Here is a 72,089-nt window from a genome sequence, read left to right as displayed (position 1 = left end):
GGTTGAGAAACACCAGTAAGCCATGAATCATGGTTTATAAAGCATGATGGCTGTGGAATTCTGGGAGTTGAAGTCCACGCCTCTTCAAGTGGCCACGGTTGAGAAACACTGTAGTAAGACATGAATCATGGTTTACAAAGCATGGTGGCTGTGGAATTCTTGGAGTTGAAGTCTACACTTCTCCAAGTGGCCATGGTTGAGAAACACTGTAGTAAGTCATGAATCATGGTTTACAAAGCATGGTGGCTGTGGAATTCTGGGAGTTGAAGTCCACGCCTCTTCAAGTAGCCAAGGTTGAGAAACACTGTAGTAAGTCATGAATCATGGTTTACAAAGCATGGTGGCTGTGGAATTCTGGGAGTTGAAGTCCACGCCTCTCCAAGTGGCCACGATTGAGAAACACTGTAGTAAGCCATGAATCATGGTTTACAAAGCATGGTGGCTGTGGAATTCTGGGAGTTGAAGTCCACGCCTTTTCAAGTGGCCACGGTTGAGAAACACTGTAGTAAGTCATGAATCATGGTTTACAAAGCATGGTGGCTGTGGAATTCTGGGTGTTGAAGTCCACGTCTTTCCAAGTGGCCACGGTTGAGAAACACTGTAGTAAGTCATGAATCATGGTTTACAAAGCATGGTGGCTGGGGAATTCTGGGAGTTGAAGTCCACGCCTCTTCAAGTGGCCACGGTTGAGAAACACTGTAGTAAGTCATGAATCATGGTTTACAAAGCATGGTGGCTGTGGAATTCTGGGAGTTGAAGTCCACGCCTCTCCAAGTGGCCACGATTGAGAAACACTGTAGTAAGCCATGAATCATGGTTTACAAAGCATGGTGGCTGTGGAATTCTGGGAGTTGAAGTCCACGCCTCTCCAAGTGGCCACGGTTGAGAAACACTGTAGTAAGCCATGAATCATGGTTTACAAAGCATGGTGGCTGTGGAATTCTGGGAGTTGAAGTCCACGCCTCTTCAAGTGGCCACGGTTGAGAAACACTGTAGTAAGTCATGAATCATGGTTTACAAAGCATGGTGGCTGTGGAATTCTGGGTGTTGAAGTCCACGCCTCTCCAAGTGGCCACGGTTGAGAAACACTGTAGTAAGTCATGAATCATGGTTTACAAAGCATGGTGGCTGTGGAATTCTGGGAGTTGAAGTCCACGCCTCTTCAAGTGGCCACGGTTGAGAAACACCAGTAAGTCATGAATCATGGTTTACAAAGCATGGTGGCTGTGGAATTCTGGGAGTTGAAGTCTACACTTCTCCAAGTGGCCATGGTTGAGAAACACTGTAGTAAGTCATGAATCATGGTTTACAAAGCATGGTGGCTGTGGAATTCTGGGAGTTGAAGTCCACGCCTCTTCAAGTGGCCACGGTTGAGAAACACTGTAGTAAGTCATGAATCATGGTTTACAAAGCATGGTGGCTGTGGAATTCTGGGAATTGAAGTCCACGCTCTTCAAATGGCCACGGTTGAGAAACTGCAGTAAGCCATTGTTCTATCTTGCGGAGAACAAAGGTGGACAAATGGAGGCGAGCCAGGACTTAACAGAATGCTAACAATTTATTGCTAACAGGTTGCCAACGCGGCAATTCACAATACACGCGCTTCGCTAACAGGCAACAGCTGAGCTCTGCTCTGACAGCCTTTATATATGCCGCTGTCCGAGCAGTCAGCCAATCAGCGCTTAGCACAGCGCCCCCTAGTGCAGCGGACCAGAGGGAAAACTATATACATAACACTCCTTCACACTTAGAAGGCGCATGCGTAATCTTGCAAATACCTTGGGCGGCGACGGACCCGCCCTGATCTCCGCAGAGTGACGTCTGCTTCAATGGGCACGGGGATAGACGTGCCTGTGAAATACCTGGCACAATTTTCCTGATTCCTGCCCATGAGATGATAGACACGGCTGAGCCAGTATCTATCTCCATCTGACATGGTTTACCCTCTATCCTGACATTGAGGAATATTTTCCCCCTGGGTGCATGGATGATCTGATCTACAGCAGACTCATCCCTGTCATCATTGACTGTGAAACAAGAATCTTGTTTCCTAGACCCAGCATTCCTGCTAAAATTAGAGGGCTTCTTGAAACTTTGGTTAGGCCTGGGAGAATTCCCTTCTAACGCGCTTGCACAAGGCGCCGCTGCCCTACAAACTCTTGCCAAATGGCCCCTTCTCCCACAACGGAGACAGGCAACGTTCTTAAAACGGCAGTCTGCCCTATCATGCTTACCCCCACACCCAGGGCAATTTGCACGGAATGCAGCCTTACCCTGGCGCCCTTTTTGTTGCTCCCCACGCAGACGATGTACTTCATCGTTTCCGACAGCTCCGGCGTCCTCGAGAGTGTCTTCATGGTGAACCTCGGTAGTCTTTTCAACAGGTAGAGGGTTTGAGAATCTCTGGAGTTCGTTTGTGGACTTATTTGACATTTCTACAGCCCTGGCTTCATCAAGGGCTGTTTACAAATCAAGTTCGGGTTTGGCCAGTAGATGGCGTTGTATGCGGAGGTCCCTAACACCTCCCACAATCTGATCTGTTAAAACCTCATCTAGGTCTCTAAATCTACAATGTACAGCTGCGGCTCGTAACGCAGCCACGTAATCATTAATAGATTCGCCCTCTCGCTGAACCCTACGGTAAAAGGCAAATCTTCGTGTGGTGCGGGAGAGTGATGGGGCGTAATGATTCTTTAATTTTGTCATTAACGCGTCCCAGGTTATATCGTGGACAGAGAGTGGGGCAACTAAGGTTCCAGCCAAATTAAACATCTCTGTACTACACAAATTTAAAAAACAAGCCTTTTTTCGCTGCTCAGTTAAGTCTGTGAAACCGTTGGCTTCTAAGTAGCATTCAAAACGTGAAATATATGAGACCCAAGTCTCTGTGGCCGCGTTGAAGGCGGCAAAAGTATTCATGGATGCCATCTCTGAGGTAACTTTTTCTGTAGATTTTCAGCCAACGTAGTCTGCGAGGACAATGACTCACTCGACCTCTCGTCGAGTGATTCCCCTGAGGGAATTCAGCTCTTGGTGACTCAGCTCGTGGTTAGTGACTCACAGCTCTGCCTGGGCTCCTCCAGAGGATCCCACCTTCGTCGCCAAATGTTCTATCTTGCGGAGAACACAGGTGGACAAATGGAGGCGAGCCAGGACTTAACAGAATGCTAACAATTTATTGCTAACAGGTTGCCAACGCGGCAATTCACAATACACGGGCTTCGCTAACAAGCAACAGCTGAGCTCTGCTCTGACAGCCTTTATATATGCCGCTGTCCGAGCAGTCAGCCAATCAGCGCTTAGCACAGCACCCCCTAGTGCAGCGGACCAGAGGGAAAACTATATACATCACAGCCATGAATCATGGTTTACAAAGCATGATGGCTGTGGAATTCTGGGAGTTGAAGTCCACGCCTCTTCAAGTGGCCACGGTTGAGAAACACTGTAGTAAGTCATGAATCATGGTTTACAAAGCATGGTGGCTGTGGAATTCTGGATGTTGAAGTCCACGCCTTTCCAAGTGGCCACGGTTGAGAAACACTGCAGTAAGTCATGAATCATGGTTTACAAAGCATGATGGCTGTGGAATTCTGGGAGTTGAAGTCTACGTTTCTCCAAGTGGCCATGGTTGAGAACCACTCTAGTAAATCATGAATCATGGTTTACAAGCATGGTGGCTGTGGAATTCTGGGTGTTGAAGTCCACGCTTCTCCAAGTGGCCACGGTTGAGAAACACTGCAGTAAGTCATGAATCATGGTTTGCAAAGCATGGTGGCTGTGGAATTCTGGGTGTTGAAGTCCACGCTTCTCCAAGTGGCCATGGTTGAGAAACACTGTAGTAAGTCATGAATCATGGTTTATAAAGCATGCTGGCTGTGGAATTCTGAGAGTTGAAGTCCACGCCTCTTCAAGTGGCCACGGTTGAGAAACACTGTAGTAAGCCATGAATCATGGTTTACAAAGCATGGTGGCTGTGGAATTCTGGGAGTTGAAGTCCACGCCTCTTCAAGTGTCCACGGTTGAGAAACACTGCAGTAAGTCATGAATCATGGTTTACAAAGCATGGTGGCTGTGGAATTCTGGGTGTTGAAGTCCACGCCTCTCCAAGTGGCCACGGTTGAGAAACACTGTAGTAAGCCATGAATCATGGTTTACAAAGCATGGTGGCTGGGGAATTCTGGGAGTTGAAGTCCACGCCTCTTCAAGTGGCCATGGTTGAGAAACACTGTAGTAAGCCATGAATCATGGTTTCCAACGCATGGTGGATGTGGAATTCTGGGAGTTGAAGCCCACGCCTCTTCAAGTGGCCACGGTTGAGAAACACTGTAGTAAGTCATGAATCATGGTTTACAAAGCATGGTGGCTGTGGAATTCTGGGTGTTGAAGTCCACGCCTCTTCAAGTGGCCACGGTTGAGAAACACTGCAGTAAGTCATGAATCATGGTTTACAAAGCATGGTGGCTGTGGAATTCTGGGAGTTGAAGTCCACGCCTCTTCAAGTGGCCACGGTTGAGAAACACTGCAGTAAGTCATGAATCATGGTTTACAAAGCATGGGGGCTGGGGAATTCTGGGAGTTGAAGTCCACGCCTCTTCAAGTGACCACGGTTGAGAAACACTGCAGTAAGCCATGAATCATGGTTTACAAAGCATGATGGCTGTGGAATTCTGGGAGTTGAAGTCCACGCCTCTTCAAGTGGCCACGGTTGAGAAACACTGTAGTAAGACATGAATCATGGTTTACAAAGCATGGTGGCTGTGGAATTCTTGGAGTTGAAGTCTACACTTCTCCAAGTGGCCATGGTTGAGAAACACTGTAGTAAGTCATGAATCATGGTTTACAAATCATGGTGGCTGTGGAATTCTGGGTGTTGAAGTCCACGTCTTTCCAAGTGGCCACGGTTGAGAAACACTGTAGTAAGTCATGAATCATGGTTTACAAAGCATGGTGGCTGGGGAATTCTGAGAGTTGAAGTCCACGCCTCTTCAAGTGGCCACGGTTGAGAAACACTGTAGTAAGCCATGAATCATGGTTTACAAAGCATGGTGGCTGTGGAATTCTGGGAGTTGAAGTCCACGCCTCTTCAAGTGGCCACGGTTGAGAAACACTGCAGTAAGTCATGAATCATGGTTTACAAAGCATGGTGGCTGTGGAATTCTGGGAGTTGAAGTCCACGCTTCTCCAAGTGGCCACGGTTGAGAAACACTGCAGTAAGTCATGAATCATGGTTTACAAAGCATGGTGGCTGTGGAATTCTGGGAGTTGAAGTCCACGCCTCTTCAAGTGGCCACGGTTGAGAAACACTGTAGTAAGCCATGAATCATGATTTACAAAGCATGGTGGCTGTGGAATTCTGGGAGTTGAAGTCCACGCCTCTTCAAGTGGCCACGGTTGAGAAACACTGCAGTAAGTCATGAATCATGGTTTACAAAGCATGGTGGCTGTGGAATTCTGGGAGTTGAAGTCCACGCCTCTTCAAGTGGCCACGGTTGAGAAACACTGTAGTAAGTCATGAATCATGGTTTACAAAGCATGGTGGCTGGGGAATTCTGGGAGTTGGAGTCCACGCCTCTTCAAGTGGCCACGGTTGAGAAACACTGCAGTAAGCCATGAATCATGGTTTACAAAGCATGATGGCTGTGGAATTCTGGGAGTTGAAGTCCACGCCTCTTCAAGTGGCCACGGTTGAGAAACACTGTAGTAAGACATGAATCATGGTTTACAAAGCATGGTGGCTGTGGAATTCTTGGAGTTGAAGTCTACACTTCTCCAAGTGGCCATGGTTGAGAAACACTGTAGTAAGTCATGAATCATGGTTTACAAAGCATGGTGGCTGTGGAATTCTGGGAGTTGAAGTCCACGCCTCTTCAAGTGGCCACGGTTGAGAAACACTGTAGTAAGTCATGAATCATGGTTTACAAAGCATGGTGGCTGTGGAATTCTGGGAGTTGAAGTCCACGCCTCTCCAAGTGGCCACGATTGAGAAACACTGTAGTAAGCCATGAATCATGGTTTACAAAGCATGGTGGCTGTGGAATTCTGGGAGTTGAAGTCCACGCCTCTTCAAGTGGCCACGGTTGAGAAACACTGTAGTAAGTCATGAATCATGGTTTACAAAGCATGGTGGCTGTGGAATTCTGGGTGTTGAAGTCCACGTCTTTCCAAGTGGCCACGGTTGAGAAACACTGTAGTAAGTCATGAATCATGGTTTACAAAGCATGGTGGCTGGGGAATTCTGGGAGTTCAAGTCCACGCCTCTCCAAGTGGCCACGATTGAGAAACACTGTAGTAAGCCATGAATCATGGTTTACAAAGCATGGTGGCTGTGGAATTCTGGGAGTTGAAGTCCACGCCTCTCCAAGTGGCCACAATTGAGAAACACTGTAGTAAGCCATGAATCATGGTTTACAAAGCATGGTGGCTGTGGAATTCTGGGAGTTGAAGTCCACGCCTCTTCAAGTGGCCACGGTTGAGAAACACTGTAGTAAGTCATGAATCATGGTTTACAAAGCATGGTGGCTGTGGAATTCTGTGTGTTGAAGTCCACGCCTCTCCAAGTGGCCACGGTTGAGAAACACTGCAGTAAGCCATGAATCATGGTTTACAAATCATGGTGGCTGTGGAATTCTGGGTTTTGAAGTCCACGCTTCTCCAAGTGGCCACGGTTGAGAAACACTGTAGTAAGCCATGAATCATGGTTTACAAAGCATGGTGGCTGTGGAATTCTGGGAGTTGAAGTCCACGCCTCTTCAAGTGGCCACGGTTGAGAAACACTGCAGTAAGTCATGAATCATGGTTTACTAAGCATGGTGGCTGTGGAATTCTGGGAGTTGAAGTCCACACCTCTTCAAGTGGCCACGGTTGAGAAACACTGTAGTAAGCCATGAATCATGGTTTACAAAGCATGGTGGCTGTGGAATTCTGGGAGTTGAAGTCCACGCCTCTTCAAGTGGCCACGGTTGAGAAACACTGTAGTAAGTCATGAATCATGGTTTACAAGCATGGTGGCTGTGGAATTCTGGGAGTTGAAGTCCACGCCTCTTCAAGTGGCCACGGTTGAGAAACACTGTAGTAAGTCATGAATCATGGTGTACAAGCATGGTGGCTGTGGAATTCTGGGAGTTGAAGTCCACGCCCCTTCAAGTGGCCACGGTTGAGAAACACTGTAGTAATCCATGAATCATGGTTTACAAAGCATGGTGGCTGTGGAATTCTGGGAGTTGAAGTCCACGCCTCTTCAAGTGGCCACGGTTGAGAAACACTGTAGTAAGTCATGAATCATGGTTTACAAAGCATGGTGGCTGTGGAATTCTGGGAGTTGAAGTCCACGCCTCTTCAAGTGGCCACGGTTGAGAAACACTGTAGTAAGTCATGAATCATGGTTTACAAAGCATGGTGGCTGTGGATTTCTGGGTGTTGAAGTCCACGCCTCTTCAAGTGGCCACGGTTGAGAAACACTATAGTAAGCCATGAATCATGGTTTAGAAAGCATGGTGGCTGTGGAATTCTGGGAGCTGAAGTCCACGCCTCTTCAAGTGGCCACGGTTGAGAAACACTGTAGTAAGCCATGAATCATGGTTTACAAAGCATGGTGGCTGTGGAATTCTTGGAGTTGAAGTCTACACTTCTCCAAGTGGCCATGGTTGAGAAACACTGTAGTAAGTCATGAATCATGGTTTACAAAGCATGGTGGCTGTGGAATTCTGGGAGTTGAAGTCCACGCCTCTTCAAGTGGCCACGGTTGAGAAACACTGCAGTAAGTCATGAATCATGGTTTACAAAGCATGGTGGCTGTGGAATTCTGGGAGTTGAAGTCTACACTTCTCCAAGTGGCCATGGTTGAGAAACACTGTAGTAAGTCATGAATCATGGTTTACTAAGCATGGTGGCTGTGGAATTCTGGGAGTTGAAGTCCACACCTCTTCAAGTGGCCACGGTTGAGAAACACTGTAGTAAGCCATGAATCATGGTTTACAAAGCATGGTGGCTGTGGAATTCTGGGAGTTGAAGTCCACGCCTCTTCAAGTGGCCACGGTTGAGAAACACTGTAGTAAGTCATGAATCATGGTTTACAAAGCATGATGGCTGTGGAATTCTGGGTGTTGAAGTCCACGTCTTTCCAAGTGGCCACGGTTGAGAAACACTGTAGTAAGTCATGAATCATGGTTTACAAAGCATGGTGGCTGGGGAATTCTGGGAGTTGAAGTCCACGCCTCTCCAAGTGGCCACGATTGAGAAACACTAGTAAGCCATGAATCATGGTTTACAAAGCATGGTGGCTGTGGAATTCTGGGAGTTGAAGTCCACGCCTCTCCAAGTGGCCACGATTGAGAAACACTAGTAAGCCATGAATCATGGTTTACAAAGCATGGTGGCTGTGGAATTCTGGGAGTTGAAGTCCACGCCTCTCCAAGTGGCCACAATTGAGAAACACTGTAGTAAGCCATGAATCATGGTTTACAAAGCATGGTGGCTGTGGAATTCTGGGAGTTGAAGTCCACGCCTCTTCAAGTGGCCACGGTTGAGAAACACTGTAGTAAGTCATGAATCATGGTTTACAAAGCATGGTGGCTGTGGAATTCTGGGTGTTGAAGTCCACGTCTTTCCAAGTGGCCACGGTTGAGAAACACTGCAGTAAGTCATGAATCATGGTTTACAAAGCATGATGGCTGTGGAATTCTGGGAGTTGAAGTCTACGTTTCTCCAAGTGGCCATGGTTGAGAACCACTCTAGTAAATCATGAATCATGGTTTACAAGCATGGTGGCTGTGGAATTCTGGGTGTTGAAGTCCACGCTTCTCCAAGTGGCCACGGTTGAGAAACACTGCAGTAAGTCATGAATCATGGTTTGCAAAGCATGGTGGCTGTGGAATTCTGGGTGTTGAAGTCCACGCTTCTCCAAGTGGCCATGGTTGAGAAACACTGTAGTAAGTCATGAATCATGGTTTATAAAGCATGGTGGCTGTGGAATTCTGAGAGTTGAAGTCCACGCCTCTTCAAGTGGCCACGGTTGAGAAACACTGTAGTAAGCCATGAATCATGGTTTACAAAGCATGGTGGCTGTGGAATTCTGGGAGTTGAAGTCCACGCCTCTTCAAGTGTCCACGGTTGAGAAACACTGCAGTAAGTCATGAATCATGGTTTACAAAGCATGGTGGCTGTGGAATTCTGGGTGTTGAAGTCCACGCCTCTCCAAGTGGCCACGGTTGAGAAACACTGTAGTAAGCCATGAATCATGGTTTACAAAGCATGGTGGCTGGGGAATTCTGGGAGTTGAAGTCCACGCCTCTCCAAGTGGCCACGATTGAGAAACACTAGTAAGCCATGAATCATGGTTTACAAAGCATGGTGGCTGTGGAATTCTGGGAGTTGAAGTCCACGCCTCTCCAAGTGGCCACAATTGAGAAACACTGTAGTAAGCCATGAATCATGGTTTACAAAGCATGGTGGCTGTGGAATTCTGGGAGTTGAAGTCCACGCCTCTTCAAGTGGCCACGGTTGAGAAACACTGTAGTAAGTCATGAATCATGGTTTACAAAGCATGGTGGCTGTGGAATTCTGGGTGTTGAAGTCCACGTCTTTCCAAGTGGCCACGGTTGAGAAACACTGCAGTAAGTCATGAATCATGGTTTACAAAGCATGATGGCTGTGGAATTCTGGGAGTTGAAGTCTACGTTTCTCCAAGTGGCCATGGTTGAGAACCACTCTAGTAAATCATGAATCATGGTTTACAAGCATGGTGGCTGTGGAATTCTGGGTGTTGAAGTCCACGCTTCTCCAAGTGGCCACGGTTGAGAAACACTGCAGTAAGTCATGAATCATGGTTTGCAAAGCATGGTGGCTGTGGAATTCTGGGTGTTGAAGTCCACGCTTCTCCAAGTGGCCATGGTTGAGAAACACTGTAGTAAGTCATGAATCATGGTTTATAAAGCATGGTGGCTGTGGAATTCTGAGAGTTGAAGTCCACGCCTCTTCAAGTGGCCACGGTTGAGAAACACTGTAGTAAGCCATGAATCATGGTTTACAAAGCATGGTGGCTGTGGAATTCTGGGAGTTGAAGTCCACGCCTCTTCAAGTGTCCACGGTTGAGAAACACTGCAGTAAGTCATGAATCATGGTTTACAAAGCATGGTGGCTGTGGAATTCTGGGTGTTGAAGTCCACGCCTCTCCAAGTGGCCACGGTTGAGAAACACTGTAGTAAGCCATGAATCATGGTTTACAAAGCATGGTGGCTGGGGAATTCTGGGAGTTGAAGTCCACGCCTCTTCAAGTGGCCATGGTTGAGAAACACTGTAGTAAGCCATGAATCATGGTTTCCAACGCATGGTGGCTGTGGAATTCTGGGAGTTGAAGCCCACGCCTCTTCAAGTGGCCACGGTTGAGAAACACTGTAGTAAGTCATGAATCATGGTTTACAAAGCATGGTGGCTGTGGAATTCTGGGTGTTGAAGTCCACGCCTCTTCAAGTGGCCACGGTTGAGAAACACTGCAGTAAGTCATGAATCATGGTTTACAAAGCATGGTGGCTGTGGAATTCTGGGAGTTGAAGTCCACGCCTCTTCAAGTGGCCACGGTTGAGAAACACTGCAGTAAGTCATGAATCATGGTTTACAAAGCATGGGGGCTGGGGAATTCTGGGAGTTGAAGTCCACGCCTCTTCAAGTGACCACGGTTGAGAAACACTGCAGTAAGCCATGAATCATGGTTTACAAAGCATGATGGCTGTGGAATTCTGGGAGTTGAAGTCCACGCCTCTTCAAGTGGCCACGGTTGAGAAACACTGTAGTAAGACATGAATCATGGTTTACAAAGCATGGTGGCTGTGGAATTCTTGGAGTTGAAGTCTACACTTCTCCAAGTGGCCATGGTTGAGAAACACTGTAGTAAGTCATGAATCATGGTTTACAAATCATGGTGGCTGTGGAATTCTGGGTGTTGAAGTCCACGTCTTTCCAAGTGGCCACGGTTGAGAAACACTGTAGTAAGTCATGAATCATGGTTTACAAAGCATGGTGGCTGGGGAATTCTGAGAGTTGAAGTCCACGCCTCTTCAAGTGGCCACGGTTGAGAAACACTGTAGTAAGCCATGAATCATGGTTTACAAAGCATGGTGGCTGTGGAATTCTGGGAGTTGAAGTCCACGCCTCTTCAAGTGGCCACGGTTGAGAAACACTGCAGTAAGTCATGAATCATGGTTTACAAAGCATGGTGGCTGTGGAATTCTGGGAGTTGAAGTCCACGCTTCTCCAAGTGGCCACGGTTGAGAAACACTGCAGTAAGTCATGAATCATGGTTTACAAAGCATGGTGGCTGTGGAATTCTGGGAGTTGAAGTCCACGCCTCTTCAAGTGGCCACGGTTGAGAAACACTGTAGTAAGCCATGAATCATGATTTACAAAGCATGGTGGCTGTGGAATTCTGGGAGTTGAAGTCCACGCCTCTTCAAGTGGCCACGGTTGAGAAACACTGCAGTAAGTCATGAATCATGGTTTACAAAGCATGGTGGCTGTGGAATTCTGGGAGTTGAAGTCCACGCCTCTTCAAGTGGCCACGGTTGAGAAACACTGTAGTAAGTCATGAATCATGGTTTACAAAGCATGGTGGCTGGGGAATTCTGGGAGTTGAAGTCCACGCCTCTTCAAGTGGCCACGGTTGAGAAACACTGCAGTAAGCCATGAATCATGGTTTACAAAGCATGATGGCTGTGGAATTCTGGGAGTTGAAGTCCACGCCTCTTCAAGTGGCCACGGTTGAGAAACACTGTAGTAAGACATGAATCATGGTTTACAAAGCATGGTGGCTGTGGAATTCTTGGAGTTGAAGTCTACACTTCTCCAAGTGGCCATGGTTGAGAAACACTGTAGTAAGTCATGAATCATGGTTTACAAAGCATGGTGGCTGTGGAATTCTGGGAGTTGAAGTCCACGCCTCTTCAAGTGGCCACGGTTGAGAAACACTGTAGTAAGTCATGAATCATGGTTTACAAAGCATGGTGGCTGTGGAATTCTGGGAGTTGAAGTCCACGCCTCTCCAAGTGGCCACGATTGAGAAACACTGTAGTAAGCCATGAATCATGGTTTACAAAGCATGGTGGCTGTGGAATTCTGGGAGTTGAAGTCCACGCCTCTTCAAGTGGCCACGGTTGAGAAACACTGTAGTAAGTCATGAATCATGGTTTACAAAGCATGGTGGCTGTGGAATTCTGGGTGTTGAAGTCCACGTCTTTCCAAGTGGCCACGGTTGAGAAACACTGTAGTAAGTCATGAATCATGGTTTACAAAGCATGGTGGCTGGGGAATTCTGGGAGTTCAAGTCCACGCCTCTCCAAGTGGCCACGATTGAGAAACACTGTAGTAAGCCATGAATCATGGTTTACAAAGCATGGTGGCTGTGGAATTCTGGGAGTTGAAGTCCACGCCTCTCCAAGTGGCCACAATTGAGAAACACTGTAGTAAGCCATGAATCATGGTTTACAAAGCATGGTGGCTGTGGAATTCTGGGAGTTGAAGTCCACGCCTCTTCAAGTGGCCACGGTTGAGAAACACTGTAGTAAGTCATGAATCATGGTTTACAAAGCATGGTGGCTGTGGAATTCTGTGTGTTGAAGTCCACGCCTCTCCAAGTGGCCACGGTTGAGAAACACTGTAGTAATCCATGAATCATGGTTTACAAAGCATGGTGGCTGTGGAATTCTGGGAGTTGAAGTCCACGCCTCTTCAATTGGCCACGGTTGAGAAACACTGTAGTAAGTCATGAATCATGGTTTACAAAGCATGGTGGCTGTGGAATTCTAGGTGTTAAAGTCCACGCCTCTCCAAGTGGCCATGGTTGAGAAACACTGTAGTAAGTCATGAATCATGGTTTACAAAGCATGGTGGCTGTGGAATTCTGGGAGTTGAAGTCCACGCCTCTTCAAGTGGCCACGGTTGAGAAACACTGTAGTAAGCCATGAATCATGGTTTACAAATCATGGTGGCTGTGGAATTCTGGGTTTTGAAGTCCACGCTTCTCCAAGTGGCCACGGTTGAGAAACACTGTAGTAAGCCATGAATCATGGTTTACAAAGCATGGTGGCTGTGGAATTCTGGGAGTTGAAGTCCACGCCTCTTCAAGTGGCCACGGTTGAGAAACACTGTAGTAAGCCATGAATCATGGTTTACAAAGCATGGTGGCTGTGGAATTCTTGGAGTTGAAGTCTACACTTCTCCAAGTGGCCATGGTTGAGAAACACTGTAGTAAGTCATGAATCATGGTTTACAAAGCATGGTGGCTGTGGAATTCTGGGAGTTGAAGTCCACGCCTCTTCAAGTGGCCACGGTTGAGAAACACTGCAGTAAGTCATGAATCATGGTTTACAAAGCATGATGGCTGTGGAATTCTGGGAGTTGAAGTCTACACTTCTCCAAGTGGCCATGGTTGAGAAACACTGTAGTAAGTCATGAATCATGGTTTACTAAGCATGGTGGCTGTGGAATTCTGGGAGTTGAAGTCCACACCTCTTCAAGTGGCCACGGTTGAGAAACACTGTAGTAAGCCATGAATCATGGTTTACAAAGCATGGTGGCTGTGGAATTCTGGGAGTTGAAGTCCACGCCTCTTCAAGTGGCCACGGTTGAGAAACACTGTAGTAAGTCATGAATCATGGTTTACAAGCATGGTGGCTGTGGAATTCTGGGAGTTGAAGTCCACGCCTCTTCAAGTGGCCACGGTTGAGAAACACTGTAGTAAGTCATGAATCATGGTGTACAAGCATGGTGGCTGTGGAATTCTGGGAGTTGAAGTCCACGCCCCTTCAAGTGGCCACGGTTGAGAAACACTGTAGTAATCCATGAATCATGGTTTACAAAGCATGGTGGCTGTGGAATTCTGGGAGTTGAAGTCCACGCCTCTTCAAGTGGCCACGGTTGAGAAACACTGTAGTAAGTCATGAATCATGGTTTACAAAGCATGGTGGCTGTGGATTTCTGGGTGTTGAAGTCCACGCCTCTTCAAGTGGCCACGGTTGAGAAACACTGTAGTAAGCCATGAATCATGGTTTAGAAAGCATGGTGGCTGTGGAATTCTGGGAGCTGAAGTCCACGCCTCTTCAAGTGGCCACGGTTGAGAAACACTGTAGTAAGCCATGAATCATGGTTTACAAAGCATGGTGGCTGTGGAATTCTTGGAGTTGAAGTCTACACTTCTCCAAGTGGCCATGGTTGAGAAACACTGTAGTAAGTCATGAATCATGGTTTACAAAGCATGGTGGCTGTGGAATTCTTGGAGTTGAAGTCCACGCCTCTTCAAGTGGCCACGGTTGAGAAACACTGCAGTAAGTCATGAATCATGGTTTACAAAGCATGGTGGCTGTGGAATTCTGGGAGTTGAAGTCTACACTTCTCCAAGTGGCCATGGTTGAGAAACACTGTAGTAAGTCATGAATCATGGTTTACTAAGCATGGTGGCTGTGGAATTCTGGGAGTTGAAGTCCACACCTCTTCAAGTGGCCACGGTTGAGAAACACTGTAGTAAGCCATGAATCATGGTTTACAAAGCATGGTGGCTGTGGAATTCTGGGAGTTGAAGTCCACGCCTCTTCAAGTGGCCACGGTTGAGAAACACTGTAGTAAGTCATGAATCATGGTTTACAAAGCATGGTGGCTGTGGAATTCTGGGTGTTGAAGTCCACGTCTTTCCAAGTGGCCACGGTTGAGAAACACTGTAGTAAGTCATGAATCATGGTTTACAAAGCATGGTGGCTGGGGAATTCTGGGAGTTGAAGTCCACGCCTCTCCAAGTGGCCACGATTGAGAAACACTAGTAAGCCATGAATCATGGTTTACAAAGCATGGTGGCTGTGGAATTCTGGGAGTTGAAGTCCACGCCTCTCCAAGTGGCCACAATTGAGAAACACTGTAGTAAGCCATGAATCATGGTTTACAAAGCATGGTGGCTGTGGAATTCTGGGAGTTGAAGTCCACGCCTCTTCAAGTGGCCACGGTTGAGAAACACTGTAGTAAGTCATGAATCATGGTTTACAAAGCATGGTGGCTGTGGAATTCTGTGTGTTGAAGTCCACGCCTCTCCAAGTGGCCACGGTTGAGAAACACTGTAGTAAGTCATGAATCATGGTTTACAAAGCATGGTGGCTGTGGAATTCTGGGAGTTGAAGTCCACGCCTCTTCAAGTGGCCACGGTTGAGAAACACTGCAGTAAGTCATGAATCATGGTTTACAAAGCATGGTGGCTGTGGAATTCTGGGAGTTGAAGTCTACACTTCTCCAAGTGGCCATGGTTGAGAAACACTGTAGTAAGTCATGAATCATGGTTTACAAAGCATGGTGGCTGTGGAATTCTGGGAGTTGAAGTCCACGCCTCTTCAAGTGGCCACGGTTGAGAAACACTGTAGTAAGTCATGAATCATGGTTTACAAAGCATGGTGGCTGTGGAATTCTGGGTGTTGAAGTCCACGCCTCTCCAAGTGGCCATGGTTGAGAAACACTGTAGTAAGTCATGAATCATGGTTTACAAAGCATGGTGGCTGTGGAATTCTGGGAGTTGAAGTCCACGCCTCTTCAAGTGGCCACGGTTGAGAAACACTGTAGTAAGCCATGAATCATGGTTTACAAATCATGGTGGCTGTGGAATTCTGGGTTTTGAAGTCCACGCTTCTCCAAGTGGCCACGGTTGAGAAACACTGTAGTAAGCCATGAATCATGGTTTACAAAGCATGGTGGCTGTGGAATTCTGGGAGTTGAAGTCCACGCCTCTTCAAGTGGCCACGGTTGAGAAACACTGTAGTAAGCCATGAATCATGGTTTACAAAGCATGGTGGCTGTGGAATTCTTGAAGTCTACACTTCTCCAAGTGGCCATGGTTGAGAAACACTGTAGTAAGTCATGAATCATGGTTTACAAAGCATGGTGGCTGTGGAATTCTGGGAGTTGAAGTCCACGCCTCTTCAAGTGGCCACGGTTGAGAAACACTGCAGTAAGTCATGAATCATGGTTTACAAAGCATGGTGGCTGTGGAATTCTGGGAGTTGAAGTCTACACTTCTCCAAGTGGCCATGGTTGAGAAACACTGTAGTAAGTCATGAATCATGGTTTACTAAGCATGGTGGCTGTGGAATTCTGGGAGTTGAAGTCCACACCTCTTCAAGTGGCCACGGTTGAGAAACACTGTAGTAAGCCATGAATCATGGTTTACAAAGCATGGTGGCTGTGGAATTCTGGGAGTTGAAGTCCACGCCTCTTCAAGTGGCCACGGTTGAGAAACACTGTAGTAAGTCATGAATCATGGTTTACAAGCATGGTGGCTGTGGAATTCTGGGAGTTGACGTCCACGCCTCTTCAAGTGGCCACGGTTGAGAAACACTGTAGTAAGTCATGAATCATGGTTTACAAGCATGGTGGCTGTGGAATTCTGGGAGTTGAAGTCCACGCCTCTTCAAGTGGCCACGGTTGAGAAACACTGTAGTAAGTCATGAATCATGGTTTACAAAGCATGGTGGCTGTGGAATTCTGGGAGTTGAAGTCCACGCCTCTTCAAGTGGCCACGGTTGAGAAACACTGTAGTAAGTCATGAATCATGGTTTACAAAGCATGGTGGCTGTGGATTTCTGGGTGTTGAAGTCCACGCCTCTTCAAGTGGCCACGGTTGAGAAACACTGTAGTAAGCCATGAATCATGGTTTAGAAAGCATGGTGGCTGTGGAATTCTGGGAGCTGAAGTCCACGCCTCTTCAAGTGGCCACGGTTGAGAAACACTGTAGTAAGCCATGAATCATGGTTTATAAGCATGGTGGCTGTGGAATTCTGGGAGTTGAAGTCCACATCTCTTAAAAGATGCTGAGCTTCAGGAGCACTGCCTTTCTGTAACGGAGATTATTTGTGGAGTGGAGAAATGATCCTAATAGATCCTAAGTCTTTGCAGCAATAGAGAATACAGCTAGTCCTTGATTTATAACAGTTCATTTAGTGACAGTTCAAAGTTGCCCCGGCACTTAAAAAAGTGATATGTGACTATTTTTCTTAACGACTGTTGCAGCAACTCCATGGTCATTTGATCAAAATTCAGACGCTTGGCAACTGACTCATGTTTATGACGGTTTTAAAGTCCTGGGGTCCTGCGATCCCTTTTTGCGACCTTCTGACAAGAAAAGTCAGTGCGGAAGCCAGATTGACTGATCAGCCATGTTACTAACTTAACAACTGCAATTGTTCGCTTAACAACTGTGACAAGAAAGGTCGTAAAGTGGGGCAAAACTCACTTAACCAACGTTTCACTTAGCAACAGGAATACTGGGCTCAATGGTGGTCTTAACTCGAGGACTCCCTGTAAAAAAAAAAAAAACGTGGCCATTCACCCCCTGAAGTTTGCTTTGCTTTACATATTAAGGGTGGCATTTGCTTTTTCCTGTCCCTTCTGCAGCTGAACGAAAGGGCAGAAATCCCATAGAACTCTATAAACTGAGTTTTAAAAAAATAGTCTGTGAGCAATGAAGTTGAACATCTTCTGGATTCTTCCTCTCCAGCTTCACTTCCTTTGTAGGACAGCATTTGAGGTGTGACTAAGTAGTTGGCTAAGAAGCTAAAGACAAAAAAAACCCACCCCAACCTAGAATAGGTCTAACTAGGGCAGTGATGGCTAACCTTTTTGTCCTCGCGTGCCAAAAGCGACACACCCATAATGCAATGTGCACGACACACACACCACAGGCCCCACCTCCTGCGCATGCGCACGGGATGCCCCCCGCAAATAAACAAGCGACTCCCCCTCCCAGCCCGTTTTGGGCCTAGCATGCCCCCCTGAAGCCTCCTGGGACCAAAAATGGGGCACGGAGGGGGACGCTGCTCCCCCCCATGCTTATGCGCATGACCCCACCTCCCCCTTGCGCATAAAAACAATCTTAAAAACCTAAAAATCAGCTGGTTAGCGGGAGGCGCATGCGCATGTACAGTGGACCTGAGCTAGGCGGCGGCTTGTCTGCCCGCAGAGAGGCTGTGCACACCTGTGGCACGTGTGCAGGGTGGGTTCCCGCCAGTTCTAACCTCAAGAGGTTCCACAAATCTACCGTGCCGTTTAGAACTGGTTCCAGCTCCCTCCCCCCGCCCGTCTGCACATCATCAAGATGAAGAGCGAGAGGAGGAATTCTGGGAGTTGAAGTCCACAAGTCTTAAAGCTGTCAGGTTTAAACACCCCTGGGTTTTTTTTTCTAAAGGGTTAGGGGTACAAGAGTCTTGTAACTTGACAGCTTTAAGACTTGGGTGCTTTAAATGCCAGAGTTCCTGAGCCAACATGACTGGAGAAGGAATTCTGGGAGTTGAAGTCCACAAGTCTTAAAGCTGACAAGTTTGAACACCCCTGGGGTGTTTTTTTTCTAAAGGGTTAGGGGTGCAAGGGTCTTGTAACGTGACAGCTTTAAGACTTGCGTGTTTCAAATGCCAGAGTTTCTGAGCCAACATTTTGGTTGCTAAGCAAGAGCGTTGTTAAGTGAGTTTCACCACATTTTACAAGTTGGCCACGCCCACCCAGTCACATGACTGCCAAGCCACTCCCACCCAGTCACATGGCTGGCAAGCCACTCCCACCCAGTCACATGGCCGGCAAGCCACTCCCACAAAACAGGCCACACCTACAGAAGAAGTTCTAAAAAATTTTGAAACCCACCACTGACCAGGAGCCATAGGTTTTCCCCACACAGAGCTAGGGCAATCATACCTGGTACATGAAATGACCTCTAAATATCATCAAAGAATGACAATAAACTAATTGTTGCCATCTGGAGAGCATCTGGATTCTTGCAAGATAGGATAGGTACCCTACCGTTGTTACAGATCCCTATTATTCTTTTTTTCTGTAGTTTGGACCTTGATTCTGAAAAACCTCATTATTTCGTGACATTAGGACTACAAACAATAATTGTGTTGTCCTGTAGATTTCTCAGTCTGTATATGAACAAAGTTTATGGCTTAGTGTGGTTTGTGACTTAACATGACGGGTTGGATGAAATGTCCAGCTGGGCTCAGTTCCAAGTGGGGGAGCAAGACACTGGAAACAATGGTGGCTGTTTGAAAAAATGGTTTTAATGGTGGACAGGAGCACATGATTTGAGATCCTGGGCAAAAAGCCACATGGGTGAGAGATAGAGATAGATTTGAATTTGAGCTTGTATTCTGATTGATTCTCAGACTCCCATGGGGCCACGCAGGGGTAACTCTGCAGCAGTGGTGGCAGTGGTGGGTTTCTGCCGGTTTGCACCGGCTCAGGAGAACCAGTTGGTGAAATTTACAGATCCGGTGAGAGGAGGCTCGACTGGACCCGGAAGTAACTTCCAGAACACCTGCCCCGGCCCTGTCGCTTGCTTGCTCACTCCTACCCGTCCGGAAGCCGCTCCATCTCTCGGTTCCCCCCCCCCCCCCCCGCCCGTCCACACTATACTAGCCCAATTCAGTGTCAAGTCCCATACCTGGGAGTGGAGGTGGTGAACAGAGAAGCATGGAGAGGTCCAGCGGCACAATCCACCAGACAGCAGCAGCAAGCTCAGGAGTTTTCTACTTGATTCCCTTCTGTCTTGCCTCCTCTGATCTCCCAAACTTTTTTCTCCAGCGTGTGATAGCTTTCTACTGGATTCCCCTCTGTCCTGCCTCCTCCGACCTCCCAAACTTCTTTCCCCAGTGTGTGATAGCTTTCTACTGGATTCCTCTCTGTTCTGCCTCCTCCGATCTCCCAAAGTTCTTTCTCCAGCATGTGATAGCTTTCTACTGGATTCCAAGTACGGAAAACACGTGAAAAAATGGCACAAATAAATGGATAAATATAGGCAAAACGTAGCCATAAACACATGAAATGAGAACATATAAATGGGGACAGTAGGACAGGGATGGTAAGCACGCTGGTATGCTTATGCACGCCCCCTTAGGGACCTCTTAAGAAATGCGTAAGGTCCACGGTAGACAGCTTAAGGTAAAAGGTACAGGGGTTAGAGGAACTAACAACAGGATCGGGTAGGGTGTTGCACACATTTACTATTGCTGAAATCGTTTGTCCTGCAATCAAGAGTAGAACAGGTTGCATTTAGTTTGCATCCATTGATAGCCCTTGTGTTATTGCAGTTGAAGTAAAAGCAGTCATCAACAGGTAGGACATTATGGCAGATTATCTTGTGCACTAAACTCAGGCTGGAATGTAGATTGCAGGCCTAAAATTTCAAGCCTGGTGGTACTGACCGTTTGAAGTGTCAACAAGCACTGAAAAAAACTGGCTTTTGACTGGTTTTCACATTTTAAGACTTTTGCAGCCTACCTGTGGTCACATGATCAAAAGTTGGTGCTTGACAACTGGCATATATTTATAAATGCCAGTTGTTATATATTTAGTTGTACTGTCCCAGTATAATGTGGTCACCTTTTGTACCTTCTTAGCCGACTTCGAACAAGCCAAAGACAATGTGAGGAGCTGGATTCTCTTTAAAAAGGACATGATTCCCTTAGCAATTTAAGTGATTCGCTTAACAACCGGGCCCAAAAAGGTCATAAACGGGGCAAAATTTACTTAACAACTGTCTCACTTAGCAATAGAAATGTGAGGCTCAATTAGAATAGAATAACAGAGTTGGAAGGATTAACAGATTGACAGATTAACAAAGTTGGACGGGACCTTATAGGTCATCTAGTCCAACCCCCTGCTTAGGCAGGAAACCCTATACCATTTCAGGCAAATGGTTATCCTGTACATGGGAAACAGGAATCAAATGTAACACCTGAAATGGATTTGGGAATTGTTAGAAATCCACAAATTGAATATAAGTCAACCGTATGTCTTGGCTTCTAAAAAATTGGCATTTCCAAACCTCAGGAATGAATAATAATTCTGCTATATTTTTACTTTGATCTGACTCCTTCCCTTTTGGAGTAGTGTGTCCCTGGCAGCTCATTTAAACAAGCAAATAAACAATTTAGAAACCTAACTGGAACAGTTTCGGAGAAAGCCAAGAAGGAGGAGGAGAAAAATCATGAAAACAAATTGTGTCCAAAAAGGACAACTTGAGAAGGATAGAGATGCCTGTATTTTTTTAAAGTTATCTGAAGACATACCATAAAAATTAGATTTGCTCTCTGCTGACACAGAAGCATCATCTTAAATTGCAGGGAGCATGATTCTGGATGAACATCACAAAAAAAACGTCCTAACCATAAGAAATTTGGTGGTGGAACTAATTATAAGCAATTATCCAGGGAATCTGTGATTTCCACTTCATTGTTTGGGGTCAAACAGAGGCTGGATAGCCCGCCACCTTTCAGATATACAGTATTTTATTTGGACCATCACCCCAGCCAGGGGTGAGATTCAGCCAGTTAGGACTGTGCTAATTTTACATCTGGTTCACTGAACCAGTAGTTGCAAGGACTGGCTGGCCCCGCCCTTGCCACCCTATTCCTCCCAGGAGTCCCCATGCGGCCTGTTTTGGATCCCAATAAGTGCAGGGCACACGCAGAGGCTCTGGGAGGGCGAAAAATGGGCTTCCTGGAAGTTCTGGAAACAGGTCCTACTGTACAGCGCAGTGGAGTTGCCATGGTAACGGCTTCACAGTACAAGGGGGCTCCCTCTGGTAAGGGGGAAAATCCAACATTCAAAATTACATTTGGTCCAGACATTTCCCCCTTATAAATAAATACCCGGGCAACGCCGGGTTATCAACTAGTTCCTAAATAAAAAAAGAAAAGCTCTTGAAAGAAGTGTTTGTTTGCTGTAGTGGTGTGGTTTTTTAAAAAAAAACACAAGTTGGCAATGAGTAACTCCGCCTTCAAACTACCCCTGTGTTGTTGTTGTTTTTAATTATTTTATTATTAAATTTGCTTGCCACCCATTTTGCTGCAAAGAAACACCGGATGGCTTAAATCAGGGGTGTCCAAACTTGGGAACTTTAAGACTTGTGGACTTCAACTCCCAGAATTCCCCAGCCTGGGGAATTCTGGGAGTTGAAGTCCACAAGTCTTAAAGTTCCCAAGTTCGGACACCCCTGGCTTAACTGAATGAACCCTGAACAGATATTCATTAGCCACAGTGTGGTTCTGTTTTTGTGTGCTTCTTATGTTGTCTTTTTTTTAAAAGAACATAAATAAATAGAGCAAGCTGCAAGGTAAAGATATAGAAATACCACAACTATTTTTTATTCGTCTTCTTCTTTTTAGTAGTAATATGTATAAAAATATACACCTGCGGCCTTCCCCTCTGTAAAAGTAAGTGGGAAAAACACTTCCGTTTCTTTTTGCTCTAAAGTTTGATAAACTTTAGAGATAGTAAGCTCTAGAGAGTTGGTTACAATCTGTTTCTTTACAGAAGCATATCATTAACCGAACAGGCATCTCGGAGCCGCCAACGCGAATACACTGGGGGGCTACTGTAACTCCAAAGTAACTTTGCCGACTTGAGATTTAACTTCTGCGCTCCTGCCAGGCCCCAAAATATCAGTGCGAGTTGCATAATTGCCTTGATAATACCAATTAGCCACCAGGACCTCGGAGAGACAAAGCTGGCGCAGGTGAAATTAGTTCACTGCCAAAGAAAAGGGTAATTTAGCATCCTCTTGATTTCCCAGGGTGCTCCCTTTGCCCGTAGAGATCTCGGAGAAACTTTTTCGACAAGTAAAAAAAAACAGCGGACAGTGTCAACTTTGTTTGGAAGTACTGATCTACTCAAGGGGGGGGGGGGAAATGGGATGTGAAGAACCCATCATGGAAGGCACGGAAGAGAAGAATTTAGGGGGGGAAATTGTCTTTTGATCAAGAGACATTTTGTGAAGGTCAACATCTATCAAGATGTTGTTGTGAGAGACCTGTTTATACAGGTTAACAGAGTTGGAAGGGACCTTGTAGGTCATCTAAGCCAAACCTCCCCCCCCCAACCAAGCAGGAGACCCTACACCAGGGGTGTCCAAACTTGGGAACTTTAAGACTTGTGGACTTCAACTCCCAGAATTCTGGGAGTTGAAGTCCACAAGTCTTAAAGTTCTCAAGTTTGGACACTCCTGCCCTATACCATTTCTGACAGATGGCAGTCCAGTCTCTTCTTGAAAGCTTCCGGTGATGAAGCTCCCACAACTTCTAAAGGGAAGCTGTTCTATTGGTTAATTGCTCTGCCAGGAAATTTATTTTTATTTCCAGGTTGAATCTCTCCTTGATCAGTTTCCATACGTTATTCCTTGTCTGCCCTCTGGGTGCTTTGGAAAATAGCTTGACTCCCACCCCCCCTCTTTGTTGTTGTTAATTGCGAAGTCGTGTCCGACCCATCACAAACCCACGGACAATGTTCCTCCAGGCCTTCCTGTCCTCTACCATTCTCTGTGGAGTCCATTTAGGCTGATGCCTACTGCTTCAGTGACTCCATCCAACCATTGTTCTCTGTCGTCCCCTCCTTTTGTCCTCAATCTTTCCCAGCATGAGGCTCTTCTGCAGTGAGTCCTTCCTTCTCATTAGGTGGCCAAAGAATTTGAGTTTCCCCTTCAGGATCTGGCCTTCTAAAGAGCAGTCAGGGTTGATCTCTTCTAGGACTGACCGGTTTGATAGCCTTGCAGTCCAAGGGACTCGCTGGCGTCTTCTCCAGCACCATCGTTCAAAGGCCTCCATTCCTTGGCGCTCAGTCTTTCTTATGGTCCAACCTTCACAGCCATCCATTGCAACTGGGAAAACCATAGCCTTGACAACCCCTCAAATATTGGAATACTGCTACCATGTCTCCCCTGGTCCTTCTCTTCACCAGACTAGCCATAACTGTAACTGTTCTTCATGTTTTAGTCTCCAGTCCCCTAATCCTCCTGGTTACTCTTCTCTGCACTCTTTCCAGAGTCTTAGCATCTTTTTTTAATAGTGTGGTAACCAAAACTGGATGCAGGATTCTGGGAATGGTCTAGACACGTTTTCAAAATTTTGAGCTTTGTCCATTGGCCTCAATATACTTTCCATCTGTGAACTGGTTTTCAGAGCATTTTCTCTGTTTTGAACAGAATACAGGTAGCCCTCCACAGGCAACTGTTTGTTTAGTGGCCGTTTTAAGTTACAACGGCATTGCAGAAAGTGACCTCCGACCCATTTTTCTCACTTGTGACGGCATGATCCCCATGATCAAGTGGACAAAATTTGGAGGCTTGGCAACTGGTTCATATTTATGACCGTTTCGGTGTCCCAGGGACATTTTGAGACCTTTTGAGACCTTCTGACAAGCAAAATCCACAGGGAAGCCAGATTCGCTTAGCAAATGTGATACTAACTTAACAACTCCAGTGACTCACTTAACGACCGTGGCAAGAAAAGATCACAAAAGGGGGCAAAGCTCACTTAACAACTGTCTTCATTTAGCCACAGAAATTTGTGACATACATTAGGCATACAACATGTAACCGTGTTCCAATATACTTTCAATGTGGGAACATCTAACAACCCCAAAATATGACTGCTGTACTTAAAAGGTCACATCCTCATTCTTCTCCTCATAATCATGTCAACAATTCAACCCATTTGGGTCCCAGACCAGTTTTCCCAACTACCTGATTCAGTACCCAGAATTCCCCGGCCAAAAGGACCTCGACCTATGACCGCAATTGAGCCCAGAAATTGTTAAGTGAGGCACTTTTTAAGTGAATTTTGACCCCCTTGTACAACCTTCCTTGCCCCAACCGTCAAGTGAATCACTGCGATGGATAACTTAGTAAGTTGGTTGTTGAGTGAATCTGGCTTCCCCTTCGACTTTGCTTGTCAGAAGGTCGCAAAAGGTGATCCCATGACCTGGGACACAGCAATGGTCGTAAATATGAGTTTCCAAGCATCCGAATTTTGAGGCTGTAAAGGTCGTAATTGTGAAAAGCTGTCATAAGTCACATTTTTCAGAGCCGTTGTAACTTTGAACAGTCCCTAAATGGACTGTTGTATGTTGAGGACTACCTGTGTGGGTATGTATGTATCTATGTATGTCTGCATATATAGCTTTAGATGATAGATTAGATAAATTAGATGGATGGATGGATGGAGGTAGGTAGGTAGGTAGAGATAGAGAGATAGGTCGGTAGGTAGATATAGACAGACAGACAGCAATATAAGATAGATGATAGATAGATATAGAGATAGATAAATAGATAAATAGATATGTAGAGATAGATAGATAGATAGATGATAGATAGATAGATAGATGATAGATAGATAGATAGATAGATAGATAGATAGATAGATAGATAGATAGATAGATGGTAGATAGATGGATGGATGGATGGATGGATGGATGGATGGATGGATAGATAGATAGAGAGAGAGAGAGATAGATAGGCAGGCAGGCAGGCAGGCAGGCAGGCAAATAGGTAGGTAGGCAGGTAGGCAGGTAGGTAGAGATATATAGAGAGATATAGATGTAGACAGAGATAGATAGATAGATAGATAGATAGATAGATAGATAGATAGATAGATAGATAGATAGATGATAGATAGATATAGAGATAGACAGATATAGATAGATAGAGGGGGGGGAGACAGAGATAGAGATAGATAGATGATAGATAGATAGATAGATAGATAGATAGATAGATAGATAGATAGATAGATGATAGATAGATAGATGATATATATATAGATGAAATTCTTTTGAGAGCAGGCATCACAATTTCATTTTTTAATGTGTGCCAGTGTGTTCACAGAAAACAGAAAAAAGCGACAATAAAAGTTCTCTTCTTGTCTCCTTTCCCTTCTCTTTCTCTTCTCTCCCCTTTTCTTTCTCCTCCTCTTCTCTCCCTTCCCTTCTCTCTCTTCCCTTCCCATTCGTTCCCTGCCCATCCCATCCCATTTTATCTGCAAATCTGGCCCTTTCACAGAACTGCACGGGCTGCTGCCTTTTGGACCGGCTGAAGCTTCTGGATACTTTTCAAGGGCCGCCATTTTGGGGACTCAAGGATACTCCAACAAATAATCGGCTTGCAACCATCAACCACCTCCCTTCCTATATTATCTGACATTTTCTCTGGAAACCCTCTTGGTTTTCCAATGAAGGATTTTTGGAAAAAAAGAAAAGACTTCGCTTTGGCCAGTTGCTTGAAAAAAAGCCTCTTTTTATTTTATTTTTTACAAACATAACAATTACACATTCCCTTATTTCGTCCCTTATTGCCCAGGCTGTGAGAAGAACTCTGCTGTTTCTGTCCATTAGAGATGTTGTTATGCTAGAAGAGAATGTGTGCAAAGTCCTGTGGAGGCTTGTTTCTTCAAATTTCCGGTTGTCAGGTTCATGCTTTGCTGGGAACAGTCGCAGACTGACTTTTTCTTTCTTTGGGCGATTTATTCCTGGGTTAGGGACTCTCTTTACCCATCCAAATCTCACTGGCATTTGCCAAGGTGTATGCGCAAGGCACCCTGGGCAGACATTGTGAGATAACGGGAGAACTCTTCCGACATGTTGTGAACAAAAGGATGTGGCAACACGTTGTCATAGTAGTGATGACTGATTGGTTTCCCATTTAGGTCATACAAAAAGGGCCAGAAGCCATAGAGAGTGATGTCGTCGCAGAACTCCAGGGCAAAACTGGTGAACATAAAGCCAGTGGACAGGCGTATTTCCTTCATCCTTTTCAGTTTCCAATACGTATCGAGGGCAGACAGGTAGTGTGGGTGGAGAAAGAATACCCTATGGGCCTGGCCGACATCCTTCATGATGCTTATAACATGGTAGCTGACTTTAAGATGATAATTAAAGGATAACGCCGGGATGAGGAAAAGGGCGTTTGGGTAGGCCCGAAGAGCGTCGATAAAATCCGCCGGAGAGCCCACCAAATCTTTGAATCTTCAAAAAAAGAAAAAGAAAAAAAGAGGAGAGAGAGAAAATCCCAAAAGGAAAACCACACCCTCGACCATCCGAAGCACGTGTGAACGAAACAGATTTGCGGGGGTAGGTGCCCATTTTGATTTTTTTTTTTTAGCTGTAGGAAGCACACACACTCCTCCTAGAAGAATGAAATATTTTGGGAAATATTAAAAATGCAGAATATTTTATTTCCCTAAAGGAGAAATGGAGAAACATGCTCTTAAAGACAGAAACCAGCCCCAGTTTCCCTGCCCCCCAAGCAGAAACGGAGGAAGCCAGTTTTTAGAAATGCAGATTTGGTAATCCATTCAGAAAGACTGGGTCATGGAGAGAAGGTTTGACATCACGGCAATAAAGTCACAGAGGAATGGGTCTCCACCAGCGGTGAAATCCTCTGAAGTCTGCTACCGAGCGTGCGTATTGTGTGCATGCAGTGCACTCGCGCAGGGCTAAAAAATGAACATTTTGAAGCCTTCTGAGTCTGCAAAGCTAAGTAGAACAGCAAGGGGGAGAGGGGAAATCTATGATCTAATTAGGTAGAAAGCTGGAAATCCAATGATTCTAGCTAATATAAATCGCGCATCACATCTAATTGTTGGAAATACCGGTTCGCCTGAAGCGGTAGCATTTTTTGACTATCGGTTCAGGCAAACCGGTAGCCTTTTTTACTACTGGTTCAGGTGAACCAGTCCAAAACAGTAGCATTTCACCCCTAGTCTCCATGTTCCCTGTGCTGAATTTTTCCTGTTCGTGGGCTCCAGGAGGAGCCTAAGCCACCCTGAAGGAGTAGTGAAGCAAAGGGGTGCACCCTGTGAGGTCGGGGAGAGTCGCAGCTTTCCTGTCTGGCCTGGGGTTTTTCCTTCCCCTCAGCCACAGTAAGAAGAAGAAGAAGCCTAAAGGTGGCCGTTGCAAAGCTGGGACAAACTAATGAATAATAGCTAAGATTGGTGCTAGAGAAAAAGGTGAGCCGTGGTGGAAATGGGGGAGAGGATTTTTTCTTTGCCTTAAATTGAACCTCAAGAAATAATTAAACTATTTGCCCAGAACTGAGTGTAAAAGCTGTGTCTAACCATTTTGGGACTTTTTTTTTAGGGGGGGGGGGGGGAAGGAAACCTAACTGGAATAGAAAGACTGAGTCAAGACAGAAACTCAGATAAGCAATAAACAAGAGGTTGATCAAATTAGATCAGGCAAACACCTAGGATTTGCATTTCCTCTTTTGCCTATAGAGCCAGCCATGACCCAATGGGAATCTGACAAGAGCCAATAGGATATTAAAGGACATGTTCTCACACAGGAACGGGAAGGTTAAAGAAGGTACAAAGAAGGCTTCTTTATACCCTCTTTTGGGCCTTGTCTGTGAGCTTCCTGTTCCTGTGCAAGGAATGTATTGTATTGATTGTTGTAGGGGTCACTGCTAAACTTCTAGGTTTTCTGAGTCAAGCTTGGTTGACGCTTGCTGGGTGATGCAATGTCCCCAGGTAATTTTGTAATGCACCGAACCCTGCTGCTAGATAATCCTATAATGTCCTGGAGGGTCATGTCTTAATCCCATCACCCTGGAGCTGGAGGACTTTTCTCTTGTAGATAGGCTGGCCCAGTCCGGCTCAGTGGGCACCAAATATCTGCTGGGGGCAGGGAGTTGCAGGGAGCTGCTCTTTGTCTTTAAAAAGATCTTTCTCCTTTTCTCATCCAGGGAAATATAATATTCTACCTTTTTAATATTTCCTAGAACCTGATGGCAAACCTATGGCATAGGTGCCAGTGGTGACACGCAGAGCCCTCTCCTACCGGTTTGGATCGGTTCAGCCGAATAGATAGTAACTTGACCGGGCACATGACCATTCTATCCTGGGCACCGCCATCTTTATTTTCTGTTCTGTAGATGGGCAGAAGAATCTTCACTGAAAAAATCTAATTTCTTTCCCTTTTTTAATGGTAGCGCATGCCAGTCCAAAGATGGGCCGTTTTTTGCAAAAACGGAGGCATTTTCCCCTTCTCCCAACCTTCAGAAGCACTCTACAGACCTCAGCAGGGCAGGAGAAGGGGAAAATGACCCCGTTTTTCCCTTCTCCTAGCCCTGCTGAAGCCTGCATTGTGTTCTTGTGGGCCGGGGGGACAAAAAAGTTTTCTTCTTACTGAAAAAGTTTCTAAGCGCTCCCTTAGCTCTGATGAAGCTGGAGGCCCCCCCCCCCGGTAAAAACTTTTCGCCACCGCTTTGGTGGGCATGGCTTGGTGAGTGGGTCATGTGACTGAGTGTGCGTGAGTGACTTTGGCCACACCCACTCAGTCACATGCCCCCATCTAGCCATACCCGGGTGCCGTCCGCCAAACAGTGCCGGGGGGCGACACCCAGGAGCAGAGCCTTCTCTGTGGTGGGCCCAGCCCTGTGGAATGACCTCCCCCGTGACATCAGGATTACTTCCGATCTCCGCTCCTTCCGTGTACAGCTGAAGACCCACCTCTTTCAATTATCTGGCCTGGCTCAATCGTAATTATTCTTATTTCTCCTAACTGTTTTTAAATTGTATTTTAAACGTTAAATCTTAATTTTATATCGGGTTTTTACAATTGGGGTATTTTAATGCGGGTCTTTTAACTGTCTATATGATGTAAATTGTTTACCTCCTCCGAGTCCGTGTTTGTGTATCTGTATGTATGTTCTGTATGTACGCCTATGTGTTTTATATATTTTCTGTGTTTTACATGCCCCATTGTACGCCGCCCCGAGTCCTACTTGGAAAGGGAGCGGCTAATAAATTCAAACTTATTATTATTATTATACCCACCAAATCGTTAGTAAAATTTTTTTGAAACCCACCCCTGGTGGCGTTGCTAGCTGTTCTTGTGGTTTCCGATGCACACATGCTAGAATAGAATAGAATAGAATAACAAAGGGACCTTGGAGGTCTTCTAGTCCAACCCCCTGCCTAGGCAGGAAACCCTAAACCATTTCAGACAAATGGCTATCTAACATCTTCTTAAAGACTTCCAGGGTTGGGGCATTCACAACTTCTGGAGGCAACTTCTGTTCCACTGATTAATTGTTCTAACTGTCAGGAAGTTTCTGCTCAGTTCTAAGTTGCTTCTCTCCTTGATTAGTTTCCACCCATTGCTTCTTGGCCTACCCTCAGGTGCCTTGGAGAATAGTTTGACTCCCTCTTCTTTGTGGCAACCCCTGAAATATTGGAACAATGCTGTCATGTCTCCCCTAGTCCTTCTTTTCATTAAACTAGACATACGCAGTTCCTGCAACCGTTATTCATGTTTTAGCCTCCAGTCCCCTAATACTCTTTGTTGCTCTTCTCTGCACTCTTTCTAGAGTCTCCACATCTTTTCTACATTGTGGCGACCAAAACTGAATGGAGCATTCCAAGTGTGGCATATTACCAAGGCCTTATAAAGTGGTATTAACCCTTCACGTGATCTTGATTCTCTCCCTCTGTTGATGCAGCCTAGAACTGTGTTGGCTTTTTTGGCAGCTGCTGTACACTGCTGGCTCCTATTTAAATGGTTGTCCACTAGGACTCCAAGATCCCTTTCACAGTTACTACTACTGAGCAAGGTACCACCCATACTGCACCTGTGTATTTTGGTTTTTCTTGCCTAAATGTAGAACCTTACTTTTCTCATAATTGAATTTCATTTTTTATCCAACATCTTCCTGAAAACCTCCATTGTTGGCGTACTGGGCAACTGGAGACCCAAAGACCAGCTGGCCGGTGCACATGCATGTGCTGGAAACTCCAAAACCAGGTGGCCGGAATGCGCATGCATATTGGTCAGGTGGTCTTTAGGTTTCCGGCGCTCCGGTGCGCACGTACTTTATGGTTTCGGCACTTGGTGCCGAACACTTTCACCATCACTGTCCTAGAATATTTTGTTCTTCTAGCGGAGGGGTGGGTGCTGGTACCTTTATACAATAGCAAAACGCCATTTTGCAAAAGGGATCGGAGTGCATGAAAAAACCCCGACGGCCGGTGTAGTGGATTATTTTTTGATTATTATTATTTTTTCCAACTGTAGTGGATTATTATTTGCGTCATCTTCCTTACCTATTACTTAAAATACTGGGGTTGATGGTCACTAAGTGTGTCTTGGTTCCCACATCTTTAGTTCTACTCAACGGAGGCAGGTTAAATCTGGGTAGGGGAGCAAACGGAAAAGACATGCAGACATTGTTAAACTCAAGCGAACGCATTACAGGTAGTCCTCGACTTACGACCACAGCTGAGCCCAGAATTTATGTGGCCAAATTAAAAATTTGTTAAGTTTTACAACTTTTCTTGCCCCCATTTTGTTAAGCGAATCACTGCGGGTGTTAAATTAAGTGAATCCGGCTTGACTTTGGTTGTCAAAGTCAAAAGGGGATCGCATGATCCTGGGACACTACAACCGCCATAAATGAGTTGGTTGGTTGGTGGGTGGGTGGGTGGGTGGGATGGATGGATAGATGATAGGTAGGTAGGTAGGCAGGTAGGTAGATAGATAGACAGCATAGATAGGAGAGAGAGAGAGGCAGAGACAGAGAGACAGATAGCATATAGGAGATAGATAGATAGATAGATAGATAGATAGATGGATGGATGGATGGATGGATGGATGGATGGATGGATAGAAGATAAATAGCATAGATAGGAGAGAAAGACAGAGAGAGACAGAGAGACAGCATAGGTAGATGGTAGGTAGGTAGGTAGGTAGGTAGGTAGGTAGGCAGGCAGGCAGGCAGGCAGACAGATTAGATATAGAGATAGATAGATGATAGATTAGATAGATAGATAGATAGATAGATAGATAGATGGATGGATGGATGGATGGATGGATGGATGGATGGATGGATGGATGGATGGATAGATAGATAGAGAGACAGATAGCATAGATAGGAGAGAGAGACAGAGACAGAGAGACTGGTAGCATAGATAGGAGATAGATGATAGATAGATAGATAGATAGATAGATAGATAGATAGATAGATGATAGATGGATAGAAGATAAATAGCATAGATAGGAGAGAGAGACAGACAGAAAGAGAGACAGCATAGATAGGAGATAGATGATAGGTAGGTAGGTAGGTAGGTAAGTAGATAGATAAATAGATAGATAGATAGATAGATAGATAGATAGATAGATAGATAGATAGATAGATAGATGATAGATGATAGATGATAGATAGATAGATAGATAGATAGTAGATAGCATAGATAGGAGAGAGAGACAGACAGAGAGAGAGACAGCATAGATAGGAGATACATGATAGGTAGGTAGGTAGGTAGGTAGGTAGATAGATAGATGATAGATAGATAGATAGATAGATAAATAGATAGATAGATAGATAGATAGATAGCATAGATATTAGACAGACAGAGACACAGACAGATAAATAGGATAGAGATGATAGCTAGATAGCTAGATTGCATAGATAGGAGAGAGAGAGAGACAGAGAGACAGATAGCATAGACAGACAGACAGACAGACAGACAGACAGGTGATGATAGATAGATAGATAGATAGATAGATAGATAGATAGATAGATAGATAGATAGATAGATGATAGATAGAAGATAAATAGCATAGATAGGTGAGAGAGACAGAGACAGAGAGACAGCATAGGTAGGAAATAGATGATAGGTAGGTAGGTAGGTAGATAAATACATACATATACATATACCTAGAGAGAATAGATTAGATAGATGATAGATAGATAGATAGATAGATAGATAGATAGATAGATAAATAGATATAGATGAGAGAGAGAGAGAGAGAGAGAGAGAGACAGAGAGAGAGAGAGATACAGAGATACATACACACATGTGTATTAATAATAGAAGTATATGGATTGAAGAAGTGGAAAGAACATGAGTAGAAGTACTTTAAATGTATAAATGATTGTGATCGGTACTAAAAGTTTATACGGAGATATTGAATAATGGAAGAATGAAGGATAAAATTTTGATTTAATTAAGGAAATATGAATAACAATATAGGTGAAAACACATCTTTGAATATTGTAGCAATATGAAAGGGGGAAAAAGTTAAGATAAGGATAGAAAATAGAGGGGAATAATAGTAATGATATATTGATATGTTGAGATATACAAAAGGACAGAAAAAAGGTTTAGAAATGAAGGGAGGCTAGTAAAAGGCATGTATAAATAATGTGAAACAATGGAAATGATTACATACAACCGCTGTTGTAACTTCTTTACTTTACTTTACTTTATTTCGTATTTCTAGACCGCCCCCTCTCCCAAAAGGGACTCGGGGCGGTGTACAGTCAAGCTAAAACACAAATAAGATACATATCAATAAATACCTAAATACATAAATAGAGGAGGCTATATACAACTGTACCATCAAGTAAAGTATTAAGAGCAAATTTAAAAACAACCCCTAAAAATACCCCAAAATTGAATTTAAAATAATTACCCATAAAATTCCCCAAGCAAAATATCTGCCAGGAGGTAAGATAAAACTATGCGTGGGCCAGGCCGGCTAATCGAAACAGGTGAGTCTTTAGTTTTTGTCGGAAGGAGCGGAAGTCGGTGGTAGTTCTAATGTCGGGGGGGAGGTCATTCCAGAGGGTTGGGCCCATCACAGAGAAGGCTCTACTCCTAGGCGCCGCCCGTTGACATTGCTTGGTGGACGGCACCTGGAGGAGTCCCTCCCTGTGAGAGTGAATTGGTCGCAGGGGTGTATGCGGTAGGATGCGATCCCGCAGGTAGCTAGGTCCTGTGCCATGGAGCACTTTAAAGATGGTAATCAACACCTTGAAACGCACCCGAAAAACCACAGGCAGCCAGTGCAGCTCGCGCAGGAGAGGTGTTATGTGGGAGTACCTAGTACTCCCCATGATGGCCCGCGCGGCTGCATTCTGAACTAGCTGCAGTCTTCGGGCGCGTCCCAGGGGAAGCCCCATGTAGAGGGCATTGCAGTAGGCAAGACGAGACGTCACCAGTGCATGAGTGACCGTGCGTAGGGCATCCCGGTCCAGTAGGGGGCGCAACTGGCGCACCAGGCGAACCTGGTGGAATGCCCCCCTTGCCACGGCTGCCACATGGTCATCCATCGACAGCCGGGCATCTAGGAGGACGCCCAAATTGCGTACCCGTTCCACAGGGGGCAATTGCTCGCCCCCTATGGCCAGTGATGGAGTCAACTGGTTGAATCGAGGTGCCGGTAGCCACAGCCACTCAGTCTTGGAGGGGTTGAGTTTGAGTCTGTTGTCCCCCATCCAGACCCCGACGGCTTCCAAACACCGGGACATCATTTCGACAGCCTCGTTGGGGTGGTTTGGGGTGGAAATGTACAGCTGAGTATCATCAGTGTACAGATGACACTCGACCCCAAAACCACGGATGAACTTCGGTCACTCAATGAACTGGTCATAAGTTGAGGACTACCTGTACTGTTATTTAAAACTGCAAAAGAAGGGAAAGGTTCGGTTTGGTTGTTAAAAGGGATGGGGGTAGGGGTGGGGGTAACGGCGGTATTTTTGTAAGAACTTCAAATGGGGAGTGTTGTTGCCAGAATCTCACCGTCCAAAATTCTTTTCTTCCCCCCCCTCCCCCCCCAACTCTTGATCTTGTTTCAAACATGTTCAGCCCGGAACCAGACAGTGGGAAGAGTTCTCTGTTATCTCTTGAAGAAATAGCTTCTTCCCTGAGGTTTTCTTGGGATAGGCCTCCCACTTAAGACTCTATTTTATATCACACTGAGGCCACAGGGATGGGCTTCAAAAATTTTAGCGAGGGGTTCTCTGCCCAGTTGCTGTGTGGGGCGTGGTCATGGTGGGTGTGGCCTAGTCAGCCTCCTACACCATGGGTGGGTGGGGGGGTGTTTTCGCCCTCCAGAGGTTCTCCTCGAGCCTCCAGGAGAGCGGAAAGGGCCTCCCTCGGGCTCCGGAAGCGCTCTGAGCTTTTGGTAGGCCCGCTTTTCTCCTTCCCCGAGCCTCTGTGGGTGCCCTGCCCTTGCCTGCATCCAAAATGGGCCACCTGGAGACTCCTCCTGGGAGGAAAGTGGCAGGGTGGGCGGGGCCAGCCAGGAGTGAGATTTGGGGGTTCTCCGAAGTGCACAGAAGCTTAGCTAGAGGTTCTCCCGAATTCCTGTGAATCCCCAGCAGCCGACCCCTGACTGAGGAGGAGTTTTATACCCATAGGATTCCCAAATAATCAATGGTTTAAATTGCAAAAATACTAGAAATTAGGTCTAATAGAGAAAGGAAGGGGGAGGAGAAGGGGAAAAGAGGAGGAGGGAGGGGAGGGGAGGGGAAGGGGGAGGGAAGGAAGGGGGAGAAGGACAAGGAATAAAAGGAGGGGGAGGGAAGAAGAAGGAAAAGAAGGAGAAGGTGAAGGAGAAAGGGAAGGGAAAAAAGGAGGAGGAAGGAAAAGAAAGAAGAGGGAGGAGAAGAGAAATAGAAGGAGAAGGGGAAGGGGAAGGGAATAGAGGAGGAGGAAGGGGGGGAAGAGGGAAGAGGGGAAAGGGGAGGGAAGGAAGAGGGAGGGGAGAGAAATAGAAGGAGAAGGGGAAGGGGAAGCAAGAGGAGGAGGGGGAGGAAAGGAGAAGGAAAAGAAGGTAAAGGGGAAGGAAAGAGGGAAGGAGAAAGAAGGAGAAAGAAAAGAGGGAGGAGGAAAAGGGGCTGGGCAAGGAAAGAGGGATGGGGCGAAGAAAAAGCAAATGAAAAAAAGAAAAGAGGAAGCATAGTGGCAGTGGGAGGGGAGAGAAAGGGATAAGTGGAATGGAGGAGAAGGAGAAAGGGAAAGAAGAAGGAAAAGAGAGAGGAGGTGGGGAAGGACACAGGGAAGAAGAAAAAGAAAACGAGAAAAGAAAAACAAAAGGAAATGGAAGAGGGGATAGGGAGAGAGAAAGAGAAGGGGAAGCAGGAGGAAAGGAAGGTGAAGGAGAAGAAAGGCGGGAAAATGAAAAAGCTGTTACTTCGATAAACCAAGACTATAAAGATTTCCAGCGTTCCTTATGACCCCATCCCTTTAACCCAGGGGTGTCCAAACTTGGGAACTTTAAGACTTGTGGACTTCAACTCCCAGAATTCCCCAGCATCAGCAATTCTGGGAGTTGAAGTCCACAAGTCTTAAAGTTCCCAAGTTTGGACACCCCTGCTTTAACCCAAGCTCCCCCCTCAAAAATAAGAAACAGCTACCTGATGACAAAATTAGCTTGGTCGATTGCTTGTCCACACCTGCTACCATACAGGATGCCACCGTTGCCAACGATAGAACATTTGCTATACCGGGTATCTGCCAATGGAAATCTCTAGAGGGGCCATCAGGAAGGAAGGAAGGGAAAAAAAAGAGATTAAAAATGCATGCGGAAACAGCTGAATGCAAAAATGTTTTCATGAACTGGACTTTTAATTCATCCTTCAAATAGACTCGACGGCAAATCAGGGGCCTTTAGCAAGGATTCCCTTAAAACGATTTATTTTGTTACGTTTATCCAAAGGGAGGGGACTTTGTGGTGGGCCAGCATCAAGGCAACCTGAGAGCTCCAAGGGGGAAGAGGGAATGGAGCTGACAGAGAGATGGAGCCTGGGTTGACCGTCTTCCCTCAGATGGAGAGCCAACAGCCCCCAGGTCTAGAGGTGGCTGATGAGGAAGAGGAACAGCTGGGACCAGTGCCTAACGCATGGATGCGCAGAAGGCAGAGGAGAGGAGAGCAGTGGAAATCTATGGGCTGATCCTTGGGATGGAAGAGCCACCAGTGCTGACGAAGCAGGGGGCGGAGATGAATAGGTGTGGCAGACTATTCATCTGTCAGACAGACATGTTAGCCTGCTGCGTGAGAGAGATTTTTTGCTGGGGCTGCTAGCGCTTCTAATTTATTTAGCGTAGTTTTTGGACTATAAGACGCACCTTTTTCCCTCAAAAAAAGAGGCTGAAAATCTGGGTGCATCTTATACACTGAATACAGCATTTTTTGCCTCCCAAAACCCTGCCCCCTTCACCAAAATGGCTGTGCATAGCCTTTAGGAGGCTTACAGAGTGCTCCTGGGGACTGGGGAGGGCAGAAATGAGCAAAAAACAGGCCATTTTTTGCTCAATCTTGCCCTCCCCAGCCCCCAGCAGCACTCTATAAGCTTCCTAAAGGCTATGCGTGCCCTTTTTTGACAAAAAATGGGCCAATTTTCATGAAAAATGGGCCATTTTTTTGCTCGTTTTGCCCCCCCCTGTCCCCCAGGAGCACTCTACAAGCCTCCTAAAGGCTATTCATGCCCTTTTTTTTTGAAAAAGAAATGGGCCCATTTTCTCAAAAAACAGGCCGTTTTACATTCGCTTCTTCAAAATCCTGATGAATCTTATACTCCGGTGCATGTTATACTCCAAAAAATACGGTAACTATAGAGGGTTTGTCATGTTTCGGAACCAGGTCAGAACAGACTTGACCCGCAGATATGACCCACTCAATGCAAATAGCAAAATATTGCATTTCGTATAACAGGTAGTCAATACAATACAATACAATACAATACAATACAATACAGTACAGTACAGTACAATACAATAGCAAAGTTGGAAGGGACCTTGGAGGTCTTCTAGTCCAACCCCCTGCCTAGGCAGGAAACCCTATACCGTTCTAGACAAATGGCTGTCCAACATCTTCCTAAAGACTTCCAGTGTTGGGGCATTCACAACTTCTGGAGGCAAGTCGTTCCACAGATTAATTGCTCTAACTGTCAATTTAAGAACTAACTTTCTCCTCAGTTCTAAGTTGCTTCTCTCCTTGATTAGTTTCCACTCATTGCTTCGTGTTCTACCCTCAGGTGCCTTGGAGAATAGTTTGACTCCCTCTTCTTTGTGGCAACCCTGAGATATTGGAACACTGCTATCATGTCTCCCCTAGTCCTTCTTTTCATTATAGACATACCCAGTTCCTGCAACCGTTCTTCATATGTTTCAGCCTCCAGTCCCCTAATCATCGTTGTTGCTCTTCTCTGCACTCTTTCTAGAATCTCCACATCTTTTTTATATCGTGGCGACCAAAACTGAATGCAGTATTCCACTCCTTGATGTACCACTACAATGGAGCCCAACATTTCCATGGCTAACCGAGACAGTGGTTGAGTTTTGGCCCACTTTACGACCTTTTGTGCCATGGTCATTAAGTGAGTCACTGCAGTTGTTAAGTTAGCAATCTGGTTGCTCAACGAATTGGGCCTCCAAGTTGACTTTGTTTGTCAATGTCGCGCAAGGAGATTGCCTGACTCCGGGGACACTACAACCTGTCCTATATAGGTCCCGAAAACACAGGGAACACTGCAACCATCGTAAATAGGAGCCAGATCTGAATTCTGAATAGGTGACCCTGGGGATGCCGCAATAGTTGCTAAGGGCCCAGCAGAGATTATACTACCTGAGACTTCTCAGGAAACAACAATTGAATGAAACACTGTTGGTGACCTTCTACTGCTGCACCATAGACAGTATTTTAACTTACTGCACTTGTGTATGGTTTGCCAATTGCACAGTGGCAGATAGGACAGCACTCCTGAGGGTCAACGTCATTGCCCAGAGGATCATTGGTTGCCCTCTCCCCTCTTTGGAAGAGCTTTATAGCTCCCACGGCCTTAAGAAAGTTTAAAACATTCTTAAAGGTCCATCTCATCCTGGGCACACACACACACACCTTTTTATTTTTTACTATTACCATCTAGCAGATGGTACAGGACAATAAAAACAAGGACAAATAGGCTGAAACACAGCTTCTATCCTAGGGCAGTAACTCTATTGGATTCTATGATATAGTGCAATATTAATGCAATATCGGGTTTTCAAATTCAATTACTATGTTTTTCAGAATATAAGACACGAAGTATAAAATTCACCTATCTTTTGGGGAGGAAAACAGGAAAAAAAAATCTGCCTCTGCCTCCCAGCAATTTGCCTCCTTTCAGCAAACAGCGTGTTTAAGTTTCAATTTCAGCACAGCCTGAATAGCACAAGCAGCTGGTTATCAGTTGGATCAGCCTCCCAATGATCAGCTGTTTCAGGCTGCAGGAATTGTCATATTCTATTGCTGCCTCCGTGTCCCCCATTTTCGGCCTCCGCATCCCATTTTCAGCCTCCGCACGCCTCATTTTCAGCCTCCACATGCCCCATTTTCCACCCGTTCTGGGCGACAGGGATCAGAATGGGCAGAAGATGGGGCACACAGAGGCCTAAACTGGGTGCATGGGGGTGGCAATAGGCAATGGCAATCCCTGCAGCCTGAAACAGCTAGTGGTTGGGAGGCCAATCCAACCGACAATCAGCTGCTTGTGCTAATCAAGCTGTGCTGAAGCTGAAACTGAAACAAGCTGTTTTCTGTTTGCTGCAAGGAGGCAAATTGCTGGGAGGCAGAGGCCAAAGGGTGGGGGCCGGCTGGTAAGCAGGACTACATTTGGTGTATAAGACACAGCCAAATTCTCACCTTCTTTTATGGGTAAAAAGTGTGTCTTATATGCTATATAGCACGTGAAGGATGTGTGCTTGTGTTTTTATTTTTATAGTTATAATGTACACTGAAGATGGCATTTAATTTTTTTAATTTTTTTAAATAAAATAAAATTTATTTTTAATTTTCAAAACAAACACAACACATAAAATCTTCCTTCTTTCCATACTGTAGAAAGTGTATCAGTTGGTTACAAAAAGGCTTTCGTGCATCTCTTCCACAGTCATCAAACATAATTCATAGTATTTTAACTCAGATATTTATACATGTTATACATGTTTATACATTTATACATGTTACCATCATCATACCTCCATTTTCATTTGATTTTTAGGATTTTAACCACCACTTTTTCCACTTGATAAACATCTCCAACTTCTTCATCATATTTTGCTGTTAGATGCTCTAAGTCTTCCAACTTCTTCTCTATCCTCTCATATGTATTTGATAATTTTGGTATTTCTGAGAATATCTTTTGCAGACTTAAAGTTTCTTTCTGCTGTTGAGATTGTGCCATTACCTCCAGCTAACAAACACTGTTGCTCTAGTTTACAAGCTTTATTAAGCTTTATTAAGTTTTATTTTCACTTTTCTCTGGTTAAAGATATACTTCAAAGGGACATCTGTATGCTTTTCTTCTTATCACTCTCTATAAACAAGCAGTGAGACCTTGGAGTGCCAAGCCAGGATAATCAGTGAGAAAAGTAAGAGTGTTTTGTTTCCAATACACAAACCTCCAGCCGCCGAGTAGCAGTGTTATTGTTGCAATTTTCTTTGTTTCTTTTTGTATCTTTTTTGTATTTCAAGTTGAAAAAAGTCCAATTCTTGAATGAGTTAGAACACCCACAGTAATAAAAGAGAATTTTAGTCCATAGGTTACAAAGAATAATAAGAAATAGAAGAAAACTTAATCCATTCATTTTAAACGGCTTGCATAAATTCCATCCATGAAGATAGCATTTAAAAAGTAAGATAACCCACTGTCCAAAACCATTCCAAACTTAATTCTGTTCTCCAATTTAAATTAATTGTAAGTTTTTTATAGGCAGTCTCTTTTAAAATGGTAAAAATTCCTCACCAGCTGGAAACAGTTTCTCTTTCCGTATCCTTCCGTTTTGGAGCCGCCCCGACTTCATCAGCCTAATGGCTGGATTTTTTGTCGCTGGCTTGAAGAACTTATCTTGGATCGATCAGGGACTTTGCGATGCCCCTGAGATCAGCAAGACATATTCTTCTTGTTCACCGTCTCTGCGGAACGGTTTAGATCCGATTGGACCACCCAGCGGCAAAAGTATCGGCTGCGGTCTCGGAGCATCGAGACCACACGTCCATATCGTCGCGACGTTGGCTCCTCCAAGATGGCATTTAATTTTGTTGTACAATGTGCAATGACAATAAAGTAAAGTAAACTAAACTGTGTGAAAAATGGTCATAGGTCACTTTTTTCAGTGCTTTTGTTAACTTCAAACGGTCACGAAACAAATGGTTGTAACTTGAGGACTTTGTAAGGTCCCTCGGATAACAAGAAAAGAGGCACACGGTGAAATCATATCTAGGAAAGTGTAATTCCCCAAGTTGCAAAACAAAAAGGAAACTAATTGAGGAGAGAACCAACCTAGAACTAAGAAGAAATTCCTTAAACAATTCATTAGGGGATCGGGTTGCCTCCAGAAGTTGTGGGTGCTTCAACACCAGAGTTTTTAAAGAAAAGTTTGAACAGCCATTTGTCCAGAATGGTATAAGGCACAGGCAGTGGTGTGATTCAAATATTTTTACTACTGGTTCTGTGGGCATGGCTTGGTAGGCATGGCATGAAGGTGGGTGTGACTTGGTGGGTGTGGAAAGATACTGTAAAATCTCCATTCCCTCCCCACACCAGGGGAGGGTTACTGCAAAATCCCCATTTCTTCCAATCAGCTGGGACTTGGGAAGCAGAGAATAGATGGGGGGTAGGGCCAGCCAGAGGTGGTATTTACTGCTTCCCCAAACTACTCAAAATTTCCGCTACCGGTTCTCTGAACTGATCAGAACCTGCTGAATACCATCTCTGGGCACAGGTGTCAAACTCAATGCCCGTGAACTGGATCTGGCCCATGGGTGCTTAGATCTGGCCCATGGGGCTGCCATGGAAATAGCAAAGGACCAGCCCTTTTCACTGGCAGAGGGCTGCATGAGGCCATCGCAGTCGAAAACGGAGCTTGGAAGCGGGGGAGGAGGGGGGGTTCGCTGGCAGAGGGCTGCAGGAGACCGTCACAGCCGAAAACACAATGGAGCTGCCCACGCCCACCCTTGCAATGCCCACCTTGGCCACGGCCACCCCCAGTCCCCTGAGGCCAAACACAACCCTGATGCAGACCTCAATGAAATGAAGTTTGACACTCCTGGTATAGGGTCTCCTGCTTGAGCAGGGGGGATGAACTAGAAGACCTCCAAGGTCCCTTCCAACTCTTATTATAGGTAGTCCTCAACTTACAATCCCAATTGAGACCAAATTTTTTGGTGCCAACCGAGATCATTTTGAGCAATGTTGTCCCATTTTACGACCTCGCCATAGTTGTTAAGTCAACCACAGCAGCATTTTTTCCACAGTGCCATCGTCACTTTGTTGCAACGGTCACTAAATGAACTGTTGTAAGTCGAGGACTGCCTGTATTCTGTAAACTCCGCCTGCCCCCATTGTTTTTTTTTTCCCACCAAAACCCGAAGGACGCATCTTCTCTTACCTTCAATAGAACACTTCTCAGCCTGACATCCACAGTTATATTTTTATATGTGTCACCATCGAAATTGATGATAGATCCCAGCGGCGTGTTTTCCTTGGTTACCACCAGCAGTTGAGAAGCATTGCAACACTGACCCAGCTCTTTCCTGAAAGAAGGCATCAGCGGGGGTTAACTTGAGAAGGGAACATCCAAGGGCATTGTGTGGGAGCTTCATCATTGGAGGCTTTCAAGAAGAGACTGGACTGCCATCTGTCAGAAATGGTGTACGGTCTCCTGCTTAGGTTGGTGTGGGGATTTGGACGAGATGACCTACAAGGTCCCTTCCAACTGTTAATCTATCGATCTAGAATAGGCAAAAGAGTCAATGCACTTCTAAATTGCATTAACAGGGGAATAGGAATAGCGTAGAATAGAATAAAATAGAGTATAGAGAAGAGTAGAGTAGAGTAGAGTAGAGTAGAGTAGAGTAGAGTAGAGTAGAGTAGTATAGGAAGGAATAGAATAGAATAGAATAAGAAAGGGAATAGAGTAGAGTAGAATAGAACAGAACAGAACAGAACAGAACCGAAATGGAACAGAATAGGAAAAGGAATAGAATAGGAAAGGGAATAGAAAAGAGTAGAGTAGAGCAGAGCAGAGCAGAGCAGAGTAGAGCAGAGCAGAGCAGAGTAGTATAGAACAGAAACAAAACAGAAAAGAATAGGAAAAGGAATAGAATAGGAAGGAATAGAAAAGAATAGAGTAGAGTAGAGTACAATAGAGTAGAGTAGAATCGTATAGGAAAGGGAATAGAATAGAACAGAATAGGAAAGGAAAGGGAATAGGAAATGGAATAGAGTATAGATTAGATTAGATTAGATTAGATTAGATTAGATTAGAGTAGAGTAGAGTAGAGTAGAGTAGAGTAGAAGAGAGTATAGAAGAGAGTAGTAGAGTAGAATAAAATAGAGTATAGAATAGAGTAGAGTAGAGTTGAATTGAATAGAGTATAGAATAGAATAAAGTAGAGTAGAATGGAATAGAGTATAGAATAGAATAAAGTAGAGTAGAATAAAAGAGTATAGAATAGAGTAGAATAGAATAGGAAAGGCAATAGGAAAGGGAATAGAGTAGAGTAGAGTAGAATAGAAGAGAGTATAGAAGAGAGTAGTAGAGTAGAATAAAATAGAGTATAGAATAGAGTAGAGTAGAATGGAATAGAATAGAGTATAGAATAAAATAGAATAGAGTAGAGTAGAATAAAAGAGTATAGAATAGAGTAGAGTACAATAGGAAAGGGAATAGGAATAGAAAGGGAATAGAGTAGAATAAAATAGAGTATAGAATAGAGTAGAATTGAATAGAATAGAATAGAGTATACAATAGAGTAGAGTAGAATGGAATGGAATAGAGTATAGAATAGAATAGAGTAGTATAAAAGAGTATAGAATAGAGTAGAGTAGAATAGAATAGAATAGAATAGAATAGGAAAGGGAATAGGAAAGGGAATAGAGTAGAGTAGAATAAAATATATAGAGTAGAGTAGGGTAGAGTAGTATAGGAAAGGGAATAGAATAGAATAGAATAGAATAGAATAGAATAGGAAAGGGAATAAAGTAGAGTAGAGCAGAGTAGAATAGAACAGAACAGAAATGAAACGGAACAGAATAGGAAAAGGAATAGAATAGGAAAGGGAATAGAAAAGAATAGAGTAGAGAATAGGAAAAGGAGTAGAGTAGAATGGATTTTATTGTCACTTTGTACGTACACTAATCAGCATACATTGAAATGAAATTTCATTGCATATAGCTCTCATAGGATCACCACCTCCAATATACACTACACACATAAACATGACAAAATACATACATACATACATACATACATACATACATACATACATACATACATACATACATACATACTTATGTATATATCCACATATAGTATTATTGACTCAAGCTCACATGGGGTACTAGTCCCACTCTATAAAACCTCAAAGACCAGGCCTAGAATACTGCATCCAGTTTTGATCACCACACTATGAAATTGGTAGAGACACCTCTTCTGAACTATCGCAAATAACCTTTTATAAAGAGTTTTGGGGGAAGTAATTAGGGTTCATAAGACACATAATTCACCATCAGGCTATTTCTGTTGACTGCAGATGGCCAGTAATTCGGCAGTTTGAATCTCATTGGCTCAAGTTTGACACAGCCTTTCATCCTTCCAAGGTGGGTAAAATGAGGACCCAGATTGTTGGGGGAAATATGCTGACCCTAGAGACCATTTAGAGAGAGCTGTAAAGCACTGTGAAGCGGTATATACCGTGTTTCCCCCAAAATAAGTCAGGGTCTTATTTTCTTTTGACACCCCCCCCCCCCCAATAAGTGCTTGGCCTTATTTTTGGGAAGGTCTTATTATTTTTGAAGTGCAGGTCACTTCATGGCTGCTGCTGTGTTGCAATATTTTCAGGGAGGACTTATTTTGGGGGGAGGGTTTATTTTAGCGCATGCACTCCAAAGCTGCATTGGGCTTATTATCCGGGGAGGTCTTCTTTTCGGGAAAACAGGCTAAATCTAAATGTCAATGCTATTGCTATCACCAGGCAATTTTTTTTATCACGTGGCCGTGGGAACGCTGTTACAGTTGTAGATACCAGGACAGGTCATAAGTCACCATTTGAGTGCTGTTATAACTTCAAACAGTTGTTAAGCGAATGGTTATTAGGGCTACATGTAATAAACCTGCCCTATGCTGAAAGTAAGGGCAGTGTTGCTGCCACCTCAAGCTTGCTTGTGCTTTGCTGATATGCGGTGACAGTCTGCCATGAACTATGGAGGAGGGGGACGAAAGGGAAAATGCTTGGGAAACCAAAAGTAGGTGCTGTGCCTTTTCGAGAAGCTGCTTCAAGGTCGCCCAGCTGGAAGAAGGATGAAGCGGCATACCAGAGTACGCTTGAACTGACACAGAGATGGGTTCCTACCGGTACGGAGTGGTTCAGCCGAATAGGTAGTAACTCGACCAGACACGTGACCGTACTGATTCTATCCTGGGTACCGCTATCTTTATTTTCTGTTCTGCACATGGACAGAACAAACTTCATCGAAAAAATGTAATTTCCCCCCTTTTTTTAATAGTGTGCGAATGCACAGATCTTTCTAAGTGCAAATGCACACACGTGCGGAGCGCAGGCCTGGTGTGCACGCGAGCGAAGTGCACACAAATTTATTTGGGCACCAAACTGGTAGTAATGCCGGCAGGAACCTACCCGTGAACTGACTGTTAGGAAAACAGCCTGCAAGATTTTAATTGGTTACCTTGAGAAATGAAAGACAGTTGAGAAGAGAGGAGGGGAATAACACAGGAATGTTGACGTGCGAATCTCAGTTCTGGCTATGCATTACTGCAATACATTTGATCTCTAATAAAAATATACCTTTCTCAGGAAATTGAGCCAAGCATCGTTTCCTATTTTAGAGTCTTAAGTGTGTGTCAGGTTTGACAGGCAGGCAATCCGATACCTTTTGGAACTGGTGATATGGGCGAACCATTAGCATTATTACCTATATTGCGTAACTGCTGTTGCATTGAGTTTCCAAGGACACTCCTGTGTAAGCATCGGCTGCCACTTTAGCACCTCCTCCATGGTGAATTTTCCAGGCTTAATTAATGGCTTCCGAACTTCAGCACTATCATCAAAACAGAAAGAAGAAAACGTTTTCTCCCGGGAACTTTCGAACGGAACGTCACTTCCCAGACTTGCCAGAACGGCAATACATTTGGGATCCAGCCAGAGGTGGGATTGAAAAATGTTAGCAAACAGTTCTCTGTCCAGTTTCTTGGTGGCCATGGCCATGGTGGCCGTGGCCTACACAGCCTCCTGCACCAGGGTGGGGCTTTCCCTCCAGCCTCCGAGGCTTGAAAATGGCTCTGGAGGCCGGAAAGAGGCCCGTTTTTGGACTTCCGGCACTACCGGTAGGCCCGTTTTTTGCCCTCCCCAGGCTCTGGAAGCTTTCCTCGAGCCTCCGGGAGGGTGAAATGGCCTTCTCTGGGCTCCAGAGGCCATCTGGAGGCACGGAAAGGGCCCATTTCTGGACTTCTGGGAAGCCCGTTTTTCGCACTCCTGGAGTGCGAGCCTGGCACTTAAGTAGCATGACAAATGGGCCGCGTGGAGACTCCTGGGAGGGGTGGGGTGGGTGAGGCCAGCCAGTCCTTGAAACAACCGGTTCTGCGAGATGTAAAGTTAACATCCAGTTCGCCCGAACCGGTGCGAACAGGCTGAATCTCACCCCTGGATCTAACGTCCCCAAACCCGATCTTCATATCTCAATCTAGTCATTTACATCAAGTTTCTTAGTCTTGTATGGAATATGAGGAAGGGAAATGTTGGCGTTAAAATACAGATACTCCTTGACTTATGACCACAACGGAGCCCAGCATTTAGGTGGCTAATCTGTCAAGTGTTTTGTCCCGCTTTACAACTTTTCTTGCCACATTTGTTAAGTGAATCCCTGCCGTTGTTAAATCCTAAAGTGAATCTGGCTTCCCCTTTGACTTTGCTTGTCAGAACGTCGCAAAAGTGGTCACATGGCCTAGGGACATTGCTACCGTCATAAATACGAATCCTCTGTCAAGCATCTGAATGTAAATTACGTGACTATGGCGATGCTGCAATGATCATAAGTGTGAAAAATGGCCGCAAGTTACTTTTTCAGTGCCATTGTAACTTCAGACGGTCATTAAATGAACGTAAGTCAAGGACTACCTGTATGTCAAGGGAAGGAACTGATATTGTCTTATCAAGATTTGATGTAGTACGTACAATTTATTTCACGTGGTTCGTCCTTAAGAGCCCTGGGGGTGCAGTGGTTAGAATACAGCATTGCAGGTTAACTCTGCCCACTGCCAGGAGTTCAATCCTGACCGGCTCAAGGCTGACTCAGCTTTCCATCCTTCTTAGACTGTACAATTTATTCTACACAGTTCATTTTAAGAGCCACGAGGGCACAGTGGTTAGAGTGCAGTACTGCAGGCTACTTCTGCTGACTGCAGGCTACTTCTGTTGACTGCTGGCTGCCTGCGATTTGGCAGATCGAATCTCACCAGGCTCAAGGTTGACTCAGCCTTCCATCCTTCGGACGTTGGTAAAATGGGGAGCCAGATTGCTAGGGACAATAGGCTGACTCTGTAAACTGCTTAGAGAGGGATGTAATGCACTGTAAAGCGGTATATAAGTCTAAGTGCTATTGCTTCCAAAGTTAGTAAAATGAGGGCCTAGCTCCGTGATAGCGAACAGGTGGCACGCAAAGCCATTTCTGAGGGCACGCGAGGCTTTGTCCTGTCAACTGATTTTCGGGCGTTGATTTTGGGCCATTTTTCGTCTTCCGGAGGCTTTCCTTCCCTGAGGGTGAAAAACCACCCAATGCACAAACCGGAAGTTTGGAAACGGAGTTCCGGTTTGTGCATTGAGTTGTTTTTCGCTCTCTGGAGGGAGAAAAACAGCACAGCGGACAACCCACAACCGTTTTCTCCCGAAGTGGTGCAACTGGTTTGAGGTCTGTTCCTTGAACATTTACCAAACCATTCCAGAACACAAGGTTGAACAAACCGTATGTTCTCTACCACTCATTACTTTTGTTCATCACTGTTTGTTATTGACACAAAAATATATATAAGCATTTCATTCAAGAGAGCAGTTATTTACCAAGGCTTTCTTCTTGACTATCAAACATCTTTAGTTTATACTGTTCAATGAATAGTCTGCTTCATATAAAGAAATGAAATTAAGATTCTTAATTAAGATTCTATGCCGAATCATTAAAAACTTGATATAATTCTTGTGGGCGTGGCTTGGTGGTCATGGTCATGGGACCGGTTGAGCTCAAAAACCAACTTTCATACTTCACATACAAACCACGCAAAAACCACACAACTGACTCACCCACAATGCAAAAGCACATAAAATGGTCCCCGCAACAAGCAGGAACCTCAGAGCCACAAAGAGCTCCAAAACCAACTTTTACACTTTACGCAAATATAACACAAAAGCCACACAACTGACTCACACACAAGGCAAAAGCAGCTGGACTTCACACAAAATGATCCCTGCAACAAGTAGGAGCCTCACAGAGAGCTCAAAAACCAACTATCACACTTCACACAAAAATAACACAAAAGCCACACAACTGACTCCTACACAACCGACTCACACACAATGCAGAAACAGATGGGCTTCGCACAAAATGATCCCTGCAACAAGCAGGACCCTCACAGAGTCACGCTTAAGGCTAATAGGTAGTAAGGTACCACCTATACTGCACAGGTACAGTATAGGTGGTACCTTGCTCAACAGTAGTAACTGTGAAGGGGATCTTGGAGTCCTAGTGGACAACCATTTAAATAGGAGCCAGCCGTATGCAGCAGCTGCCAAAAAAGCCAACACAGTCCTAGGCTGCATCAACAGAGGGATAGAATCAAGATCACGTGAAGGGTTAATACCATTTTATAATGCCTTGGTAAGGCCACACTTGGAATATGGCATTCAGTTTTGGTCGCCACGATGTAAAAAAGATTTTGAGCCTCTAGAAAGAGTGCAGAGAAGAGCAACAAAGATGATTAGGGGACTGGAGGCTAAAACATATGAAGAACGGTTGCAGGAACTGGGTATGTTTAGCTTAAGAGAAAGAAGGAAGTAGGGGAGACATGATAGCAGTGTTCCAATATCTCAGGGGTTGCCACAAAGAAGAGGGAGTCAAACTATTCTCCAAGGCACCTGGGGGTAGAACAAGAAGCAATGGGTGGAAACTAATCAAGGAGAGAAGCAACTTAGAACTGAGGAGGAATTTCCTGACAGTGAGAACAATTAATCAGTGGAACAGAAGTTGCCTCCAAAAGTTGTGAATGCCCCAACACTGGAAGTCTTTAAGAAGATGGTGGATAGCTATTTGTCTGAAATGGTATAGGGTTTCCTGCCTAGGCAGGGGGTTGGAATAGAAGACCTCCAAGGTCCCTTCCAACTCTACTATTGTATTGTATTGTATTGCATTGTATTGTAAAAAAAATGCTTTAAAAAAGCAAAAAAAAAAAAAAAGAGGGAAAAAGGTTCCCATATCCCCCAGCATTACTGATTGTCAAACAGCTGATAATTGGAAGCTTTTTCTTTTTACTTTTTAAAGCATTTTTTTTACTACCAGTTGGGTGGATAGGTAGTAAAAAACGCTTTTAAAAATGTACAAAAAAAGGATCACCAGCTGTTGACAATCAGCTGTGCAGCGCTTTTTTTTTTTTACTTTTTAAAAGCATGTTTACTACAGGTTGGGGGAACGGAAGCATTTGTTACTACCAGTTCCAGCGAACTGGGCAGAACCGGTAGCATTTCACCCCTGCTATGTCTAAACTAATTCAATCCAATCCAATCCATCTCTACCTACCTACCTGTTCACCTCCCTACTTACCTATCTCTCTATCTGTCTCTCTATCTACTGTAGCTATCTACTATGTGTCTCTGTTTCTGTTTGTGTATGTGTGTGTACATTCTCTCTCTCTCTCTCTCTCTCTCTCTCTCTCTCTCTCTCTCTCTCTCTCTCTCTCTGTGTGTGTGTGTGTCTGTCTGTCTCTCTCCCTCCACCCTTAACTGTTCCCAAAACCTTTCCTTATTTTATTTTTAAATATTTTTCATGAATATGAAAATATTTAAATATTTTTCATAGTCATGACTTTAAGGCATTCTAAACTACCACGGCTCATGGAATTTATCGAACATATAGGGGGGGAAATGAAATGAAACTAATGCTGCATCTGTTTAATAACAATAAGGTAATACCACACATATCTTAAAGAAACATGATGGCATTTCTCTGTAACTGGGCCAGAATCAGATAAAACAATTAAACCTACATTACATGTGTATATTTGTTCAGTTAAGGGTCGGAATAATATATAACGTCACTGAGAACTCTTCAAAATGAGTTAAACGTTTCCACGTATCACCAACTATACTCCAATAAATAATTTCTATGTATGAAACTTAATTAGAATGGGGGGGGGGCATTCTATTTTAATTAAGACTCTTAAAACAGGGTTGTTTCTGATCTGGGGGGACTTCAACTCCCAGAATTCCCCAGCCAGGTTTGAGAAAGGTAGCTATATCAGTCCGATAAATCTTCTATATCCATATCTATATCTATATCATCTATCTATCTATCTATCTATCTATCTATCTATCTATCTATCCATCCATCCATCCATCCATCCATCCATCTAACTATCCTCTATCTATCTATCTATCTATCTATCTATCTATCTATCCACTATCTATCTATCCTCTATCCTCTATCATCTCTCTCTCTCTCTCTCTCTCTCTATCTATCCATCTATCCATCCATCTATCTATCTATCTATCTATCTATCTATCTATCTATCTATCCATATATCTCCATCCTCTCTCTCTCTCTCTCTCTCTCTCTCTCTCTATCTCTATCCTCTATCTATCTATCTATCTATCTATCTATCTATCTATCTATCTATCTCTATCATCTATCTATCTATCTATCTATCTATCTATCTATCTATCTATCTATCTATCTATCTATCTATCTATCTCTATCCTCTATCTATCATCTCTCTCTCTCTCTCTCTCTATCATCTATCATCTATCTCTATCCTCTATCTATCATTATCTATCTATCTATCTATCTATCTATCTATCATCTATCTATCTATCTATCTATCTATCTATCTATCTATCTATCTATCTATCTATCTATCATCTATCTATCCACTATCTATCTCACTATATCTATCATCTATCTCTCTAGCTATATCTATTTATCTATGTCTGTCTAGCTGTAACTCTGTCTAGCTATGTCTGTCTGTCCGTCCGTCCGTCCATCCATCCATCCATCCATCCATCCATCCATCCATCCATCCATCCATCTATCTATCGTATATACAGCCTTTATATATATATAAAGGCTGTATGTATGTATGTATGTTCCAGCATAACTTTGGAGCGCTTCGAGCAATTTCAACCAAACTTGGTACACAGATGACTTACCTTCTGGAAACAAATACTTGGGGGGGGGGAGACACCCCTGGGGTATGTGTGTCTGCACCAGTGTGCTTGTGTTCCAGCATAACTCTGGAACGCCTGGGCCATTAAGGAGAGTAAGTGCAGCGTCCTAGAGCGGCAATTGTTTGTGATGTCAGTTCCTTCACCGCTTCCTCTGGAAAGCCAGCTGTGACATTCGCCCTCCCATGGACCTGATGGATTTGGGGCAAAGTGCCAGGATCGTAGACAGGGTGGGAAAGAGGAGTGCACGGGAGGGGGAAGGGAGTGGGCAGGGATGATGGGCATGGGAGTAGGGGGAAGAAAGGCCCTTCTCAATGACTCCCTGTCAGACAAACACTTCGACGTCTATAAATACCAGGGCAATGCCAGGTTATTAAATAGTAAATGATAAAGCAAGCAAAACAAATAACTGTAGGCAATTCAGTCATTTGGGCTGGAAAATCTTCCCCCATCAAACTCACCTTCCTAAGAAATCCATTGTTTTAAAAACCTGATTCACTTTCTGGCATGTAACTTTTTTGTCTAACTGGACCTTTTTTCTAGAAAGGATAGAGGAAAAGAGGATGGCGGGTTAACTGGCTTGAATTGAATTGAACTGAAGAACCCACCTCTCGCCTCTTGCCCTTGTCATTTAAAAAAGCACTTCAAGTTTTAAGAGTGGATTTAATCGATAAATAAGGAAGCCTATGAAAGGAGATGCCCTTTTGATTTCACCCAGGGCGATTCCCCAGACGGAGAAGAATTTGCCCCAGAGAACAACCAACAACTAACCCTTCAAACTACCATCGGATGAATAATCCAATATTTATGCCACACCTCAAATTAGCAGAAACGCAACTCTTATATTCATATGGCTAGTCCTTGGACTTAACAACCACCACCGAGTCCCAAATTTCCACCGCTAAACGAACACTGTGCCCCATTTTACAGCCTTCCTTGCCACCCCTGTCAAGTGAATCGGTCGGCCGATAATTTACTAACACGGTGGTTCAGCAAATGTGGCCTCCCCGTTGACGGTGCCTGTTGGAAGGTCGTAAAAAGGAGGATCGCGCAACCTCCACGTATGACCACAATGGAGCCCAAGACTTCTGTTGGGAAGTGAGACATTGGTTAAGCGAATTTAGCCGCATTTCACGGCCTTTCTTGCCCCGGTTGTTAAGTGAAGCGCTGCAACGGTTAAGTGAGTCACACTGTCGTTAACTCAATCTGGCTTCCCCATTGACTTTGCTTGTCGGAAGGTCACACAAGGGGGGGGATTGCATGATCGTGGGACTCCGCAACCGTCATAGGTATGAGTCAGTTGCCAAGCGTTGGAATTTTGATCACATGACCATGGGGCTCCTGCGATCGCCAGTCTTGTGACATTTTTCAATCCCGTTGTAGCTTCGAAAGGTCACTAAATAAACCGTTGTAAAGTCAAGGACTATCTGTATTGTACAGACACTAAAAATGTCTGATGAAAAAAAAATGGTGGCTTCCTAGCCAGTTTGTTCAAAGGAATGCAAACTCATAGACAATACTCACTGTTTGAATTGCTCCCGTAGCACAATAATGCCGCCGAGAAATAAGAGAACGGCCAATGCTAATTTCTGCTTTCTCAGACATATGTTGGCGAACATGATAGAAGGAAGTGGTGACCAGTTTTCACTCTTCTAATGCCGTCACTCTCAGAAAATTAGGCTCTTTGGAGACACAAAAATTGCACAGAAAACATGGATTAATTAAAAATAAGAACTGTTTGAGAGTGTATCTTACCTGCTAGAATGGAGGAGTGGAGTGGAGTAGAGTAGAGTAGAGTAGAGTAGAGTAGAGTAGAGTAGAACAGAACAGAACAAGAAAGGGAATAGAATAGAATGGAATGGAATAGAATAGGGAGTAGAGTAGAGTAGAGTAGAATAGGGAGTAGAGTAGAGTAGAGTAGAGTAGAGTAGAGTAGAGTAGAGTAGAGTAGAGCAGAGCAGAGTAGAGTAGAACAGAACAGAATAAGAAAGGGAATGGAATGGAATAGAATAGAATTCTTTATTCGCCAATTGTGACTGGACACATAAATTGTCTCTAGGTTTACATAAAAATACATTAATCAAGACTCATAAGATGCAACACTTAATGATAGTCATAGAATACTAAAAAAGCAATCAAATCATATTAGGAAAGTAAATGAAGAAAAATAAATCGTAAAGATACAAGCAACAAGGTCGTCATCATAAGTAGGAGGAGATAGGTAATAGGAAGGATGAGAAGAATAATAGTAATACAATCTTAGTAAATAATTTGACAGTATTGTGGGAATAGGGTTGTTTAGCAGAGTGATGGCGTGGGGAGAAAAACTGTCCTTGGGTCTAGTTGTTCTGGGGTGCAATGCTCTACAACGGCGTTTTGAGGATAGAAGGTGAAACTTTTGGTCTCAGAAATCCATCACAGCAGGTGGTGTCCAAAATGTCTGTCTACCTTACGCAGAGTTTATTTGGCTTTTATACAGTATCAACAAGCAAAGCAAGAGCATAGGTAGCAACAGCATCTTATTGGTACATTCTCTTTGTCAATCTCTAAGACCATCCCAGCCAAGGTAAAGGCTTCACATAAGACAATAGTTCCTGGTACTGACTGGTTCTACTAATTAGGTGAGGTCATAGATGTTGAGGTAACCGGTTACTGAGATCATGGCAGTTTGCTGCGCATGTCTGTACATAACCTTTGTATAACCTCTACATCTCAACTCTATTTTAGTTTGTTAGACAAGGCATCGTAAGAAGGGTTAATAAAAGAATCATAATCAAAAGAAGAACATCCTTACAATAGCTTATACAGGGCATATACTTGACCCTGAGGCAGTATGGAAGAGGGTTTTAGAGCAAAAAGCTGTGATACATATATTTTGCAAAGGAAGGAAAGACACTGAACAAAACAGCACCCACCAATCAAAATACCTTGCTCAGTAGTAGTAACTGTGAGAGGGATCTTGGAGTCCTAGTGGACAACCATTTAAATAGGAGCCAACCGTGTGCAGCAGCTGCCAAAAAAGCCAACACATTTCTAGGCTACATAAACAGAGGGATAGAATCAAGATCACGTGAAGGGTTAATACCACTTTATAATGCCTTGGTAAGGCCACACTTGGAATACTGCATTCAGTTTTGGTCACCATGATGTAGAAAAGATGTGGAGACTCTAGAAAGAGTGCAGAGAAGAGCAACGAAGATGATTAGGGGACTGGAGACTAAAACATATGAAGAACGGTTGCAGGAACTGGGTATGTTTAGCTTAAAGAGAAAGAAGGACTAGGGGAGACATGATAGCAGTCTTCCAATATCTCAGGGGTTGCCACAAAGAAGAGCGAGTCAAACTATTCTCCAAGGCACCTGAGGGTAGGACAAGAAGCAATGGGTGGAAACTAATCAAGGAGAGAAGCAACTTAGAACTGAGGAGAAACTTCCTGACGGTTAGAACAATTAATCAGTGGAACAGAAGTTGCCTCCAGAAGTTGTGAATGCCCCAACACTGGAAGTCTTTAAGAAGATATTAGATAGCCATTTGTCTGAAACGGTATAGGGTTTCCTGCCTAGGCAGGGGGTTGGACTAGAAGACCTCCAAGGTCCCTTCCAACTCTGCTATTGTATTGTAAAATAACACAAATAATGATTAAATAGTGTATGACATTTCCCAATAAGCCTGTGGGCAACCAAGCCCAAAAGCTTTCCCACCAAGATCCTAAAGTATCAATTTTCAAATCAGAGGCCAAATTGTGTAAAATATTGGACTGGTGCTGGATGGTTCATAAATCATCCGAAAGATTGAAACAACACAATTACTAAAATACCTAAAAAAGGAGCATTAATTTATTGTTGCCAAATTACATGCAACAGCGTTAATGTTAAGATGAGCGCGAGCAGCCAGCGCTGGCACACCCACTGTAAATTCAGCCAATGCCACATATGCTACTTTATCAAGCAGAGTCACAAGTACTGTCTAGCGTGACTCCGCGTCGAGAACGACTTGAATGAAGTTGCTATTTGGAAAGCAAAACAGGAATTAACCGGCTGAGGCAACGCTGTGCTTCACTAATATTAGCAGGAATATAATTAAAAGTTTCTTGGCCGTATGTAAAAAAAAACATCCTTGCAGGAGCTAAACATAAGCAAAGTGAACGAAAACCTCCTCAAAAGCTGTACTGTTTAAAGCAGGTGAACTAACATGAAGACAGTGAGGCTTTTTACTTGAAGATGTACAATTAACTACTTTTGCGCACGTTATATTCTCAGGAACTGCTACGGAGTATATAAAGCAATTGCATCCATCAGGTAAACGAAGTGTTCCTCGTTCGGGATACCAAAGGCAATGTTTCCCTATCTCACCAACTAGCTTCCTTATCTCTGTCTCAGGTGTTGCAACACCTGACTTCTGTAACAAGAAGCTAAGTTCTTGTACATGTAATTGCTGCTGGTGAGATAGACTACAACCCATACCCACCTCCAAGGGGTCCTCTAGGATGATTAGCGCACCTTGGCGTCTGTTCCAGACGGGCGGTAAGTATGTTGGCGGTTGCTGCCCCGTAGGGTGTCCTTGTCCCTGCTTTGGGTGCCAGATGTTGGTCTCAGAAATCCATCACAGCAGGTGGTGTCCAAAATGTCTGTTTGCCTTACGCAGAGTTTATCCGGCTTTTATACAGTTTCAACAAGCAAAGCAAGAGCATAGGTAGCAACAGCATCTTATTGGTACATCATTCTTGTCAATCTCTTAAGACCATCCCAGCCAAGGTAAAGGCTTAACATAACACAATAGTTCCTGGTACTGACTGGTTCTAATAATTAGGTGAAGTCATAGATGTTGAGATAAGGTAGACCATAACCTACTACTAGATAAAATAGAAGAATGTGGGTTGGACAGCATCACCACCAGATGGATTCGTAACTGGCTGACCAACCGCACTCAACGTGTAGTCCTCAATGGAACTGCATCTACATGGAGGGAAGTATGCAGTGGAGTACCCCAAGGCTCTGTTTTGGGCCCAGTACTCTTCAACATCTTCATCAATGATTTGGATGAGGGAATAAATGGGGAACTCATCAAATTTGCAGATGACACCAAGCTGACAGGAATAGCCAACACTCCAGAAGATAGGCTTAAGATACAGAAGGATCTTGACAAACATTGGGCACTATGTAATAGAATGAAATTCAATGGTGAAAAGAGTAAGGTTCTACATTTAGGTAACAAAAACGAAATGCACAGGTACAGTATAGGTGGTACCTTGCTCAACAGTAGTAACTGTGAAAGGGATCTTGGAGTCCTAGTGGACAACCATTTAAATAGGAGCCAGCTGTGTGCAGCAGCTGCCAAAAAAGCCAACACAGTTCTAGGCTGCATCAACAGAGAGATTGAATCAAGATCACGTGAAGGGTTAATACCACTTTATAATGCCTTGGTAAGGCCACACTTGGAATACTGCATTCAGTTCTGGTCGCCACGATGTAGAAAAGATGTGGAGACTCTAGAAAGAGTGCAGAGAAGAGCAACAAAGATGATTAGTGGACTGGAGGCTAAAACATATGAAGAACTGTTGCAGGAACTTGGTATGTCTAGCTTAATAGAAAGAAGGACTAGGGGAGACATGATAGCAGTGTTCCAATATCTCAGGGGTTGCCACAAAGAAGAGGGAGTCAAGCTATTTTCCAAGGCACCTGAGGGCAGAACAACAAGCAATGGGTGGAAACTAATCAAGGAGAGAAGCAACTTAGAACTGACGAGAAACTTCCTGACAGTTAGAACAATTAATCAGTGGAATAGCTTGCCTCCGGAAGTTGTGAATGCCCCAACACTGGAAGTCTTAAAGATGATGTTGGATAGCCATTTGTCTGAAACGGTATAGGGTTTCCTGCCTAGGCAGGGAGTTGACTAGAAGACCTCCAAGGTCCTTTCCAACTCTGCTATTGTATTGAGGTAAACCGGTTACTGAGATCATGGTGTTGCAGCAGGTTGAGCCTTGCGCCAACAATGCTCAATAAAAACAGGACATGAGACCATGAAGGTGCAAGAGGAACAGGTTTATTGATGCATCGAGTTCAGCGTGTTCACACACCAAAATCTGAACTGCCTGGGCTCCACCCAGGACGCTACTTTTATGCCGTGTTCCACACTGAGCATTCTCAAGGCGTTTCCATACACAAGACAAACATGACATTTCGAAAAGAAGTTCATTTTGGAATGTTACAAACAGAGAAGTACATAGGAAAAATACAAAAAGAGAAGTTCCTATCATGTCTTAAGCTATCGGCAATTTCACCTCTGTTCTATCTTACACTCACACTTGGCTTTTATGTGCCCCTCCTTTACAGCGTCTTACCACACTGTTCCACTAAAATTTGTAACAATTTTGAGGAAGAAAGAGATCAGAGTTTAATCAAAGTGCTTATTAAGGACATATTACTGATTTAAAGTATAGAGTCTGGGGGTTCCTATACCCAGGTGATATGGTGAGATTTTGGCCGTTCTCTCCCGGCTGCCTCATTGGCAGTTTGCTGCGCATGTCTGTACATAACCATTGTATAACGTCTACAGAAACAATTGATGTCCAGGATGTGAAGGGTCTGTAGATATTTTCACAGCTCTCTTTTTGACTCGTGTAGTATGCAGGTCCTCAGTGGAAGGCAGGTTGGTAGCAATTGTTTTTTCGCAGTTCTATCTATCTGTTGAACTCTTGTTGGGTTGTAGAGTCAGACAGTTATGGGGGTGCAGATGACAGGCTCAACCATTCATGTGCAGAACTGAATCAGCAGCTCATTGGCCAGTTTGAGCTTCCTGAGCTCATGCTCAGAAATGCTCATTTATTCCCATCACAAAGAATACAAAGGTAGTCCTCGACTTACAACCGTTCATTCAGTGAATGTTCAAAGGTACAACAGCCCTAAAAGCAGGTGATTTATGACCATTTATCATACTTGTGATCCTCGCAGTATTCCCATGGTCACATGATTAAAAATTCAGAAGCTTGGCAACTGACATGTTATTTATCATGGGTTGCAGTGTCCCGGGGTCATGCGATCACCTATTGGGACCTTCTGACGAAGTCAATGGGGAAGCCAGATTCACTTAACCATTTTTAATAACTGTAGTGATTTCCGTAACAACCGTGGCCAGAAAGGTCATACAATGGGACGTAACAATTGTCTTCCTTAACAATGGAAGCTTGGGGCTCGATTGTGGTCGTAAGTCGAGGACGACCTGCATAATCGGATTTAAAGATTCCCGTCTCAGAGCGAAAAGAAAACTCACAAGTTTCTTCGGAAATAAACAAAAAACAAAAGACAGGCATTGTCAATGGCCGTGTTTCATTCATTGTTCTTTGCAATTTAACCAACACCAGACCACAACCAATGATAACCAAAGCTCCAGTCTAATCTATATGTATATAAATGGCTCTGTGTGTGTGTGTGTGTGTGTGTGTGTGTGTATTTTCCAGCATAACTCTGGAATGCCTCGAGCAATTTCAACCAAACTTGGTACACAGATGACTTATTTTCTGGGAAAAAAAATACTGTGCGGGTAAGACACCCCTAACAGCCCTCGGGGTATGTGTTCTGTTAAGATATAGCCTGTTGTGCCTTAAAATGGCTTCTACCGTACAGCGCAGTGGAGTTGCCATGGTAACGACTTCACAATACTCCACAAGGGGGCTCCCTCTAGTAAGGGGGAAAATCCAACATTAGAAATTACGTTTGGGAACTTTCGGTGGCACCGCTGTCCTTGGAAGACGCTCCCTCGGGAACGCCAGCCCGTGTTTGAGTAACAAGCTGCTAGGATAGCATAAATCAGCTGTCCAGCAGTTTGAAAACCTCCCCCTCAGGAAAAGTGGGGGAAGTGAGCTGTCTGGCAGAGGGTAGAGGCGCCCAGCTGCCCCAGAGCAATTCTGTGGTGTGAAAGGTGCGAACTCCCCAGGAAGCCTGACAATCTCCTCATCACAGGACGCTTCTGCATTTGCAGAACAAAAGGCAGCGTCCACACCTGCAATTTCAAGTTTATTCTACATCTGAATAAGAAGCAGGCAGAGCAAATCAGGAGGTCAACAAATTGCAAGTACAAGCCTTAACTCCGTAGATTATATCTCTTTCTCTAAACTTAAAAGGAACTTCTTTTTTTAAAAAATGGCGCTGGAGTAATAAAGGGTGTGTTGAAAACGAAAGTGAAGTGGAAAACTGATTAGCACTTGTTAAGTGCCTGTTAGTGTGGCTGAAAGACTTCAAAGAATAGCTGGACTTTTTGGACTGAATAAATTGGCTGTTTAAAAGCTTGATCTGAATATTTTGAAATGGCCTCTAAGCAGACAAAATTCAATGCTTCAAAAAGTGTGGGCAGTTCGCCAGTGCAAACTTCAAAGTTGCAAACTTTATTACCTCCGGTGGAAACACAATCACAAACCCTGACACTGGAGGCTCTACAAAATAACTTACAAAATGCATTAAAAGAACAGGCAATTGTCTTGGAGGGGAAAATTACAAGTGCCTTTAAAGATGTCTCTGACGAAATATCTGGAACTAAGGATTTAATTCAAACACGTAACCAAGAGATAAGGGAGGATATAGTTGAGGCACTTAAAGGATTATTTGGCTACGTGGCATCTCTTAATGAGAAGGTAGAAGAAATTAATGAGGCTAATACAAAGTTGGATAACAAACTTGTGGAGGCACAAATTAAAATTGATAAGTCAGAGGCGGAGCTTATGATGATGCAATATAGAACAATGGAATTTGCCCTGAGGATAAGAGGGTTGAAGAAACATACTCAAGAAGACTTAAGAGAGATTTTTGCAGATGCTCTTGTCCAATTAACTGGGGAGCCAAAGGCCGAATGCCTCTGGCAAATTGACAAAATTTACCGCGTTAATTCATGGATTGCCAGACAAAGACAACTGCCAAGAGATATCGTAATCTATTTTGTCACCAGGAAAATTAGGAATGAAATATTGCAAGCAACCTACAAAAACAAACTGCAAGTGGCAGGTCAAGATGTGATAGTACTGAAGGAAATCCCCCCCAAAATGTTGAGATCTAGAAAGGATTATGCATTTCTAGTGGACAAACTTAGAAAGCGCCAGATTCAATACAGATGGGAGACCCCAGCCGGATTGGTGGTGAACTACATGGGAGAAAGACATCCCTCAACTCTGTTTGGAAGGCAAAAGATTTCTATAGTATGGTACTAAAGGCAGAATGCCCTCCATCTCCAGGTCCCAAAGAAAGAAAAGAGACAGAGGACCCCAGGCAGCAAGATAACCAGGAACAAATTGGGGTTGTGAGTTTGCTGCAGGAAACAGAAGAAATTATGGAACAGAGACAAACCCGTGCGGCTACTAAACGTAAAGAACAAGAATTAATGTCTCAACAAGCCCAGATGGCAACTCGAGATAATATAAACATGAGCACAGAAGCAGTGGGAGGAGCTAGACCGAAGGTGAAATCCCAGCAAGATTTCCAGGCAGCTCTTAAAAAGCTTCAGTGTGCTAAAGATGACAACTAAATTTCTAACATGGAATGTCAATGGCTTAAATTCATCACAAAAAAGGAAAAAAATATTTCACTACTTGAAACAATTTAAAAATGATGTAATTTGCTTACAAGAAACACACATTAGAACACAGGACCAGAAATATTTGATGAATGCAAGACTGGGATCGCATTTTGTAGCATCTGCTCTGGAGAAGAAAAATGGTATAGTTATATATTTAAGAAAAGCCTTAAAGGCTGAATTAATTGAAGCAGATCCTCAAGGCAGATATATTGCAATTGAACTATTAATAGAAGGAAAGAAAATACTCTTAACAGGAATATATGCTCCCAATCAACAACAAGAAAAATTTTATAAGTTGCTTCACACCAAATTAACACAATGGGGTTACAGATCCTGCGTTTTACTGGGCGATTGGAATGGAGTACTGGATCCTGCTCAAGGCAAGAAGAGGCTTTTGCAAAATACCCAAACACGAACAAGATTACCTAAATCTTTTTTTGATATGGTGGATGACTTTGAATTGAGGGATATCTGGAGAGAACGGAATGTTAAAGAACAGGATTTTACTTTTTTTTCTGATAGGCACCAATCCCTTTCCAGAATTGATTTTATACTAATTACAAATGATCTTTTTTCCAGGGTAAAGAAGACTAAGATATGCCCGAGAACTTTAACAGATCACAGCCCGGTCTGGATGGAACTTGAATATGGAGACCGACCCAGGAGGTCTTGGAGATTAAATGAAAATCTATTTAGATATGAGAAAAATGTTACGGAATGTAAAAAACTATTGAAAGAATATTTTGCTTTTAATATGCATAAGGGGATATCAATGGAAATGGTTTGGGACGCAAGTAAAGCATACATGAGAGGCGTCTTAATAAATCTGAACAATGTTTATAGGTGCAGATAAAGGGAGAAACAAAGGGAATTAGAGGAAGAGATTAAAAAAAAAGAGCAGGAGTTAATGTCTAAACCAGATGACAAGAAGATAAAAGAGATAATTACTTTATTGCGAGGGCAGTTCAATATGTTAATGTCGGACCAGATAGCCACTAATTTTCTATATGCTAAACATAACACTTTTTGTAATGCCAATAAACCAGGTCGATGGCTAGCATATATGTTAAGGAAAAAACAAAGATTCCGAAATATAGAGAAAGTAGAATATAAAGGGAAAGAAGTTTTCCAACAGGATATGATTAAAAAGACTTTTTTAGAATTTTACACCAGACTCTATGCTGGTGACAAAATACAAGGGTCAGATATAGACCGATATTTGGAGAAAGAGAAAATTCCTATACTTACAGATGAGCAAAGGGGAAGATTGAATCAACTTGTAACTGTAGAGAAAATCCTCCTGGCAATTAAGCAGTTAAAAATCGGCAAAGCGCCTGGCACAGATGGCCTGGCAGCAGTTTATTATAAAAAGTTACAACTAGAAATGATGGAACCTCTTAGGGAACTATTTAATAAAATTCAAATGGAAGGCAGGGTCCCACCATCTTGGAAAACAGCTTTTATTTCATTGATTCCAAAAGAGGAACAGGATCTTACCCAGCCAAAAAACTACAGGCCTATTTCATTACTTAATACAGACTACAAAATTTTTGCTAAAATATTGGTAAATAGATTAATACCAATTGCGCAACAAGCAATTCACAATGATCAGTCTGCTTTTATACAGGGAAGGCAAATGAAAAGTAATGTAAGACAAATCATTAATATAATGGAATACTTGGGAAAGTATAACCAAGTCCCGGCAGTGCTTCTATTCTTAGATGCGGAGAAAGCATTCGACCAAGTCAATTGGCAATTTCTAATAAAAATACTACAAAAGAGGCAGTTTGGAGAGCATTTCATGCAATCTAACAAAGCAATATACCAGAAACATACAGCACAAATTATAGTTAATGGAGGCTTAACAGAATCTTTTAAAATTGAAAAAGGAACAAGACAGGGGTGTCCCTTGTCTCCATTATTGTTTATTTTAACCCTGGAGTTGTTATTGAACAGAATATGTGGGTCTGATGAACTACAAGGAATTAAGATTAGGCACTACGAATATAGAGTGAGAGCATTTGCAGATGACTTGGTTGTAACTTTAACTCAGCCCGGGGAATCAGTTATAGGTCTAATGAATATAATTAACCAATATGGTCAAGTATCAGGGTTCAAAGTAAATCTAGGGAAGACAAAGATGATAGCTAAAAATATGACTACAAACCAAAAAAAAAAAAGAATTAGAAAGAGTAACAGGATGTGAGATAGTAAAAAAGGTTAAATATTTAGGAATTTATATTACAACCTCAAATGGGAAATTATATAAGTACAATTATGAACCTATGGCATAGGGAGAAATGAATAATTGGAAAAAACTACAATTGTCTTTGCTGGGAAGGATAGCAGCAGTTAAAATGAATGTTTTGCCTAAGTTTCTATTCCTCTTTCAAATGATACCAATACTTTAAAAAGACGCAAATTTGGAAGAATGGCAGAAAGGTATTAACAACTTTGTTTGGGCAGGAAAGAAACCGAGAATAAAACTTAAAACAATGCAAGATATACGTGAAAGAGGAGGCTTAAAAATGCCTAACTTAAAATTATACTATGAAGCAGCAGTTTTACTACAATTAGCGATTGGATTAACCTAACAGAGGATAGAATATTGAATATTGAGGGTTATGATTTGGTATATGGCTGGCATGCTTATTTAATATACAACAAGAAGGCCGACAAGATCTTTAAAAGTCATATTTTAAGGAATGCCTTACTGCATGTGTGGAAAAAATATCAATATAGGTTAAACGACAAAATACCTATGTGGGGGGGTGCCTAGACATGCTATAGAGAATATAAGTATAGAACAAAAACAAGATCTAACTACATATGCAGAACTCCTTAGTATGGATAGAGGTACACTGCAGTTGAAATCTTTGAATGCACTAAGAGATGAAAGGGTAATTCAAACCTGGTTCCAGTATGGTCAGTTACAGGCCAGATGGAAAAAAGACCAGAAATCCAGTATTATTCAAAATGAGGATAACTTGATAAAACAAATCAGGGATCAGGGTCAAATGCACATAAAAAGGTTGTATAATGTATTGATAGAAATAGACTCAGAAACAGAATTGGTTAAAGATTGTATGATAAAATGGGCACAAAATTTTGAAGAACCAATAATGATGGAAACATGGGAAGAGATTTGGGTAAGAAATGTAAAATTTACAGAAACTCAGAACTTGAGAGAGAATTTCTACAAGATGTTGTACAGATGGCATTTAGATCCAAAAAGGCTAGCCTGTATGTATCCGAAGCTACAATCTAAATGTTGAAGATGTGACTGTGCTGGTGCCATGTACTACCATATTTGGTGGACTTGTAAAAAAGTTAAAGCATTTTGGATAAAAATATGGTGGGTTATTCAAAATATTTTGAAAGAGAGGATAAAGTTCACACCCCAGTTGTTTTTGTTAGGCATAGTTTCAGACTGTACTGTTATAGAGACTAATCTGAACTTGAACCTAACGACGGCTGCAAGATTGTTGGGGGCGCAATACTGGAAGAAGGAAGAGTTGCCTACTATCCAAGAATGGACGTTAAAACTAGTAAACTTATCAGAGATGGCCAAAATTTCAGCGTATTTGAAGGACCATTCGGATGAGAAGTACAAACTGGATTGGAGAAGATGGATTGACTATATTCAAAACAAATACCGGACTAAAAAAATCCAGTTAGCTTATGAATGAAGGCATAAAGAACGTTAAAGTTAGTTTAATAAAGGGGGAGTTAAAGCACAAGAATAGTAACATGTTAAAATTAGTTAACTTATGTTAGCGCATGGTTGTTAAATGTTTATACCCTGTATCTTGCTCTGGGAGGTCTGGGGGAGGGAGGGTGGGAAGAGGGAAGGGTAAGGGGGGTGAAAATTGTAAAATGTATTTTTTTAAAAAAGAAATTACGTTTGGTTCAGACATTTTCCCCCTTTAAATAAATAAATACCCGGACAATGCTGGGTTATTGGTTAGTGTCAAATAAAATTAAGCCGCAGAAAGAATCAAGACCAAGTCCGGCTTTGTTATGAAAAAAGTTTAGAAAAAAGAGCCGTAGAAGACATTTTTTATAGAGGTAATTTTCGATTTGCAACCGTAATTGAACCTGCAGTTTATGCCTTAAGTCATAAAAGTGACTGTGTCCAATCTTTATATTTTTCGGGGTGTTGGGGGGGGGGTGAGTATCCTTAAACAAATGGCAAGAAAAACGAAATGCACAGGTACAGTATAGGTCAGTGATGGCGAACCTATGGCACGCATGCCACAGGTGGCACGCGGAGCCATTTGTCAGGGCACGCGAGGCACTGCCCTGTCAACTGGCCAGCGCGCATACGTGCGCTGGCCAGCTGAGTTCACCCTTTTTTAAAGCCATTTTTCGCCCTCCCCAGGCTCCAGAGGTTTTATAGGAGCCTGGGGAGGGCGAAATGAGCTTCCCTGAAGCCTCCGGAGCGCAAAAAACCGGCCCTACGGGCAAACCGGAACTTTCGGGAACGGACTTCCTGTTTGCTCGGAGGGTCGTTTTGACTGCTCCGGAGGCTTCAGGGAAGCTTCCTGAAGGTCCCTGAAGCCTCCGGAGCGCTTAAAACGACCCTCCGAGCAAACCGGAGACTTCCGGTTTGCTCGGAGGGTCGTTTTGACTGCTTCGGAGGCTCCAGGGAAGCCTCCTGAAGGTCTCTGAAGCCTCCGGAGGGCTTTGGGGGGGGGTAGGGGAGGCTGTTTTTGCCCTCCCCATGCTCCAATAAAGCCTCTGGAGCCTGGGGAGGTTGGAAAAAGCATGCAAAAATGGGAGGTCGCGCCTGTAGTGGGCGCATGCGCACAGGGGGTGGGTGTCGCACATTGCATTATGGGTGCGGCACGTCTGCAAACGACCCCCCTGCGCTCCCCCCACTTATGGCATGTGAGCCAAAAAAGGTTCACCATCGCTGGTATAGGTGGTACCTTGCTCAACTGTGGGAGGGATCTTGGAGTCCTCGTGGACAACCATTTAAATATGAGCCAGCCGTGTGCAGCAGCTGCCAAAAAAGCTAACATATTTCTAGGCTGCATAAACAAAGGGATAGAATCAAGATCACGTGAAGCGTCAATACTACTTTATAAGGCCTTGGTAAGGCCACACTTGGAATACTGCATTCAATTTTGGTAACCACGATGTAGAAAAGATGTGGAGACTCTAGAAAGAGTGCAGAGAAGAGCAACAAAGAGGATTAGGAGACTGGAGACTAAAACATATGAAGGACGCTTGCAGGAACTGTATATGTCTAGTTCAATGAAAAGAAGGACTAGGGGAGACATGATAGCAGTCTTCCAATATCTCAGGGGTTGCCACAAAGAAGAGGGAGTCAAACTATTCTCCAAGGCACCTGAGGGCAGAACAAGAAGCAATGGGTGGAAACTAATCAAGGAGAGAAGCAACTTAGAACTGAGGAGAAACTTCCTGACAGTTTGAACAATTAATCAGTGGAACAGCTTGCCTCCAGAAGTTGTGAATGTCCTAACCCTGGAAGTCTTTAAGAAGATGTTGGATAGCCATTTGTCTGACGGTAACGGTATAGGGTTTCCTGCCTAGGCAGGGGGTTGGACTAGAAGACCTCCAAGGTCCCTTCCAACTCTTCCAACTCTGCTATTGTATTGTATTCTAAAAGCAGTAAAGATGGTAGCCGTTAAGCAAATCCATTATTCTCCTTGGAGTGTCTTTTTTGCAGGAAATAAACACTAGTTTCTGGAATAAATGAAGGAAATTTCTATCATCGGACTGTGGTGGCCTCAAACACTCAAATGTGGCCAGGTGAGCTGTAAATCTCATGAATGAATAGATGAACCCACCAAAATAAATTCTGCGAATTGTGTCTTTGTTCATTCTTTCTTTCTTTCCTTCGTCCATCAACTAGAACTATGTTAATTAATGGATTTCCTGATTTTAGCTAATGGTTTAGATTCGGCCCCTTCAGATGTAGGATCATCATACTGTATCTGTCAATCGATGCCAATCATACACCTGCCATATATTGTTGGATGACATTTGAAAATGTTGTGATCAGGGTGCCGTCGGCCAGACAGCGTCTGCTGGTGACCCCCAGGGGGAGAGCCTTCTCGGTGGGAGCGCCTTCCCTCTGGAATGAGCTGCCCCAGGAGCTTCGCATAATCCCTGACCTCCGGTCCTTCCGACGCGCCCTAAAAAGTTGGCTTTTCCAGCAAGCCTGGCCTGTTAATTTTAACTCATTTTTAAATGCATTGTCTTATAAATTCAGTTGTGTTTTTTTTTTGGGGGGGGGATATGTATTTAATTTCTTTTTAACTTTTGGGATGTGTGTTTTTTAATGTTGTACGCTGCCCTGAGTCCTTTGGGAGAAGGGCGGCATATAAATCCAATAAAAACAAACAAACAAACAAACAGTGATTCTGTATTATCACTCGTATACATTCTTGAAAATAACGATTTGTTAGAAAAACACAGTGATTGAAAAACCAATCTTTCTGAGGCTGGAAAAGTAGTTTCATATATAGGGTGGGATTCCAGCGGGGACGGGGGGGATTCACTTACTTTCATCTGAACCGGAGAGAACCGCCTGAATACCACTTCTGAAGTAGGCCTAAGTAATTTTTTTTTTTAGTTTTTCTTTGTAAATTTTGTCCAAGAAACATAAACAGTTTGTGTTTCCTTTCAAAAACTCAAATCAAAAATAAGCCAAATTGTTTATTTCAGCCATAAGGCCAGATGTAGTAAAATACATACACACATACCGGGAAAAAAAGTATACTAAGATCTAAATATAATGAAAACACTTGTAATAATATGCATACTGTTTATATATCTGGGGGCCCTCTTAATTATCCTTCCTCCCAGCAACAATTTGATGGGGTTGGGTGGGTGTCATTACCCTTCTTCCTGAAATTGTCTCCTGCTCCCAGTCCCTCTTTTATTTTTTAAATTATTTTTCGCAAAGTAAAAAGAGTCTCAAGTAAATAAATTAATAAAAAGTAAAGCGAAGCCAAAAGGATAAGTAAATAGGGAAGGGGGAAAAAAGGAAGGAAGGAAGGAAGGAAGGAAGGAAGGAAGGAAGAAAGATTTCTGATCTCCTTTACAGCCTTTTAAAATGTATTTCCTGTATATTTTATCCTCTATGCAAGGTTAGAACATGGCTCATTTCTTTCCATATTCTACCCTTTCTAAGCATTAATCCCATCAACGACAAGTTCATTTTTCCTCCTGGTTTTCAGCAAAAAATCCATAAATGGTTTCCACTCAGTAATAAATATACATTAGTTGCTGTCTTTTCCTTAATCAAACAGGTTAATTTTTGCCCTTACTACAAATTTTGTCGTCTTCAGCAACCTTTCCTTCCTTGTGGGTGTTTCAAAGCCTTTCTATTTTTAATTCACCCAATAATCTTACATTACAAGTACAATAATAGAATGTTGTAAGCTTATCACACGGTAAAACGGCCGGCTTATAAATTTTACAAATAAATAAATAAAAATCTCACTGCAGCTGCTGTGCACAAAACCAATTACCAGTAAATCTTTTCCAGTTGTCTGTCCAGCAGAAAAATGTCTGATTTCAGTTGTATATAGTAGAGGCCAAAATTGTAGAAACCTCTTGGGAAAAGTGTATTTTTTGAGGTTTGATGGCTAATAAAACTACTTTTTGTTTTAAGTAGTACCATAAATTCTATATCAATGGAAAGATAATGTAATCAAGAATGTAATGCAACAAACTTTGTTCAATTATCTGTATTCTGTGAAACGTGATAGCCTTTTATAGCCAGCAATAAAACCTAGTTAATAGAAGCAATCATTCAATCTTGGTTTCACATTATAACAGCTGCAGAACTAAAAGACTTGGTTCACTCCATGGGAAGACATTGTAAGATCGTAATTCATGCTAAAGGTTACCTGACATAGTGATAATTTTTGTATATCTCCTTTTTTCTATGGTGATGATTTTTAGACCTCGTTTTTTTCTATGCGTTTCGCTTTTCTTCTTTATAACTGCTGTTCGAATAGCAAATCCTTCATAAACGTTACTGCATTACATTCTTGACTAAATTATTTTTCCATTGATATATAATTTTATGGCACTCCTCCAAAAAAAGTGATGTTATCAGCCATCAATCCTCAAGAACACTATACACTTTCCCCCAAAGGTTTTGCCCACTACTACATTAATTATTCCATTCTTTTCAAACGTGGATTTGAACCCCAAATTTCCCTGGCCTTTGTCAGGAAGGGGTGCTAAAAAATGACCCCTTCATGTTTTTCACATTTCCAACTTAGATTTGAAGTACCTTTATATATATATATTCTAAGGTGGAAAGTTTCTTTTGCTAACAAAAACCATCATTTTGTCAAATCTCAATTAAAAGCCTACATGCGAATTTCAGTCTTTCGGGCCACGTATTGGGTCTAGTGGGGAAGGCATCACGCTAAGGAAGTGGGCGGCTGCGAGTTCAAATCCTGCCTTAGCCATGAAAGAAGCTAGGTGACTTTGGAGACCAGTCTCTTGTCTCAATACAAACCACCTTGCAGGGTTGTTGTTATTATTGTTTGTGTGTGTATGGGGGGGGGGAAATAGGAGGAAAGTGTCTCGGATATTGTTCATTGCCTTAATTTGCAAAAAAAATAATAATAATAAAGGCAGAATAGGGATAAATGAAATATTTTTTTTCCCCATTGATCCTGTACGTCGTAACCAAAGACCTTAAGCATATTTAATTATACACTCTTTCGCTTCCTCCATTTCAGGAGACACTGTTATGCCTTTCCAGGCCTGGGATGAGAAGAGAAGCAAGGCAAAAAAACAACACAACCCCAACTGTCACTATTGCAATATATGGGGGTGTGGGGTGAGGGGGGGGTTCTCCATTAATTTTGGCTCACCTTGTCTTTCCTGCAAAACTGGCTGGCCCCTGTGCTAAAACAATAGAAAGATGGGCTCACTGGTGGTCAGAAAGATGAAGCAAGGGGAAGAGTAAGTTGCAAAGCGTAAGAGGAAAAGTCAGTAGGAAAATCTGCTGCTTCTCCTGCTGGTAAAAGTCGGTAGTAACGACGGAGTGTTTCTTCTCCAGCTACTTCTGCGTCTGCCGTTGTAGCTGCTTAGGCCTCGGCCTACAAAATGTAGGTGACTTCTTGGGAGGGGTGTGTGTATGTGTGTGTGTGGGTGGGTTTTGGCATCAGGAAGTGAGGTTGTCAGGATTGGGGGTTTATCTCCCTTAAAGAGAAGGGAAGCTCCTTCATTTCATAGCTTTTCTTCTTTCCCTTGCAGAAGCAAGGAAATGTTGGACTAATACAATACAATACAATACAACACAAGAGCAGAGTTGGAAAGGACCTTGGAGGTCCAACCCCCTGCATAGGCAGGAAACCCTATACCGTTTCAGACAAATAGCTATCCAACATCTTCTTAAAGACTTCCAGTGTTGGGGCATTCACAACTTCTGGAGGCAACTTCTGTTCCACTGATTAATTGTTCTAACTGTCAGGAAATTTCTCTTCAGTTCTAAGTTGCTTCTCTCCTTGATTAGTTTCCACCCATTGCTTCTGGTTCTACCCTCAGGTGCCTTGGAGAATAGTTTGACTCTCTCTTCTTTGTGGCAACCCCTGAGATATTGGAAGACTGCTATCATGTCTCCCCTAGTCCTTCTTTTCATTGAACTAGACATATACAGTTCCTGCAAGCTTCCTTCATATGTTTTAGTCTCCAGTCCCCTAATCCTCTTTGTTGCTCTTCTCTGCACTCTTTCTAGAGTCTCCACATCTTTTTTACATCGTGGCGACCAGAACTGAATGCAGTATTCCAAGTGTGGCTTTACCAAGGCATTATAAAGCGGTATTAACACTTCACGTGTTAACACTAAAATAAGAGTGTGGTTAAAGAAAACGTTACAACAAGAAATAGAAGATATTCTTATTAGGTATTATCCCAGGGAAATTCAAGAAAGAGGATACCTATTTGATGATACGTGTAAACTACAGCAGCGAGAATTGTATATTGGCCCAAAATTGGAAATCAAATAAGCTATCAACAGACGAAGAGATCATAAAAAAAAAAAGATATCAGATTGTGCAGAGATGAATAGGTTGACAATGAAAATAAAGGATAAAGAGGAATCTGAATACTTCAAGACTGGGGGGAAGATTTTATTGCTGGCTAGAGAAAGAAAACTTTCTTTTCTAGTTTTTTCTAGAAAAAAATAGAAAAGAAAGTAGGGAGAAGTTAAAGTACCCAGACCACACACTATTAAATGGAAAGGGAGGGGGGATGGGAAAACAGGAAAGAAAATATTAAATATATAAGTATACATTCAAGAGCGAGATATAAAGAGGGGAGGGGAACATAACCAGGGTAGACTAGTGAAGGTAAGGGAATAAGAAATGATACTAAATTATATTTGGGTTGACGAAAACACCATCCCAAGGAAACATAAACTGAGTTTTGAAATCTATACCAACAATAATAGAAAACTAAAGGGAGAGAAGAGGAGAGAATGAAAGGAAGACAGGGGAAAGAAGAAAGAGGTAAGGAGAGGAGGATGGAAAGGAGAGGAAGAGAAGGAGAGAGGGTAGGAAGGGGAAGGGGAAGAGCAGGAGTAGGAGAAAGGGAAGGGAAGAAGGGAGGAGAAGGAGAGGTGGAAGGAAGAAAGTAGGGAAGGGAGGGAGGGAGAAAAGACAGCAAAAACCAGGGGGTGTTACAAAAGGAGGAAGGGATGGTAAATAAAGCAACCCAAATTGTACATTCTAACTTATTAAATTAAATAATAAATGTATAAGAATGATAAATGTAAAGAATAACAATAATTGTGTGAATGTATACTTAAAATAGTCTGTAAGAGAATAAAAAAATAAAAATTCTTTGAAAATGTGGGTTGCTTCATGGGAGGTGTGTGTGGGGGTTTTGGCATCAGGAAGTGAGATCAGGATTGGTGGTTTATCTCTCTTAAAGAGAGAGAGGAAGCTGCTGCATTTCATAGCTTTTATTCTTTTTCTTTTCTGTTTTCTTCTCTTGCATTTTCATCCTTCTTTTCCTCCCTCTTTTTTCTTTCCTTCCTTCCTTCCTTTGCTCCCTCCTTTTTCCTTTCTGCCTCACTCCTTCCTTCCTTCTTTCTTTTCCTTTCCTCCTTTCTTACTTATTTCCTCTTTTCTTTCTTTCCTTCCTTTCTCTCTCTCTCTTTCTTCTTCCTTTCCTTTCTTTCTTTCTCTTTCCTTCCTTTCCTCCCTTCCTTCTTCCTCCCTCCCTCCCTTCTTTGCTCCCTCATTTTCTTCCTTTCTTCCTCCCCTCTCTTCGCTTCCTTCCTCCCTCCTTCCTTCCTTTCTTCTTTCCTTCCTTTCCTCCTTCCTCCTTTCCCCCCTCTTTCCTTCATTCTTCTTTTTCCTTCATTCCTTCCTCTTTCTCTCCCTCCCTCATTCTCCTCCTTCCTTGTTTCTTCCTTCCTCTTTCTTCCCTTTCCTATTTTCTTCCCTTCCTTCTTCCTCCCTTCCTCCCTCCCTTCCATCCTTCCT

At 43.5% G+C, this 72,089-nt stretch overlaps 1 protein-coding gene across 1 annotated transcript; it reads right to left on the bottom strand.

Annotated features, from left to right (window-relative positions):
* Positions 1-26,069: 26,069 nt before the first annotated feature.
* On the bottom strand, positions 26,070-69,708 carry LOC309401078 (alpha-N-acetylneuraminide alpha-2,8-sialyltransferase-like). Its single transcript, XM_081970022.1, has 7 exons — positions 69,471-69,708; positions 52,564-52,721; positions 45,533-45,658; positions 41,988-42,132; positions 35,975-36,087; positions 30,876-30,962; positions 26,070-26,799 (listed from the first exon to the last, which is right to left on the bottom strand). The coding sequence occupies exons 2-7, from the start codon at positions 52,656-52,658 to the stop codon at positions 26,337-26,339; spliced, it is 1,029 nt and encodes a 342-aa protein (XP_081826148.1). The 5' UTR covers positions 52,659-52,721; positions 69,471-69,708; the 3' UTR covers positions 26,070-26,336.
* Positions 69,709-72,089: the final 2,381 nt, after the last annotated feature.

The sequence above is a fragment of the Natrix helvetica genome, assembly GCF_964273705.1.
Source record: "Natrix helvetica genome assembly, chromosome: Z".
In the NCBI taxonomy this organism is placed as follows: domain Eukaryota; kingdom Metazoa; phylum Chordata; class Lepidosauria; order Squamata; family Natricidae; genus Natrix; species Natrix helvetica.
Note: the sequence above shows the minus strand (reverse complement) of the source record. Positions and strands in the feature narration are given on the sequence as shown.

Bases quoted from the DNA above. Each gene is read 5' to 3' on its own strand.
- LOC309401078 (XM_081970022.1), bottom strand. From the start codon at position 52,658: ATGTTCGCCAACATATGTCTGAGAAAGCAGAAATTAGCATTGGCCGTT. The intron at 30,963-35,974 runs GTAGCTGTTTCT...TCCCCTACCCAG, and splicing joins CAAGCTAATTTTGTCATCAG to ATTTAACCTGCCTCCGTTGA. The intron at 26,800-30,875 runs GTAAGGAAGATG...CTTTTTTTGAAG, and splicing joins CCCAGTATTTTAAGTAATAG to ATTCAAAGATTTGGTGGGCT.